The sequence below is a fragment of the Diceros bicornis genome, chromosome 5 (genome assembly GCF_020826845.1).
Source record: "Diceros bicornis minor isolate mBicDic1 chromosome 5, mDicBic1.mat.cur, whole genome shotgun sequence".
Lineage (NCBI taxonomy): Eukaryota > Metazoa > Chordata > Mammalia > Perissodactyla > Rhinocerotidae > Diceros > Diceros bicornis.
Genome location: NC_080744.1, coordinates 30272487 through 30344575, shown reverse-complemented (window position 1 = coordinate 30344575; position 72089 = coordinate 30272487). Strand labels below are relative to the sequence as shown.

General features: G+C 36.0%; 3 protein-coding genes and 2 pseudogenes across 3 annotated transcripts; all 5 read right to left on the bottom strand.

Annotated features, from left to right (window-relative positions):
• Positions 1-4122: 4122 nt before the first annotated feature.
• Positions 4123-5067, bottom strand: LOC131405356 (olfactory receptor 4F3/4F16/4F29-like). Its single transcript, XM_058540417.1, has one exon. The coding sequence runs from the start codon at positions 5059-5061 to the stop codon at positions 4123-4125; it is 939 nt and encodes a 312-aa protein (XP_058396400.1). The 5' UTR covers positions 5062-5067.
• Positions 5068-26533: 21466 nt separating this feature from the next.
• LOC131405355 (olfactory receptor 4F15) lies at positions 26534-27498 on the bottom strand. The gene has a single exon (XM_058540416.1). It carries the CDS (start codon positions 27487-27489, stop codon positions 26551-26553), a length of 939 nt encoding a protein of 312 aa, XP_058396399.1. The 5' UTR covers positions 27490-27498; the 3' UTR covers positions 26534-26550.
• An 8200-nt stretch (positions 27499-35698) lies between these two features.
• On the bottom strand, positions 35699-36551 carry LOC131405354 (olfactory receptor 4F6-like; annotated as a pseudogene).
• A 10832-nt stretch (positions 36552-47383) lies between these two features.
• Positions 47384-48434, bottom strand: LOC131405353 (olfactory receptor 4F3/4F16/4F29-like; annotated as a pseudogene).
• A 7864-nt stretch (positions 48435-56298) lies between these two features.
• On the bottom strand, positions 56299-57369 carry LOC131405536 (olfactory receptor 4F3/4F16/4F29-like). Its single transcript, XM_058540514.1, has 2 exons — positions 56459-57369; positions 56299-56341 (listed from the first exon to the last, which is right to left on the bottom strand). Exons 1-2 carry the CDS (start codon positions 57367-57369, stop codon positions 56299-56301), a joined length of 954 nt encoding a protein of 317 aa, XP_058396497.1.
• Positions 57370-72089: the final 14720 nt, after the last annotated feature.

Genomic DNA, 72089 nt, shown 5'->3' with positions numbered 1-72089 from the left:
AATGCAGCAGTTTCTATATTTTAAAAGTCTCAAAAATGTCTAATGAATGTTTCCTCATTTAATTTTCAAATCTCTTGACTCCTAGGTCAGTGGGAAAGCATTTTTGTAAGTAAGAGGTAATCTGACTAGTGTTTTTCCCCTTTGATTTAACTCTTAGAGGTCTAAAGTGGTCTCTGTGCTCAACCCAATTATGGCACAGATCATAATAATGGAACTGGTGAAATCAAGAGGTATGAAGAGCATTTCAGGAGGATTCATTCAGACTTAGAAACTGATTCCATCAAAACTTGATGGAAACCAGTTTATCATCTTGCTCGTTCTCTCATTTAGTGAGTTAAATAAATACTTCACACATGATCATATATGAATCATTTTTTTAACTTATTAAAATTACACTTTGAACCATTTTGGAGACCCATCAAGATATGCAAGTGGACTCACCTTCTGGAGCTTATAAACTATGTTTCCTAAGCAATGCACTTCATGGTACATTTAAGCCCAGGCATGTCTCTTTTTGGTTCCCACAGAGAATTCCACGCAGCAGTAAAACTTTACCTTCACTGACACTCTAATCTCTGTTTTGTTTTTCTGCTTTGATGGTTTTTTGTTTGTAGGTGTTTCTGGTTCTTCGAAAAGTTTGGTTCCAATCCTGGTTCTAACGCTGGTTTGCTGATAGGTTATACCTCATTGGTGGCAACAGAGATTATGAATTTGGTTTTATGAACTGACAGTTTGATAATTTCTATTGGGATGGTGAGGATCTCTCGTGGGTTGAATTGTGTCCCTCCCAAATTCATATATTGAAGTCCTTACCCCGAGTACTTTAGAATCTGAATTTATTTGGAAATAAGGTCATTGCTGAGGTAATGAGTTAAGTTAAGACGAGGACATTAGGGTGAATCCTAATCCAATATGACTGGTGTCTTTTTAAAAAGGGGGAAATTTGAGCACAGAGACAGACATGCATAGAGGGAAGACAATGTGAGGAAACACAAGGAGAAGATAGCCCACTACAAATCAAAGAAAGAGACCTGGAACTGATCCTTCCTTCACAGCCCTCAGAAGAAATCAACCCTGCCAACAACTTGATTTTTAATTTCTAGGCTCCAGAACTGTGAGATAATATTGTCTGCTGTTTAAGCCACTCAGTATGTGGTACTTTTTATAGCAGCCCTAGAAAACTAGTACCAGATCTATTCTCTATCAGATGAGAAATGATGGAGAATTTGGTTTCTTAGTTTTCCTTTTGTATAAAAATATGTCTAGATTCCACTGGAAGTAGAAACATTCTTTGAGATCTGATGTTTGTATATGTCTCTACTTTTGATGTTTTGGTAAATCTGATTCAACTTTTGATTTGTAAGTGAGGTTGCAAAACTGAATCTCATGGTTTTCGGTGTGACTGTGTTTCTGCAATTGAGAAAACTCTTGCTCTTATTGTGTGAATGCGAAATGTTTTCCTACTGCAAGGAGATATTAATAACTTTCACACATAGCCTCTAAAAATAAAGAAGTTCTGTAAGAATTGGTTTATAGATATTAATAAATGCTGACATGAATATAACATGCGCCATACTCCAAAAAAATTTTTAAAACTGAACTTCTACAATTTTAAATGTGCTAGCTTTTTCAGAAAAAAAAATCCTAGAAATAACTAGCTGAGAAACATTTTATTATGAGAATACAAATTTACATAATCAAAATAAATTCTTCGACAATTCAGACTGATTTGATAATATTTTTTACAAAACAACCAAAAGCCTTCTCCCTGACCTTACCAGTACTGAGTATAAAACAAGCATTTAAAATTACAAAAATGTAAAACTATGTGTTCAATAAATTTGAGTTATACTTGAAAGTTCTGTAGTGTATCCACTTAAACATAATGTCTAATATTTTAGCAATTTTAAAACCCTGGTTTAGTGTTAAATACAGTAATTAGTGGATATACTTTGGATAATTTAAAAATAAGATTGAATATTGAAACATTGGTCAGAGTGTGTGTGTGTGTGTTCATGTGTGTGTGACTTTACTTATATATTTATAGAGTATCTTTATGTTTTGATCAAGTTAGTGAACATGTGCATTTTTGCTTTTTTAAGAATAACATTTACTGCCTGTAAGAAAGTGTAAGTAGGATGTGTGTGGCCTTTGGGAGTTAAACTTACTGTGCTCATGAGCTCTGCTGGTTTACTAAAATGATTGTATATGACAGGAAATTTTCACTTATCTTCAAGAACTCTCAGTGAAATAGAAATTAATTATATTGGTTAAAAGTCATAATTAATATGGGTGACTGAGACTATACTAGAAGTAACATGACCAAAAAATATTACTGACTATGCAAGTAGTAGGATCTGGTTTTGTTTATCAAGGAAAAAAGAGGGTACATTTATCTTAAGATAAAATGTTATTCCAGAACATGAAAGAGGATAGTAAAAGACAAAATGGAATGGATATAGAAAGGTATAGATGGATTTCAGCAAGTGTATTCTATTTGCTTTGGCAATATGCATAACTTCAAATAATGAGTCTGAAAAGAAATAATGTTATATGTTAAAATTATGGCAAAGTTTTCAAAGCTCAGCTTTGATGGTCTTATTTAATAAGCTTAGAAATGCTTTATTATAAATTTTATATTAAAAGAAGACTAGAATTTGGTTTTATCTGTTAGAATGACATAAATTTATCTCAGTGTATTCATTCTGCTCTTAACTAGAAGCAGTACACATAATTCTCTACCTTCTGTGTAATTTCTTAGTAAGTAGTAATTCTGTAGGTCACAAAGTTGTTTGTAAATAGATGTTTTTAATAGAAGAGAAAACGAAAGGAAAGAAAAACAGAAAATGTCATAAAAATAAATATTGTCACCTGAAACTTTGATTCAGTTCTTCCTGAGGATGGGCAGGGTATATACTGCAATGTGTCTTGTTTTCCTTACTTTGGGTCACTGCCAAAAAGTGTGAAAGCCACTGCTCTAAGTGACTCCACACTTGCCATTAGGCTATTCTCCCCTCACTCACACTCCACAGCTGAGCTCCTATGACCAAAACAACAAGTCCTTCAAGACATGAAACTTGTGGAAGAGGCAATTTATAATAATTATAATAGAGCAATATAAAAAGAACAGCAGTAATGTATGGTGATGGTTAGCTAGACTTATTGTGGTGATCATTTTGCATTATATACAAATATCGAATCATTATGTTGTTCACCTGAAACTAATACAATGTTATATGTCAATTATACCTGAATTTAAAAAAAAAGAGAAGAAAAATAAATGAATAAAAGGGACAGCAGTCAGAAAAGTTAAAAGTAGACAGAGCAGCAAGTGAAGGAAAGTGGGAAAAGAAGGAGGAATGATTGGAGGAAATAAGAAGGAAGGAAGCCTGAAAGAAGGAAAACACCTTCCTACTCCACACACCATAAGTGGCTGAGGAAAAATGAAGAGGAAGAAATAGGAGGAAAAGGAAAATGAAAATTTAGTGGGTTTGAGTAGCATAATGCTAATTAGGGAGGAAAATCCCTGTGACTCCCCAGTTCTTTGTGTTCCAAGAACAGCTCACCCGGCTTCTACCTAGAGACATGTACCCACTGGGCTCCAGTATGTATGTTCTCAAAGATCCTGCATGTGTGCTCTCAAAGATTCTGCCCTAGTTACACAGCCCCGGCAGAGACCCAAAGGAGGGGTAGAATGTGAGCAAGCTGCGGCATAAAATATGAACACTCAGTTCAATCCTCCCTTAGCAAATCCCGCATTGAGTGCTGAATTTCCATCTGTGAGACAGATGCCTGTTAAAAAGAGAGAGGGGGTTCTCCTTGTTGTGAAAGTCTTATAAAAACTCTACGCTCTTTTGTATTTCTAATATTTACATCATATAGATATTATTCCTTAGGAATTGGGGCTCAAGATTATTATAATCTTTAATTATAAATACTTCATATGTAAATCCTTTTCTCTTTTCAGAACTGAATGTCCTTCCCTCCTAAGTGAAAGACAAAATAGACTGAATATCAATATGTATAATCAAATCAAGGTAGGACAAAGAAGATTCTCTCTGAGTTTGATCATCAATAATGAACACCAATAATCAATGAGGGCTCTTACAATACAGGCTTCACTTAAGAGATCTGCCTGTAATTCATTAGCTGTCTGCATACTCTCCCCATTGCTGCCTTCATTTCTTGATTCCTGAATGTATAAATGAGAGGATTCAGGAAAGGAGTGAGAACCGCGTCAAAGATGGCCAGAAACTTATCCAGGTGTATAGAGGGAGATGGCCATGTATAGACAAATATCAAAGGACCAAAGAACAGCACTACCACAGTGATGTGAGCTGACAGTGTAGACAAAGCCTTTGATGAGGCAGCTGAATAGCGTTTCTGAACAGTGAGAATGATGACAATATAGGAAATGATCAGTATGAAGAAGGAGCCAACAGAGATGAACCCACTGTTGGCTGTGACCATGGACTCTAGTTGGTCAGTGTCGGTGCAGGCAAGTTTGATGAGCCGAGGAAGGTCACAGTAAAAGCTGTCCAACACATTAGGACCACAGAAGGGTAAATTTACCACAAAAGCCAATTGAACCATGGAATGAATAAGGCCAGTCATGCAGGCAACCACTAAAAAGAAGATGCACATTCTCGGGCTCATGATGGTCAGATAGTGGAGAGGCTTACATATGGCAACATATCTATCAAAGGCCATGGCTATGAGCAGCACCACTTCCACACCACCAACGACATGAATGAAGAAAATTTGAGTGATACAGCCACTGAAAGAGATCACTTTATGCTTTCTGAAAAGGTCATAAATCATCTTAGGAGAAGTGACAGAAGAAACTCCCAGGTCAATGAAGGAGAGGTTGGCCAACAGAAAGTACATGGGGGAGTGTAAGTGAGAGTCAGAGGTAACAGCGAGCATAATGAGAGAGTTTCCCAACATGCTTGCCATGTAAAACGTGGAGGAGAACACAAAGAGGAGAATTTGGATCTCCCAGGAATTGGTGAGTCCCAGGAACACAAATTCTGACACCACAGAGAGGTTTGCTCCATTCATTGGCTTTGTTGGCTTTGCTACCTGAAGGAGGACAATAGGAGAAAATATATATTATGATAATTATGTTAATAAATTAAAGAGATGTCAATGTTCCGGAAGCCTATTTTCACTTTAGCATTAAAACTGACTTAAAACACTCATGGCTTCTGAAATGGGATCACAGAGAAATTGGTGACTGTCATGTGGAACTGTTCTCTAACACCAAGTGGTCTCTGCATTTAATACCCTCTGCTTCCTCTCAGGGTTGATGCCGTGATACTACTCATGAGATACAAGATGGTGAACATGAGTAATAGGAATGCAACCCTAAGCTTTTTTATTTTTGGTTCAAACTAATATAATGTGGCCCCAGTCTCATAAAACTAATCACTGTTGCAATCCCTTCCAAGCCTATAAACCTTCATTCAGCAGACAGACCCTTCTTCTCCTTCCCAGTCTCCAGCTCTGGGAACATATTCAACTTAAATATTGCTTAAATGTATACCATATCTATGATGTCTTACTTTATTATTACTAGCATTTATTAATATTAGCATAACCAGCAAGTTTTCTCCTTATGTAATACTTCTCTGCTTCCTCCCAGGGTAGATGCTATGATGTTCTTCATGAGATACAAGATTGGTTAACATGAGTAATAGGAATTCAACCCCAAATTCTTTTGATTTTGATTCAAGACTAATACAGCCTGGATCCAGTCACACAAAACTCTTCACCACTTCTCATCTAGTCCATCCACTTCCAAGATTACAGGCCTTATTCTGGCAAACAGACCCTTCTTCCTGACTCTCCACCTCTAGAACATATTTATTTTCAAGGTTTATTAAATTTTAACCATATTTGTGAGGTCTTTCTTTATATCACTAGCATTTATTTTACTATTTCTTGTATTTTAGTAAACTGAATACAGTTCTACCTCACCTAGTAGACCATAAGCTTCTTAAAGGCAGAGATTATGACTTATTCATATATGGATTCCCCAAAGAAGTGAAGAAGTGGTCCACATAGAGGTGCAGGTCTATGAATTGTCTGTTACCAGTTTGCATCATGTTAGGCAAAGAAATTGAGAGTTAGTGTTTATAAACTTCTCTGGAAATTTTATATCACAGCAAAGCCCAAGAGTATGAGTTTTATTTACTAAAGTATCAGTCCATGAAGGATTGGAAAAAAAAAAAAAACTGGTTCTTCACCAAAGATAATTTGAGAAGCACTATCCTAGAGTATTTAACACACGATCTGACAAGCTTAAAACTATGAAGGTCATCATGGTGTAGTGACAAGCATTTTGTTCAAACCTCTGTGTAAGGATTTACCACATTATCTTGTAATTTTAGCTTTATTTAGATATGGTGCAGCCACTCACAAGTGATATTGGGCAGTTTACTTAAATTCTTGAACCTCAGTTTATCTATGGAATTGCAATTAATAATACCAACTTCTCAGAGTAAATTGTAGGGATAAAATAATTAAGTTTTGTACTGATGTATTCAGCGTGTAGGTATTAATATTAAATATTCAGTAAATATTAATTTTACTTCCCTTTCTTTCATTTGTCTACAATAGTGGTCAACACATGAGATAAGTGAATAGACAACGATAGAAAATGGTATTGGCCAGGAGATAGCATCAAAATTCAATGCATAAAGGTATTTCAATAATATGTTGTGGTTATCTCCTTCTACATAACGATAGGAGATTATAATATTCATAGTCTTTTAGTGATAAAGTAAAAACCATCTTGTGTGGATTAAATATATTGGCTCTCAAAAAACACTGTATCTCTTTGTAGTACTTACTACAAAGGTAATTAATCGATTCTTTGTTTGTTCCCCTTCCGGATGAGCTGCCACTCCCATAAATAAAGGACCACATCTGTCTTCTTATCCAATGTATCCCACAACTTAAATCACACCAGGTACATAATGAGGATATGTAAATATTTTAGGAAATAACATTTGCTGAAAGATAGAAGATGTATTTGGATGATTAAAAATACATAGAAATATGCTTAATTATATAATTAAAGAAGATAAGTAAAGAGACTGTGCATAGTTTCTAAGCGACAAAGGAAAATAAAAAATAAGAGATTATAAAAGTGAAGAAGAATTAGGGAAAAGAAGAAATAAATGAGATTAATAGGAAAATTTAAAAAGGACAATGAAATTAGGAAAGTATTTATATTATGACAGAAAAAGAAGAATAAAGCTTACTTTAAGTAAAAGTAGTTTATGAGGTATGAGTTGCATGACTTTCTGGGCCCACTCTTCAGAAATTCTATAATTATAAACAAGATATAGAATTATATCTCCAGGTGTCTTTTAAATGCTAAGGTTCTTGGGAGAGTTTCTCAATAACCGTTTATCAGCTATGCACATAAGCTGTGAGTTTATTTGCCTTTTGCCTCTCCACTCACCATCAACTAGCTAAGAACTAGGGATTTTAGGAAAAGTGAGTTTAAAGCAGAACAAGATATAAATATGGAACATAGATGTACTAAAAGGATGAGAACATATCCATTCAAATATCAGGGAATATAGAAACTTGAAAAGTCTGGGTCATCACAGCTTTAAAGTCACTTGAGACCAGAGTCAGGATTCAGATCTTAGTCAAGAGTAAAAGTCAGAGAAAGGTTTCTAAATGGATGCACAAGGATATGATGTTCGACCTAAAAGTCATCAAATACCCATAGGGAAAAACTCCTGAATGATGGTGTTCTGAAATCATCTTCTCTTATAGATTGGCTGTCCTTTGAAATAAATTTTCTTAAACGTATTAATTATATCCGTAATTTTTTTAACTAATTAAGTATCCGTGATGAAAAACACAAGGCCTAACTCTGCCTTCTGTTCTGATTAATTCTTTCTCTTGATCCTTATAGAATTGATTAATCCTCCAAACAGATTCCCAGACAATCACTCCTTTATAGATAAAGGAAATATTGGTAACTGAAGTTCCAATTAATAAAGTCAACAAGTTGAAAAGGATCTACAAACAGCTGTGAGGTTTGAGCAATGTACTAATATAAATCATCGCCCATATACATGTCCTTCTCAATTTAAAAATATTGTGTTTATCTCCCTTAGCTCAAACTTTCTGCATTTTTATCCTTCAAATTGTCACAAAACATTCTTTATTCCCAAGCAAAATCCTGCCTTCTCTAACTAAAGACTACCTCTACTTTTACTTTTTATAACTGTGGGAAATATCAAAAAGTTTGCATCCTTTTCAAATAACCTTTTGTGTACATAAATGCAATAAATTAAGCCACCCCTTAGCTTCTTGTTTGCAGCATTCAACAAACGCCGTAGTTTTTATATTTACTTTCAGGATCTCTTTCTCACTTACTCTCTTCCATCCAAAAAAATTCTCATTTATCAGCTTTCTCTAAACCTGTATTCATTCTATTTAGAGCTTAGAGATAAAATTAATACAAAATACTCTGACTCCAAACTATATAAGAGACCAGGAAAACTAGCTCAATTTCTGGGAAGTTTTATGTATTATTTTTTATTTTTCACATCATATTTTAAAATGACACTGTACACTGGAAATTGTTTACTCAGCTTTGGATTTTTTGGTCTCCATGACTTTTATTTCTGTTATCCAGGATGTCTATGAAATCATTTTCCACCTTGTAAACTTGACAAGTTCCTAATAAATTTGCTTCCTCTTTCACAGAAGATGGTCAGTTTCTACCTAACTCTTTTGAAATCCTAGTGGAGAGAAAAATACAATTACTCTTTTTTTTTTTTTTTTTTTGTATTTTCATGTGTCATCATTTTTCTTGCCGGTTTATCAAGTGGCAGAGGGTGAGACTCATTCACTTAAGCAGCAATGGGAACAGAGTGAATAAGTGCCACCTATGCTGAATCCAAAATATTATAAAGCCATTTGACTTTTGATAATGTCTTTCACATTACCCTAGGCACAATGTGATTCTAGCTAAAAGTCAAGGTCAGTTAACCTTTTCCAATATGTCAATAAACTTTTTCACAATTATTCTTCTGTACTATTCAATTCCTTATCCTAGACACTATATAATTTGCTTTGGGATAATACTCATGCACTTAAGGATATGACTCATATTCATAGAAATTCCAACAATAAAATCATGTGTGAAACTAAAGTTATACTTTGCTATGTTAAATTTCTTTCATAGTTCCCATGTACCTGTATAAAGAGAACAGCATCTACAGAGAGTCTGAGATTTTCCTGTGTTCTCCAGCAGAAAGTGCCATATAAAATCTTGCCATAAGGAGAACTAAGCTAATTAAAGCTCAAGAGAACAGTGAGCAAGTGATACCGCAAAAACATGGTAGTTTAGGAGGAGCTCATGAATCAGGGGACTTGGCCCTAGAGAACTATTTGGTTTGACCAGAGCGAACAAAGGATCTAAAAACCCAAAAGACACTGGAGAGGAAGACGAACACAAGAATGGAATATTTTTGTTTAATATCTTTGTGCTATTTTGTTGGAAATTTTATAAATATTGGTAATAACACATTAGAATTAATCTCTGAAAATAGATAAATATTAACTAAAAAAAAATTAACTATAATCACCTTGATCATCCCCAAAAAAGCCAATGTGCATAATTTTTTAGTTTAGTGTATGTTAGTAGAAGAATGTACACAAGATTTCATTTTTATACAATCATATATTGAGTAATTATAGATATGTACAAAGATTTAGCTATACAGAAGTTTATTCTAGTAAATAGAGCTTAAAAATGAATGAAATAGTTGAAACGCATCAATTGATGATAAATTTACAAAAATTATGCTACATCCATATAGTCAAGTTTTGTGAAGCCATTGAAAATCAAGTTTGAACTCTATACATTTAAAGACAACCATAACAAACTGTCGAATGAAATTCTGGGTAGCAAAATAGCATATAGAGTATGTTGCTGTGCATATAGTAGTCCCCCCTTATCTGTGGGGGGTATATTCCAAGACTACCAGAAATCATCAGAATATCGAACCTGATATATATACAATGTTTTTTTATGCATACATAATTTAAATTTAATTTATAAACTAGGCACAGTAAGATATTAACAACAATAACTAATAATAAATAGAACAATTATCACAGTATACTATAACAAAAGTTACCATAGATCTTAAAACCTCAGCTTAGGATTGCTCTTTTAAATTCATTGAGGTCATATTGGTGTATAACATTGTGTAATTTCAGGTGTACATTATTATATATCAGTTTCTGTATAGACTGCATCATGTTCATCACCAATAGTCTAGTTTTTATCCATCACCATACATATGTGCCCCTTTACTCCTTTTACCCACCCTCCAAGCCCCTTCCCCTCTGGTAAGCGCTAACCTGTTCTCCTTATCCGCATGTTTGTTTATCTTCCACAGATGAGTGAAATCATATGATGTTTGTGTTTCTCTATCTGGTTTATTTAACTTAACATAATACCTTCAAGGTCCATCCACGTTGTTTCAAATGGGACAATTTTCTTTTTTTGTGTGGCTGAGTATTATTCCTTTGTATTTATATATATCACATCCTCTTTTTTTTTTTATTTTTTTATTTTTTCCCCCAAAGCCCCAGTAGATAGTTGTATGTCATAGCTGCATATCCTTCTAGTTGCTGTATGTGGGATGCAGCCTCAGCATGGCTGGAGAAGCGGTACGTCAGTGAGCACCTGGGATCCGAACCCGGGCCGCCAGCAGCGTAGCACGCGCACCCAACCGCTAAGCCACGGGGCCGGCCCTATCACATCTTCTTTATCCATTCCTCAGTTGATGGCCACTGGAGTTGCTTCCACTTTTGGCTGTTGTGTATAATGCTTCATTGACCATAGGGGTGCATAAATCTCTTTGGATTGTTGACTTCAAGTTCTTTGGATAAATACTCAATAGTGGGATAGCTGGATCATATGGTATTTCTATTTTTAATTTTTTGAGAAATCTCCATGCTGTTTCCATAGTGGCTGCACCAGTTTGCACTCCCACCAGCTGAGTATGAGAGTTCCCTTTTCTCCTCATCCTCTCCAACATTTGTTATTTTTTGTCTTGCTAATTATAGCCATTCTGACAAGTATAAGGTGATATCTCATTGTAGTTTTGATTTGCATTTCCCTAATAATTAGTGATGAAAATCTTTCCATGTGCCTGTTGGCCAGCTGAATATCTTCCTTGGAAAAATGTCTATTCATATCCTCTGCCCATATTTTGAACGAGTTGTTTGTTTTTTTGTTGTAGAGTTGTAGGAGTTCTTTATATAGTTTGGAAATTAACCCCTTGTTGGATATATGATTTGCAAATATTTTCTCCCAATTGGTGGGTTGTCTTTTCATTTGTTCATAGTTTCCTTTGCCTTGCAGAAGCTTTTATGTCTGCTATAGTCCCATTTATTTATTCTTTTGTTTCCCTTGCCTGAGTAGACATGGTATTCGAAAAGATGCTGCTAAGACAGATGTCAAACAGTATACTGTCTATATTTTCTTCTAGGAGTTTTATGGTTTCTGGTCTTACATTCAAGTCTTGAATCCATTTTGCATTAATTTTTGTGTATGGTATAAGGTAATGGTCTACTTTCATTATTTTACATGTGCCTGTCCAGTTTTCCAAAAACCATTTATTATTGAAGAGACTTTCATTTCTCTATTGTATGTTCTTGGCTCCTTCATTGAGGATTAGCTGTCCATAGAAGTGTGATTTTATTTCTGGGGTCTCAGTTTTGTTCCATTGATTTGTGTATCTGTTTTTGTGCTAGTACCATGCTGTTTTGATTACTATAGCTTTGTAGTATATTTTGAAGCCAGTGATGGTGATGCCTAGAGCTTTGTTATTTGTTCTCAGGATTTTTTTGACTATTCAGGGTGTTTTGTTGTTCCATATAAATTTTAGGATTCTTTATTCTATTTCTGTGAAGAAAGTCATTGTGATTCTGATTAAGATTACATTGAATCTGTACATTGCTTTAGGTAATGTGGATGTTTTAACTATGTTTATTCTCCCAATCTGTGAGCATGGACTATCTTTCCATTTCTTTATGCCATCTTTGATTTCTTTCAATAATGTCATATAGTTTTCAGTGTATAAGTGTTTCACTTGCTTGGTTAACTTTCTTCCTAGGTAGTTTATTCTTTTGTTGCAACTGTAAAAGGGATTGTATTCTTGACTCCTCTTTCTGCTAGTTCGTTATTAGTGTATAGAAATGCCACTGATTTTTGTGAGTTGATTTTGTACTCTGAAACTTTGCTGTAGTTGTTGATTGTTTCTAATAGTTTTCTGGTGGATTCTTTAGGGTTTTCTCTATATAGAATCATATTGTCCGCAAACAGCAAGAGTTTTACCTCTTCCTTTCAATTTGGATACATTTTATTTCTTTTTCTTGCATAATTGCTATGGCCAAAGCCTCCAGAACTATATTGAATAAGAGTAGCAAGAGTGGGTGTCCATGTTGTATCTGTTCTCAGAGGAACGGCAATCAGTTTTTCACCATTAAATATGATGTTGGCTGTGGATTTGTCATATATGTCCTTTGTTATGTTGAGGTACTTTTCTTCTATAGCCATTTTATTGAGAGTTTTTATCATAAATGGATATTGAATCTTGTCAAATACTTTCTCTGCATCTATTGAGATGATCATGTGATTTTTATTCCTCGTTTTGTTAATGTGGTATATCACATTGATTGATTTACAGATGTTGAACCATCCCTGCATCCCAATTATAAATCCCACTTAATCATGTTGTGATTCTTTTAATGTATTTTTGTATTTGGTTTAGGATTTTTGTATCTCTGCTCATCAGCAATAGTGGCCCATAATTTTCCTTCTTTCTTTAGTCCTTTTCTGGTTTTGGTATCAGGGTAATTTTGGCCTCATAGAATGAGTTAGGTAGTGTTCTGTCTTCTTCAATTTTTCAGAATACTTTGAGAAGGATAGGTATAAAATTTTCTTTGAACATTTGGTAGAATTCTCTAGAGAAGCCTTCTGGTCCTGGACTTTTGTTTTGTTGGTGGTTTTTCATTACTGTTTCAATCTCTTTACTTGTGATTGATCTATTCAGATTCTCTATTTCTTCTTGACTCAATTTTGCTGGGTTTTATGAGTCTAAGAATTTATCCATTTCTTGTACGTTATCTAATTTGCTGGTATACAAGTTTTCATAGTATTCTCTCATAATCCTGGTATGTCTGTGCTATCGGTTGTAATTTCTCCTCTTTAATTTTTAATTGTATTTATTAGAGCCTTCCCTCTTTTTTTCTTAGTGAGTCTGGGTAAGAGTTTGTCAATTTTGTTTATCTTCTCAAAGAACCATTTCTTAGCTTCATTGATCTTTTCTTTAGTTTTTTTTGTTTTTTGTGTGTGTGTGTGTGTGAGAAAGATCAGCCCTGAGCTAACATATGCCAATCCTCCTCTTTTTGCTGAGAAAGACCGGCTGTGGGCTAACATCCGTGCCCATCTTCCTCCACTTTATATAGGATGCTGCCACAGTATGGTTTGCCAAATGGTTCGTCGGTGCATGCCCGGGATCCGAACCGGCGAACCCCAGGCCGCCACAGTGGAGCGTGTGCACTTAACCACTTGCGCCACCGGGCAGGTCCCTCTTTAGTTTTTTATTCTCTATTTAATTTCTTTCTGCTCTAATTTTTATTATTTCCCTTCTGCTGACTTTGGCTTTCTTTGTTCTTCTTTTTCTAGTTCTTTTAGTTGTAGTTCCTGATTATTTATTTGAGATTTTTCTTGTTTGTTGAGGTAGACCAGTACGGCTATAAATTTCTCTCTTAGTACCACTTTTGCTTCATACCATAAGAGTTGCTGTGTTGTATTTTCATTTTCATTTGTCTCTGGGCATTTTTTAATTTCTCCTTTGATTGCTTCATTGATCCAACGGTTGCTCAGTAGCATGTTGCTTAGTCTTCACATATTTGTGACTTTCCCAGCTATTTTCTCGTAGTTGATTTCGAGTTTCATAGCACTGTGATCAATAAAGATGCTTGACATGATTTCAATCTTCTCAAATTTACTGAGGCTTGCCTTATTTCCCAACATATGGTCTATCTTTGCAAACGTTCCATGTGCATATGAGAATGTGTATTCTGCTGTTTTGTGATGCAATGCTCTGTGTATATCTATTAAGTCCATCTGATCAAGTATTTCATTTAAATCCACTATTTCCTTGTTTATTTTCTGTCTGGATGATCTATCCATTGATCTAAGTAGGGTGTTGAGGTCCCCTACTATTATTGTGTTGATGTCAATATCTTCCTTTAGGTCTCTTAATAGTTTCTTTATGTACTTTGGTGCTCCTTTGTTAAGTTCATATATATTCATAAGTATTGTGTCCTCTTGGTGGAATGTCCATTTTATCATTATATACTCCCCCTCTTTGTCTCTCATTGTCTTTTTTATCTGCTTTGTCTGCTTTTGTCTGCTTTGTCTGATATGAGTATGGCAGCACATGCTTTCTTTTGCTTGCCATTTGTTTGACGTATCATCTTCCATCCCTTCACTCTGAGTCTATGTTTGTCTTTAGAGCTGATATGTGTTTCTTTGAGGCAACATATTGTTGGGTCTTGTTTTTTAAGCCATACAGCCACTCTGTGTCTTTGGTTGGAGAATTCCATCCATTTACATTTAGTTTGATTATTGATATATGAAGGCTTAATACCGCCATTTGATCTCTCATTTTCTGGTTATTCTATATTTCCAATGTTTCTTTTCCCTTGTATTTCTGACTGCCACTTATGTTTGATGGTTTTGTGTGCTGGTTTCCTCTTTATTTATGATTTATGGCTCTGCTCTGATTTTTTGTTTAGTGGTTACCATGAGCTTTGTATAAAAGATCTGATAGATGAGATAGTTGATATTCTGATAGCCTCTTGTCTCCAATAGCCTAAGCATGTTGCATCCCTTATCTCTTGCCCTTCTGAGTCATTGTTGTCACAAATTACTTCTTTGTGTGTTATAAGTTTGTGACTGAACTGAAGCCTTTAAAATTATTTTTCATGCTTTCCTTCTGTTTATCTTTTATGTTATAATTGTTTCCTAACCTATTCTGATATAGAGCTGCAATTTCCTGATTCTATCCCTCTATTTATCTCCTTCCTAAATGTTTTGTAAATCTTTGCTTTTTAGTTTTGGCTGGGAGGGCTCCTTTCAACATTTATTTTAAATCAGGCCTAATGGCGATGAACTCCCTCAGGTTTTATTTATATGGGAAAGCTTTTCTTTCTCCATCATATGTGAAGAATAGTTTTGTTGGATAGAGTATTCTTGGATGAAAGTTTTTGTCTGTAAGTATTTTGAATATATCATTCCATTCTCTCCTAGCCTGAAAGGTTTCTGCTGAGAAATCCACTGAAAGCCTGATAGGGGTAACTTGGTAGGTTATTTTCTTCTGTCTTGCTGCCCTTAATATTTTTTCTTTGTCATTGACTATTGACAATTTTAATATTATATGCTTTGGAGAAGGTCTTTTTGCACTGATGTAATTAGGAGTTCTATTCACTTCATATACATGTAAGTCCAGTTCCTTCCCCAAGTTTGGGAAGTTCTCCACTGTTGTTTCTTTGAACAAGCTCTCTGCTCCTTTCTCCCTCCCTTCTCTCTCTCAAATATCCATAATCCTTATGTTGCTTTTCATAATTGAGTTGGGTATTTCTTGAAGAATTTCTTAATTTTTTAAAAAACCTTAGTTTTCTCTCCCCCTCCATCTGAAGCATTTCTATATTTCTATCCTCTAAATTACTAATTCTATCCTCCATAAATCCAGCTCTGTTCTTCATAGTTTCTAGATTATTTTTTATCTCATTAATTGTATTCTTCATCTCCGGAATTTCTGTTTGGTTCTTTTTAGAGTTTCAGTCTCATTGGTGAAGTATTCCTTCTGCTCGTTAATTTTATTCCTCAGTTCATTGAATTGTCTCCTGAGTTTTCTTGTAACTTGTTGAGGTTCTTTATGACAATTACTTTGAATTCTCTGTCATTTAGATTGTAAATTTATGTGACTTCAGTATTGCTGTCTGGAGACTTGTAATTTTGCTTGTGCTCTGAAGTGTTACTGTAGTTCTTACTGGTGTTTTATGAATTGATCCTTTGTTGGCACATTTGTGGTAGTATCCAGTTGCAGATTCTACCTGCCACCACTGAGGGGGAACAGGGGTTGTGTCTTATGATCTCACCCCATCTACTGGAAGTCATACAGGTAGACCTGCTCTGCAGGTTGTGCTCACATGGATAGGGACTCTGTGCTGGGTGGGCCAGTCACACGCCATATGCAGGGCCTCTGTGCTTGGCAGGCAGGTTATTTTCACACAGGATGGGCCATTGCACTTGGCAGGGGACCAGCTGAGCTGCTGCACTAGGCAGGAGGGTCACCTTTGCAGGGGCTTTGCTGACACTCAGTGGGTACTATGGCTGCTGTGCTCTGTGGGGCAGCACCTTCTGAGTGGGTGGGGCACCTTCTCACCTGTTCTATGCTCCATGAGTGGGCACTTTCACAAGCGCTGAGCCTCCACTCAGTGAGAAGTGTTCTCATGCATGGGGCCACTGTGGGATGGTGGGTAGTCTTGTGGGCCGGGTTACCACTCCAAAAGTGTTGATGCAGGCTGGGCTGGCCCCACCTCCTCTTACAGTCATTCCAGCTGCTTTGTGAAGATCCATGACCAGACTCGTTGCAGCTGGGGAGGGGGAATGGAAGGGGTGCACTCACCTATTTCCACTGCCTCCCGAGGATCAAGTCCACCACCTTCAGATGCACAGCTGTGTGGATCTCTCAGACGTCCTATTGTGCTATGCAAAGAATCCTCTGCTGGTTAATGAATGTCCACTTAGTTGTAGCTTAGACGGGAGAAACAAAAAGAATAACTCACTCCGTCATAATCCTGAAATCACTCTGCATATGATTTTATTTTCTATCCTTAATAAGGGAGAATGTTCACCTTTTCACGTAAAGGAAGCACTTTATGGCTTCTCTTTGGCTTATTGAAATTTCTAGCATGACTACACTTGCACTTTGGGGCCATTATTAAATAAAATAAGGTTTACCTGAAAACAAGTACTGTGTTACTGGGACAGTCCATCTGATAAGTCAACTACAAATTAACTAATGGGAGAGTAGTTTTTACATCATAGATATGCTGGATAAAGGGATCATTCATATCCCAGGTGGGACAGAGCAAGACAGCTGAGATTTCACCATGCTACTCAGAACGGAGTGCAATTTAAATCTTATGAATTGTTTATTTCTTAAATTTTCCATTTAATATTTTCAGACCATGGTTGACCACAGGTAACTGAAACCATGGAAAGCAAAACTGCAGATAAGGAGGACTACCGTATAAATATCTATGCATGTCTGAAGAAACAGACAATAAACCTTTTTTGAAAGATACTTCAGGACAGTGGGATATTTAGGGGAGAAAACAAGGATTTTGACATTCAATTTTGTACATTTGTATCACTCAGGATCCTGTCAGGACGAAAAATTGCATACTTAAATTATTAACTGGAAAAGACTTTAATGAAGTCACAAAGTCAGCTGGAGAAGGGTTGAGGGGAACTGGAGGGGCAAACGGAAGCTATCCTTTTACTCTCTGAATCCACTCTTGTCTTTTGGCCAGGGGACAAACAGGACAGGAAAGATAATATCAGAATAGAAGAAACGGAGCATTATAGAATAATTAGCTATTATATCATTGCAATCCAAAATGTTGGCCTCCATCAGTTTACTTCATATGAATTTCATAAGGGAAAAAGGGGGAAGAAAAGATAATTAATATAAAACTGTTATCAAAATCCCATTTGTATAGCCTGTCATGAGGCCTATTTTGATAGCAACATTTCCTTCACTTAATTTTATCTTCTATCAGTACCTAGGGTGCTTTAGACAGGGTACTCTAGCTGGTGAGATGAACAAAACTTCATTCCTATAGGTTATCACCCTTGAGATGATCCCTTGTTTAATGCAGTGCCACTATTTTCCATTGATGGGAACTGTTGGGCAAAGGAGTACTAACAGGTACTCCAATAAAGCTCCTGAGTTCTATACTTAATTCTCCTTGTCCCTGTTGTGGAATAGAAACCAAATTTCTCCCTGGTAATAGGGTTCTGTAAATCTGACCAGCAGTACTACACTTAGACCCAAATAAGAGAATCCCCTGTCTTGGTCCCTATCCTACAGAAGACCCTAAATTGGCCCCTTCCCAGTCATGCCCTTCACCACGGTGTGAAGATGTCAAGGGACCAAAGAGATATGTTTACCTGGAGCCTATGCCCATCCTTCTAGATCAGGTTCTGGTCCTCTAAACCCAAGAATTTCCTTTCAAACTTCCCCAAGTCCACAAACCTGGCTTTCCAGGATTTAGTATAGATATGTATACATGGTTATCATACATATATATATATATATATATATATGTATACACACACACTTATCCACATAGATGAATAGAACATACTGTACTAAATATTTTCTTACCTTGAGTTATAACTTTCAAATATTTCCACATATAGCTTATCGACTTCCATTTTCACTCTTGCCTAAGTCCCCACAAATGTCAGAGGCAGATCCTTTTCTGTCTGCTGCTTCAGTGACATAAGGATCCCAAAGGAGTCAAAGGCTAGTCTCAGTTGTGTTCCCTTTGGAAACATTCTTCCCTGGGGCACTAGGACCTCTGAACCTACTAAACCAAAGTCCACAAGATAAGAAGCATAAATTCCTCAGTAAATATTTTCGTCTTGTTGTGAGAGTGACTTTTTCCACCTTGAGTTTATACCTTCCAGCCTTAGGACAGGTAGCAATATATATATTGTCCATTGATTTAAGATATGTACTGCATCAAATAGACAGCTTCCTAAACCTGCAAGATGTTCACCTCCTTGTTGGTACAAAAGCTGAGCATTCTATAGGCCATTCCACCAATCAATCCATTGTTTCTGGATGTTGGAGCATGAGTAGGTCCAGTGAATGCTATGGGTGTTAGCCCATGGTCACACTTCACTTCCTATAAAAATATCTCCAGATCAATATTGTATGTGACACCATAGCAACAGATAAGGCAGTAAAGGTATTCTACGAATCAATAAATGGTAGTAGTGGCAGCAGCACCATGGATGGGAAAGGAAAAGCAGTATCCCAAATAAGTAAACAGATATATAGATGGGTAGATAATTTATATAATATAAATATATTATATATTATTATATACATATGTGTTATAAACATATATTTATAGTATATTTCATATATTTATAAGATAATATATTCTGTATATTTACATATAATTTATATAAAACATATATTTACATATTTATAATTGATAATTTATAAGTATTTACACTATTTATAATATAGTTATAAAATATATGATATATTTATATATAATATTTTTCCTATAAAGTGAGAATAGAAATGGAGAGATAAAGGTCAAGATAAAAATCTCTATGAAGATAAACATCTCCCCATTCCATAAAATAAAGATTTAACTCTATTCAACCTGCCACAAGGTAGGCATCTAGTCCTCTCAGAGTAGGGTGAGATATGGTCTATACAAGGTTCTGACCATTTACTTTTGCATTGGCAGCTTGGGCATTCAGCCATGATGGTAGCCAAATCACCCCTAGTGAGAGGAAATTCATGTTGAATCTATGTGGACTTTAACTGCATTGCTACGGGCCACTTTTAGTGCCAATTAAGAGGTTCTGGAATAGCAAGGCAAAGAGGCTGACTGACATCATCAGGGGCAGGTCATCTTGTTCCTGCACAGTGAATAACTAATAAGCTTTTACATGGACATGAATACTGTCATTCTCTGTGCTTTTCTGAGAAGTTCAGCCACATACCTCTCCCCAAAATTCCATGCCAATAAGCTTATTTTTTCTTAAGCCCTGAACAACCAAACAAACCATTAAGTCTGCTCTAAATTAGTAATATCTGTGCCACAAGCCACCTTTTCTTCCAAGGAAAGTGTACCAATAAAGGTATTCCTTAAAGTTCTTCCCATTAGAAGGATTTTCCTTCACCGGTATTCTTCAAGGCAATCTCGAGTAGACTTTAATGCAATGACCATTTGCTTATAGCAGATGCCAGCATAATATGCACAACTATTCATAAATCAGGCTGTATTTTCTCCTCCACTGTTAATTGGTCATAGAGAATTTCCAGTGAAGAGAGACGTGTAGTGAAAGAGTAGAAGACCATAAGAGTCTGAGCCTTCTATTCGTATAGGCTATGTTTGCCTTCCAGACTATCTACAGAGTCGTTTCTTGCTCCAGCCACAATTCAAAACTGGCAGCCTTATGAATTACGCAATAAATAGATTGAAGCAACACACTCAAGTATTGTATATGTTGCCTCCAAAGATGTGCAAGGTGGAGAAACTTTAGAAGAGATGTTCTAGAATGTCCCAAACCACTTGGGGATGTCAGTGATGTGGAAGGTTTTGATGCATTTGTCGTATCATCTGGCACACATGTGTATCACTAAGGTATCTAGGGTACTTACTGCTTCTAGCTCATAAGGTCTGGTTATCATGATGACATTAGAGTAATGGAACAACATAATATTCTATCCAATACCAAAACCTTCAAGTACTCTCTCTGTCAATAATAGGAGAGGGATCAGGAAAATTGTGTCAAAGTTTGGGTTCCCAGAGAAGCAGATTCTGAGTTGAAAATCAGCACGCAGGAAGCTTATTAGGGGTCACTATCAGGATAAAACCTATTTGGAGGTAGGAAATTAAGCAGGAAGTGGAAGAAGAAGTTGGATGAAAGTACAGTTACAACAAGGCCTCAGCCAAACTGACAGGGAGCTCTGGACTTGGGATGACATTCCAGAGTTGTCCCAAGTGGACTGATAACCAATCATTGGATGCAAACTAACACAGAAAGTCAGTATAACCTTGAATATGTAACCTCTCTTTAGCCAAGGACATTCCAAAAAAAGTAGATTGATGATAAATGTCAGACAACAAAAGTTGGGGGAATAAAACTTTCTAAATAGAATAAATCTTTCTGTCCTGAAGAGGGGGATATGGGTAGCAGACAGCATATGTGACATCCACCCGTAAGCCACTTGCATCTTCTTGATTCATTTGGGTTCAAGGAGCAGCTCCTTGGACTTTGGTGAACCTCTTATCCTGTGAACATCTTATCAGAGGAAAGGTAAAGGTGTGAATTACAGCACCTGCTCCTGAAATGGGTAGTGAGAACACAACTGGTGCTCATATCCCTCCTCTGTCATATGGTCTAGATTCCTTAGTTGGCAACTCTGCTGGCTGAGTTGGCTCAGCTGATAAGGTGACCTAGACTCTCATCATGAGCGCTCCAATTCTTTGTTTACTATGCTTTTCTCAAGACATGACCACTGCATTTGTCCATTTACCACCAAAATTGGTTAAGGGAGTTCTAAAACTCACCCATGTAGATCAACTAGTGCCAAAGTGTATGCTTCCTCTTTTCACTGTGTAACAGTAGCCTTACTTCTTCCTAATGATCAATTACCCTCACCAGAGTGATGATTCCTCCACTTCTTTGTTTGTTCTTGGTGCAATAAGCCTGAATTTCCTGAGCAATAGCCATAGACTAAAATTTAATAGAGCTCTTGTGTCTCTCATGGAAATGTTTTCTCTTCTTATTTAAACCAGGACTTCTAAATGCATAGTGCCCAGAGTTTCAGGGATGGAATGCTCTAATTCCCCAACTGTACCTTGGATCCTGGACCCATGCTTACTACCTAGTGGAGACACAGCACCAAATAATATATTGCATAGATAGCAAAATATCATCACCAAGTTGTTGCTTCAACTGCACCTGTAGTAAGCCACTCCACCGGTCTATCAGACCTGCATATTCTGGCTGGTGCAGTATGTGATAGGACCAGTAGGTCCAATGGTCATGTGCCAACTTCCACACCTCTTTTTCTTTAATGTGGATCCACAATATGACGTGATGTTTTGTGGCATCTCATGGCTGTATATTAATTAGTTTGTAATCCTTAGGAAATGGTTGATCCAGAACCTAAAGGTTTGTGTTGTGATTATCCAATTGGTGGTGTTTGCCATAAACTTCACATCTTTTCTCTCCTCACTACTAATTTTTCTAAATTCACAAGGTATGCTACATAGAATGGTGCATGTAGAAAGACTATTTGCACAAAGTCTGGAACTACAAAAAATTTTTTCAGGTCTGCATCCCGCTGAAAGCTGAGAGGCTTTCACGTCTTTCAGTACATGGGTTAGAGTGGTGTGTAATATGTTTCCTTCAGAAACAAGAGAAATATATGAGGCACTGTGCTTCCTTATTAGTGATAGGAGGTGCAAGATGAGATAATTTTTCCTTTACTTTGAAGAGGATGTCCTGGCATACCCCAGAACATTGAACTTGTAAAAATTTTTCCAAGTTTATTGGAGAATAATTGACAAATACAGTCGTATATTCTTGAAATATAAAACATGATGAATTGATATCATGGAATGATTACCAAGATCAAGAAAATTAACACATCCACCACCTCACATAATTAATTGTGTGTGTGTGAGTTGTGTGTGATGAGACTGATTAAGATTTAACCTCAGCATCTTTCAAGTATACAATGTCATATTATTAACCATAGTCACCACACTGTACATTAAATCCTCTTAATTTATTCTTATTATAACTGAAAGTTTGTACCTTTTGTCCTACATTTTATCATTTTTCCCTTCCCCCAGCCCCTGGCAACCACGATTCTATTCTCTGATTCTATAAAATTGGCTTTTTTTCCTAGATTCCACATATAAGTGATATCATTCAGTATTTATCTTTCTCGATCTGGCTTATTTCACTTACCATAATGCACTCCAGGCTCATCCATGTCGTCGCAAATGTCAGGATTCCCTTTTGTGGCTGAATAGTATTCCACTGTGTGTATATATACACATTATTTTCTTTATCCATTCACCTGTTGAAGGACATTTGCATTGTTTTCACATCTTAGCTGCTGTGAATAATGCTGCAATGAAGATGGGGGTGTGTAGATAACATGATTTCATTTCCTTCAGATATATACCCAGAAGTGGGATGGTTGGATCATATGGTAGTTCTAGTTTTAAGATTTTAATGAACCTCCATACTGTTTTCCATAGTGGCTGTACCAGTTTACATTCCCACCAACAGTGCACAAGGGTTCTTTTTTCTCTGTTTCCTTACTGGCATTTGCTATCTGTTGTCTTTTTGATAACAACCATTCAAACATGTGGGAGGTGATATCTCATTGTGGTTTTGATTGCATTTCCGAGATGATTAGTGATGTTGAGCACCTTTTCATACACGTATTGCCATTTGTATGTCTTCTTTGGAAAAATGTCTATTCAGGTCCTTTGCCCACTTTTTAATTGGATTAATTATTTTTTTTGCAAGTGAGTTGTACGAGTTCCTTAAGTATTTTGGATATAGTCCTTATCATATATATAGTTTGCAAAAAAACCCCTCCCATTCTGTAAATTGTATTTTCAATTTATTTACGGTTTCCTTTACTATGGAGAAGCTCTTTAGTTTGACGTAGTCCCACTTATTTTAGCTTTTGTTGCTTGTGCTTTTGGTGTCTTATCCAAGAAATCACTGTCAAGACCAATGTCAAGGAGTTTTTCTCTGTTTTCTTCTAGGAGTGTTATGTCTAGTGTTTAAGTCTTTGATTATTTCATGAACTCCTAAAATTTTAATGATGTGACAGTTTCCTCATTCTTCATAGAATTTATTCCCTCCCTTGAGAGCACGTGTGTTACCAAAGCATCCAGTATACTTACTATTACTTCTTCATCCGGTTTGATAGTATGATGTCATTAACATAATAGACAATTATGACGATCTGTAAGACATCCAGATGGTCCAGATATCTTCAGATTATATTACGACAAAGAGTAAAACTGTAAATGTATGCTATTGTTGGTTCCACATAAACGCTGTTTCTGTTTCTCCTTTCTGAAAGAAATGGTAAAGAATATTTACAAGATCAATGATAACTTATCATATACCCAATGCTATGTTAATTTGCTCTGGCAAAGATACCACCTTTGGTACAGCAGCCTCAATGAATGCTAATACTGGTTTGAGTTTACAATAGCCCATTGTCATTCTCCAGGATCTGTCTGGGTTTTGTAGGGGCTACAGTGGTGAATTAAATGGAGATATGATGCGAATCACATTTCCAGTATCTTTTGTGTAACTACCCCTACAGAATGTAATATACTTTTTGAAATGATGTCTTGGCCTGGGGATGGGACTCTTTCAGTACCTTCCCCTCTAAAACAGCTGTAACCCACAGAGCTAGGAAATAGTGTGGGAGTTGTACCGATTACCAAGTATATCCATTCAAATTATACATTCAGGAAATGGTGTAATGGTGACTGGAGGTTGTCATCCAGCGAACCTGCTGTGCACCGACCTAGACCAAGACTTCATGTATACCTAACTCCCAGAATCCTCCATTCAAACAGAATGACCACAAGGACCCTTGAGAAATCTATGTGTATATATCAACTCAGACACTTTGCCAACAATCCTCAAAATGTTGTGACATTCCTTTTTTTCCTGGTATATGATTACGGAAATAAATGCTCACAAGCACCTTTGGAGAAAGTACTGGGAGAATCATTGCCATGTATCCTTACTGAGCTGTTACACAGTCCTTCCTCCTGGCATAGGTTATGCATAATAGATCCATTCAAATATCTTCTTAAGCTTTTAGACTCCTTCCTCTACAGTATATCAGGGGAATTCTGGCATTTCAACTTCCTTAATAGAATTGAGTGCCTAAAACAAACACTTGATTGGTTTTACATATACAATAAATATTTTAAAATTCATTAACGCCATAAATACTTGGTTTTGAGGGTGATGGGCTACAAGAGGAAGGCTCACAAATAGGGATTGTTTTCAAGTAAAGGAGGTATTCTGATATCTTTTATCACAAGAGATGCATTATAGTGCAGAAGTTAGGATAACAAATCCAAACTGCGAGAATTTGTGTCCAGGTTTATTAATAGACCTTTAGGATACTTAACATCTTGGTGCCTCAGACCCTCCTATGTAAAATAGGGATAATGAGAGTATATGCTTCATAAAGTTCAAGGTAAACCACTTAGAACAATACCTAGACTGTAAAAAGCACTATATGAATCATTTGAATTGTCACCTCCCCTAGGACACAAATGAAAGACAATCATAACTCCATTGTTTCATGAAGGAAACTTCAATTAATAGGTTCTTCTCTGTTCCTTAGTAACCAAGTTAAATAACAGGCTGCACAATTTCTGGAAAAAGAGAACTTTCAAACATTTTATAAATATTTCATTTTCTATTTGCTGAAATATTTTAAATGTTTATTTCTAGGAGAGGCACAATGATCTTATTGTGAGTTATTGAAGCAGAGTACACAATTCACCAATCACATTTGTTTCATACAAAAGAGAAAAAATAATTAGTTACAAGTATTTTGGGGGGTTTCAGCCCTACAAAACTGAATTTAATCAAAGACCTCCCTGAAATACACTGTAGAAAAATAATATTGTTTAATAATGAATTTTGCACATTTTTTTTCATGATTAAAGCAATGTTTTAAAATTTGACTTTGATAGGTCCTGAACAAGGAACTGTATGATAGTGGTAGAAACTAGGAAAATATTTAAAAGTGACAAAGAATTGTTAAATGCTAATTACAATTTACTAGGAAGAAGAAATATAAATGAGAGGTGCAAAGCTGTCTCCTCAAACAGATCAACAAGAAAAATCTGGAATATGAGCAGAAATTCAAACACAAAGTTGAGTTGAAAGTGAAAGGGCTCTGACCTGGCAACTAGAGGCATGTTTTCTAGAGCCTGTGATCTCTTGTGATTTCTGGCTGTGTTCCCTCAGGCAAACTACAATCAACCCTCACTTCCCAGGTTTTAGGATGTGCAACTGAGGTGTCTAGAGCAAATGGCGCTGGTAATCCATCCTAGCTTTAAATTCTAAAATTCTAACATAATATTAACAATTTCCCAGACTGCCAGGTAAAGAAGATGATAAGAAGGCAAAATATGTAGAAATTGGGGAAATAAGAAGCAAACAGAGTTGTAACAAAGAGAATTAAAATCAAAATAGTTAGGGAATAAGTAGATGAAGGATAATATGAATGCATAGTTTGTTTATCAATAGAATAATCTGTCCAACATAGGAAAACATAAAATATTATGATTTGCTCAATGACATAGTCCTCTCCTAGAAGATGTAGGTTGTAAAGGACATTTAATTCGGCTTTAAACACTTTGACGTACAGAGTGTCAAAGAATGTGGCTTCTAATTTATTTATTTGTTTAATTTCTAAAACAAAGTAAATTTTATTGAATGATATAGATACCATACTTTAATAGAAAGTAGATTTCTAGGCATATAACATGGCCTGAGTCCTGATTGTTTCTCTGAAATTGCATAATCTCTTTTCTGTAACCAACATGAGGGAGAATCTACAGTTCCATATCTTCACAGCCATCCATTTACAAAATCTTCCTGTAATGCATAAGATGACTACACAATCTGTTCATTGCCACTTTCATCTCTTGGTTCCTGAATGTGTAGATGACTGGATTCAGAAAAGGAGTGATAAATGCATCAAAAACAGCAAGATATTTATCCAGGTGTGATGTGGGAGAAGGCCATGTGTAGAAAAACATCAGTGGCCCAAAGAGCAAAACCACCACAATGATGTGCGCTGACAAAGTAGAGAGGGCTTTGGATGAACCACCACAAGAATGTTTCCAAACAGTGAACAAAATGATGATGTAGGAAATGACCAGCAAAACAAAGGAGCCCACAGAAATGAGCCCACTATTGACAGTGACCATGAACTCCAGTTCTTGGGTGTTTGTGCAGGCAAGCCTGAGGAACCGGGGAAGGTCACAGTAAAAACTGTCCAATACGTTAGGGCCACAAAAAGGCAAATCTACCACAAAAGCTAATTGAACCAATGAATGGATCAAGCCAATGATCCAGGAAGTGACACAAAGGTATAGACACATTCTTGGGCTCATGATGGTCAGGTAGTGGAGAGGTTTACATATGGCCACATATCTGTCGAAGGCCATGCCTATGAGCAGCACCATCTCAGTGCCCCCAACAGCATGACTACAGAAGATCTGGGTAATACAGCCACAAAAAGAGATGGCTTTGTGCTTCTCGAAAATATCACAAATCATTTTAGGGTCTATGATGGAGCAAAAGAACATATCAATGACTGAGAGGTTGGCCAGGAGGAAATACATGGGAGAATGTAGATGAGCATCTAGGGTTACAGTGAACACAATGACAAGGTTTCCCATCATGCTTGCAAAGTAGAACAAGAAGGAGAAGACAAAAAGGAGAAGTTGCATCCCCCATGCATTGGTGAGTCCTAGGAATACAAACTGTGACACTATGGAGTGATTCCTTCCATCCATTGCCTCAGACACCAGAATCAGTTTTCATGTTACCTAAAGGGCAAAGAAAATGGATAAGAATTGCCTAAACAAGTATCAGTGTTCAAGAAAGAAATATAATTGCTTACATGAAAGCAATTATTATATTAACATCTCACACAGCCAAATAATCTTTATCATATGCATATTTGACTTCTACTTAGAGGAGTCGGCTGGTTCCCATATGGCACAATCGTTTTCAAAACTACTACTACTAAATTAATTCTACCTCTGGACCTATTTCCTTTCTGCTTTCTTTTACTATTACGTGGATATTTCCTATTTCCTCTCATCCAGTGTGTTCAGCTTCAATAACTTTTAAGGTTATCTTCAAACAATTTTGACTGTGATTTCTTATGAAGGGATATGATTTCGACCATTCATTTGAGCCACCTAACAAATTCTTCATGCACATCTTACAGCTTTCAAAGTCACTGTTCTGCTATTGCTCAATTAGACTTTAAATGTTTTCTTCCTTTCAATTTTAAAAATTTCTCTCATTCTATTCTCCAATTCAGAAAATCCAACTGTCAACATTCCAGCTCAAATGCTCCCTCATTTGTGAAATCTTCCAATTCTCCATACTCCCTCTGCAATGTTACCATTTATTTCACTCTGCCTCTCATGATCATACAAATTTCCATCTCTTCAATTAAAATATAGCTTCTTCGGTTCAAGAACCACGTCCAGCTCATATGAGTAGCTCCTCCTCCATTACAATTACCAATAGTGAGTAACACAACTGGTTATTTAATGATCAGTTCACACCCGTTGAATGAAGAGATTAATGAGACTGAAGAATGACCCTGGAGTCAAGAGAGTGTATCATAATTCATTAAGGTTCATATTAATAGTATGTTTTATGTTGCCAATCAGGAGTTTTCAGAAGATCCCAAGCCTCATTTCTGCAGTTTTTTAGCTACACAAAGTAAGATTTACAGAAGAAAATTCTGTTATCAAAATAAATATGGAGTATCAATTATTAATTTAAAATAGTCCATAAAGGGCCTTTGATATGTTTCAAAATGGAAAAAAAATCATATGATTTTATAAATGATGCTAACTTTCCCTCAAAAAAATCTCAGTTTCTAACATAAAATATGTGATGAGCTGAGACAAATAACGTCTGTTATATATATATGCTCATACATACAGATATACACACATTCATTGGATCCCCAAAGATAAGAACTCTGCCACATAAAAGCAGTCTCTTTTCTTTTTAAAAATACTTTGAAATGGTTAAAAGAGTGACAGAAATAAAATACTGGGTGAACAGAGCCAGACAGTGCCTGTGTCTGTAATTGAGACATTGTGATGATTGAGTTATAAAGTTCAGAAAAAGAATGAAAGGACAGTAGCCAGATGCCAGCATGGGGAGGTACAGACAAAATTACAATGCTTCAAGGATAAAAACTTGCCAGAGATAAACCATCATAGGTCCACTGTACAGTGGAGTCTTCCAGATTTAGTACAACATCCGTGCTTTACCAGTGAAATAATTTACATAAAAAGAGATATAGGAAGTGACCTGCTCATTATCACAAAGCTATTGGTGGGAGAGTTCACACCAGGAACAAGAACTCCTGATTGAAAGTTCGTTGCATTAAATAGCCTTTATATTAGTTTCCTATTTCTTCTGTAACAAATTGTGGAAATTTGGTGGCTTAAAAAAACACAAATGTTTCATCTCACAGTTCTGGAGATGAGAAGGCCAAAACGTGTCTTCTAATCTAACATTAAAGCATCAGCAGAGCTGCATTTCTTCTGCATGATCTAGGAGAGAATCCATTTCCTTGCATTTTCCAAGGTTCCTTGCATCCTTTTGTTTATGATCCCTTCCTCTGTCTTCAAAGTACATCATTCCAAATGCTCCATCTGTCATCACATCTCTCTGACTCTGACACTCCCTCCTTCCACTTTTAAAGTCACTAGTGATTACATTGGTCTCACTCAGATAATCCGGGCTAACTTTCCCATCTCAAAATTCCTAATCACATCTGCAAGGTCCCTTTTGCCATGTGAGGTAACATATTCACAGGTCCAGAGAACATGAACATCCTTGTGGGCCATTATTCTGTATACCACAACTTTCTTAGAAGTGAACATATATTTTCGGAAAAAAAGGAAATTCTTACATCTAAGCAATAAATCTGATGGAAGGCATTTCAGATAACCTGTTAGGAAGAGGGAAGACATGGTGTAGGAGGAAGGATGGACAGTGCATTCTGATTTTTCCCTGAAACTACATGTAAGTGACTTTTGACTTCAACTACAATTGAGGACCAAGTCTGAACAACTAATGTCAACTGATGACAGGGAACCCATGATAATCAGCCACCCAATATGTTCTTGGACAAGTAGGTCCACAGTTGACTCCGGAGTGGTTTTCTGAATGGTTTTTATTCATTAATTCAATAAATATTTTTGAGTGCCCAGAATGCCAGGCCACATTTCAGGCATTGAGGGTACAGCATTCACAAGAATTCCTGCCTTTGTGGAGTCCATATTGATGACAGAAAATGCAATTTGGACTATTACATACAGATTTTCCTTAACTCTAGAAAAGATAAGAACACTTGAAGAAATTCTGTAGTTCTCAAATACCTAGGGAGTGCCAGGCACTCTGCTTTGCTTCTAGCTCAGTTTCCACATTCAGGAAGTCTCTTCTCAGTATTGTAACTTCTTCCTTTATCTGAAGTTTTACATCTATAATTCCTATCACAATGATTTTTCAGTGGCTTTTTAATAAATACGTATGGATTTTTTTCTCTTCTCAAATGTAAGACACTTGGGGCAGGTTTCATGTATCATAATTCTTTGTGCTGACTGAAAAGCAGCTCAAAAATGATGTTTTGAGTATTTCTTGGCTTATTCACTTTTTCATTCAACTAATATATATGCAGCCTCTATAAAGCACCTCGTACTCTGCTAAGCCTTAGAGATAATACAAAGATGAAAAAATAATTGATATCAATGATGTGGAATAAAGTAATGAAATAAGAAATCAAAAATATATAAAATAGGACTCTAGGGTTATCAGAACAACTTTAAGTATAAGTTGTATAGATCATTTTATGACTTATAACCAAACTTTCATGTCGTGAACTATGAACTAATTAACCAAAATTTCTGTATGAATGAGCAGAAAAATAAGGCAAAAAGAATTCTTTCTGATCACTAAGGGAAAAAAAATACTTATAGCCAAAAGTTTTTTAAGGTTTCCAGATAGTGGGAACAACAATGAGAAAAAACAATGAAGTGAAAATATAAGTGGTGCTTTCTCCAAATTGAAATCTGAATAGCAAAAAATAGCAAATGAGAATTGCAAAACAAATGGTGATAAATATGATAATGAATTTACAAGAAATACAGTTGGCAAAATCAGGAGGAGATTTATTGAGTAATTCAGAAAAAAATATACATGAAATTTTGTGTAAAGTTTACATAAATACAGAGTCTAGCCAGAGGGCAAGAAGAACATTTAAAAAAAAAAGAAGTTAAATACAGAGGCCAGCCCCAGTGGCCTATTGGTTAAGTTCAGCATGCTCTGCTTTGGCAGCCCAGGTTTGGTTCCCAGGAGCAGACCTACACTGCTCTGTTAGCAGCTGTACTTTGCTGGCAGCCCATATACTAAAAAAATAGAGGAAGACTGGAATGGCTGTTAGCTCAGGGTGACTCTTTCTCAGCAAAGAAAAAAAATAAGTTAAATACACTTTTAAAATCACAAAGAAAATTGATAGAAAGATGAGAAAAATGAAGACAAAGCAATACTGGATTATTGAATGCAGCAGGAGACCATGACAGTCAATTAGATGGAAAATTATGAAAAAGGAGAAGAAATAACAGCCTGGAAACTTGTTCAGATGTGCAGTCTTAAAAGCCACAGTGCCCAGAATTATTTTCTACTAGCACCCAGCATTAGAGTTGCCTTTTTTAGGCTAACATACTGCACTCTCTAGTTTTACTTACATTGCTAAGGGAAGGGTGCTCCATTAGCTATTACAAACAGGCAAATAAGTGACCAGATGGCTTTCCTTAGCTGAGATCTTATGCATGCAAGAAATTAAAATTTTGACAATGAAGAAATAAGTGATACATTTTAAACCTAATTCATTACCAAAGAAGGATTAGTTTGGATAAGTTGCTGCAGAAGACAGGTAAAGAGCAGATGAGCTCAGCAGGAGAGGGGCAGATACCAGGTATGAGAGCTAAAGCTGAGAAAAGAAGAAATGTGGTCAAAGACAAATGTACTTTAAAATCCATTCAAGAGCAAAGAAGACAAAATAACACAAAAAGCAAATATCAGCAGATCTGGAATCTTACCCAACTTCTGTTTTGTCTTCATATTTCTTGATTATCCATCTAGGGCTCTGAGTTATATTCTCTGAACGGCTTCTAGAGAGAGATGCTAGGTTCTGGGTGCTTTGGCACTTTGAGGCATCCCATACCCTCCATGGAAAGAGTGCTGCTCTCCTAAGACCATTGTCATTGGAAGATATTCTACTTTGAGTTCTATGTTCTGGTCTAGCTATTACCCTCAAGAATTATAATGACATGAATTATAGCCATCTTTCATTTAGACTACTTAAACGATTGATATGTACCAAATCCAGATTCTGCAGTATTTGACGGAATCATCATTTAAATGTCTTGATCAATATGGAATTAGAATTGAACAACCTCTTACAGGAAATTCATGGTAATTTTACATCTTAAAATTTTGAAAACAAAAAGAAAGAGATGCTCATTGTCCCTAATTAGCAAAATTAGGCTAGAAGAGATCTAAAAATACGTTCTGACCCAGTTCCTTTCTTTTGTTTCTCCATCCAGGACATGTCAGTTCGTCCTCGGTTTACAAAGTTTGAAAAATCATTTTCTTCCTTGGTTTCTTGCTTTTTTTTTTTAACATGATAGTCCAAACATTCTTCCTTTCAAAAAGAAAATCTCTCATCCTCTCAATTAAGCCAATATCCACTTAATTCTTTCTCTGTGAATATAAAGAGGTTGTCAACAACTCTCTGAGATAAATGTTTAATATCCTTGAACTTTGTAAAAGTAAATAAAGATCACTCATCCTCTGTTCACTCTAGTTTTATTCAAGTCAATTCTTTTAGTCTTTCTTCACAGGCCCATCTTCTATCCCTTTATCTTTGTGAGTCTCTCTATCCCCATATCACCACTAAACATCTCACTGTAGTGACCTAGAAAAAATTTCTAATGAATGTTTAAAAAACATAAACAAAAACAGGAGGGTTGATTGTTGGTTGTTAAACATCATACATTTAGTTTCCTACATTTTTTCTCTATTCTTCCATCACCTCATTTTTAACTGATACTACATTATTTTAGTTTCAGGTGAGTTCTATCCCTAGATATTTTTCTTTTAAGCAAATTTTCAATCATCCTTTCTCCAACTTGATTCGATGAAATTGGAGTTTTACTTTTTAAAACTTCGCTTATCACTAGGACCTAATGTACTTTCTCATCTTTTTATCTTAGTTCTCTAAAGAAGAAGTAAATCTGAGAACAAGCTTGTTATGAGGACAGCAAACGTATTTGTCTTTACTTTCTATGCCCATAAATTTCCCTAAAAATCCCTATGTACAGTAAACAACTCAGACTGTTTCCTAGTCCTGACCACAGTGTGGACTCCAGACTCTGCCACGTATCTTCAGTTGCACCTTTGGATCGCCAAGTCATTTCCAAGCCCTAGTTTAAAATTAAGGTTGATGCTTGCTCTCCACATCCACAACCACTCGTATTTATTCTCCTCTGTGCTCATCATCTCACTACCACCACCTATTTCTTCCTGCCTCCAGGTCAAAGCTTAATCGATATATATCAAAAGCAAACCATTACCTGGGTTTTCCTTGTCACTGAAGTTTATCTAGTTTAATATCTTCATCCTTTTGTCAACTTACCCCATCCTTCCCTTACAGATATTCACAAACTATTATCTCAAGCACACAGAGGTATGTAAAATATTTCTGTAAATGGAAAAAATTTCTAGTTAACTATAGTGCAGGTTAGTGATCAAATAATGCTATAGTTACCTGGGATTGCAAAACTAAAGTCAATTAATCAAAAACTTTGTCTCCTAAAAAACAACAGGGGAAATGTTTATAATGAATCACAGGAGGCAGGAATGGCACTGGATTCTTTAAGGACATCACTATCTGTCATTTTCTTTGCCAATTTAAATCCTATCACGATAAATGAAAGGATCTTTGGCTAATTTGATAATATTCACTTTCCAAGAGATTCACACAAATTATACGGAAGAGCCATATAATATCATTTTTCACTAAACATAAACTAAGCAAGTGAAAGAATAAACTCCAAAAAATAAAAAGTAGCTTATAATGTGACTTTTATAAACAATAAATTTACCACATTGTAATAAGTATTTTGAAGACACAGACTTTGTCTGACTTATATTTGTTTCTTCCAGAGCAACTTGTACAGTTTCCTGCAATCCAGGGAGCCTAATATTTATTTGTTGAACTTAACAAAAGAATCCAATCATTGAAATAATTCCATTGTCCCTTACTGTGCCAGCCATTTGGAGGTAGGAATAATATGAGTAAGGTGGTTCACTTCAAAATTTTAAGAGGAAGTAATAGGACTTGTTTCCTGATGTGTTTTTTTCAGTCTCAGGTGCAGAAGATTAAGATAATCATATTCCTCAGTCCATGGTACACTACCAGCGTTGGTTTACAAAGGGCCATCTCTTGTTTACTTGTTTATTCCCTTTAAACTCCAGCCTCCATTTCTAGTACCTTTCTCTCAGAGGCAACATTCAAGTGTTTTTAAAATGTGTCCTGGTGTTATATGTGTTATCATACAACATGTTTTATGTGTATGTATATTTGTGTCCATATACACAAAAATATTGTTATATATCTCATTCCAATTCATTTTTTTTCACTTAGCCTATGCTGCTATGTGTACATCTAGTCTATTATTTTTAAATGCTGCATAGGAATCCATGGTAGGTATGCACCACTTTTTGCCTGTCTGATCATCTAATGACAGACACCTAGATTATCTACAAGTTTTTCAAGGCCACTGCATATGATTGTGCAAGTATTAGATTATCCTCCAACTTCCATTCCCATGTCCCAATGACATTAACATTCAGCTGGAACACAGCTATGTGATAAAACTGGTTGTTAAAACTCTAGAGTGATATCAGCAACATGGCAGAATGAACTTTCCCTTCATCTCTCCCCCTTTGAACTACAGCTAAATGGACATACATTGACTCAGGGAGAATACCCACACAGCACAACAGGACATATGAGAGACCCATGCAGCTAAACATCTGAAGGTAGATCGTCTGGGCCTCCGGGAAGTAGTGGAGATAAGTGTGCACCCTCTGACCCTCCCCTGACAGCCCAATGTGCAAACACAAATGCTTTCCTGGACAGGAGTACCCATAGTGCTGCTGAGGTCCCACAAGTGGAAACACACCTGGGCGTGACTGTAAGAAGAGGCGGATGCAGCCCTAAGCCCATGTGCAAATGCTTTCATGGCCTGCAGGAGAACCTACCATGCTGCTGCAGTGCCACTGAGTGGCCCAGGCTCAGACCCCAAGAAACAGCCACTCCCACCAAGCACAGCGTCCAGCATGACCATAAGAAGAGGTGGTGGCAAATCTATGCATGCACAGTAACACTTTCTCAGTGGATGGGAGTGCCCATAGTACCACTGTGGCTTCACAAATGGGAATGTGCCTTGTCATGACAGTAAGAAGAGGTAGCGGCAGCCCTGAGCCAGCCTGTGAACACTTTTCCAGCAGGTGGGAGCACCCACCATATACCCACAACTTCCAGCAGAGGTGGGGGATCAGACACAGCACCTGCTTTCCCTCAATGGTAGCAGGTGGAACCAGTGACCTGCTACTGCCACAAATGCACCAGTAAGGATTAGTTCATCAAACACCATGAGAAACTACGGCAACAATTCAGAGCAGAATGAAAGTGACAAGTCTCCAGAATCCAATCTTTAAGTCTCAGAAATTTACAATCTAAATGACAGAGAATTCAAAATAGCTGTCATAAAGAAAGTCAGTGAATTACAAGAAAACTCAGAAAGACAATTCAATGAGTTCAGGAATAAAATTAATGAGCAGAAGGAATACTTCACCAAAGATATTGACACTGTAAAAAAAAAAAAAACAAGCAGAAATTCTGGATATGAAGAGCACAATTAATGAATCAAAGATGCCAAGAAATTCATCCAAATGTGATGTGGGAAATGGCCACACACAGAAAAAGATTAATAGCCAAAAGAACAAAACAACCAGTGTGACATGAGCTGACAGAGTGGAGAGGGCTTTGGATATGCCACCCAAAGGTTTTTTCTGAACAGTCAACAAAATATAGACCTAAGAGATGATCAGAATTAAAAAGGAGGCCACAGAAATCAAGCCACTATTGGCAGTAACCGTGAATTCCAATGTATACGTCTCTACCCAAGCAAGTTTGATAAATCGAGGAAGGTCACAAAAAAGCTGTCTAGTTCATTAGGGCCACAGAAAGGCAAGTCTACAACAAAAGCCAATTGAGTCACTGAATGAATAAGGCCAATAATCCAGGAAGTGACTAAAAATAAAATGCACCTTCGTGGGCTCATGATGGTCAGGTAGTGAAGAGGCTTACATATGGCAAGGTATCTGTCAAAGGCCATGGCGATGAGCAGCACCATCTCAGTGCTCCCAACTGCGTGGATAAAGAAGATCTGAACTACACAGCCCCCAAAAGAGATGGTTTTGCACTTCCTTAAGAGAAGATAAATCATCTTGGGAGCCGTGGAGGAGCCAAATATCAAGTCTGTGATGGAAAAGTTGGCCAGCAGGAAGAAGGGGGGGACTGTAAATGAGGATCAGAGGTCACAGGTAGCACAATGAGGAGGTTTCCCATCAAGCTTGCCACATAGAACAGAGAGGAAAAGAGGAAGAGGAGGAGCTGGATCTCCCATGAGTTGGAGAGTCCCACGAACACAAGCTCAGACATCACAGAGTGATTGGCTTCATCCATTGCCTCTGTCAGCAGTGAGAGCTCTCATGCTACCTGAAAGAGAGAGTAAGGAAAAACTGATTTAAAAGAAATGGCACTGATCTGAATCTTGGGCAATTCAATAGTTGTCAGAAAACTAGGCAAAGGCTGATGTATGCCTCTGAAGACCATTTCATTCACAAAGCACTATATATACGTTCTTCTGTTGTATTTCATTGCCAAAATGTATTGCACAGAATAAGGATCCTTTTACTTGCTTGACTGGCTAGTTCTGTTGTATTTTTGTGTGTCATTATTTCATAGTCATATTTCATATATGACTACTAATTAAGAAGCCTTTTGTAAATAACTATACGAAATAATTAAGTGACAGTGGATTTCTTAATTTAGGCATTTCTCAGTATATTGATACTACACCTATGATCACATTGGTAAGTTCTTTCAAAATCCTTATAAGCTTTTCTTTTAAGACCTGAGATGTAAATTTCTCTTCTCTGTAAATTAGGAACACAAAATGAGTTATTTAGAGCAATGAAGGAAAGTTAGGAGTAGAGGATGACAGAGTAAGGCACTCACCATCCCAGAGTGGGAGGATAAGCGCTAGAGAAAGTGACCCAGTTATGGGTTCTGTGGAGGAGATTCCTTTTTTTTGTTTTTTAATTTTTTGTTTATTGCAGTAACATTGGTTTATAACATTGTATAAATTTCGGGTGTACATCATTATACTTCTATTTCTGCATAGATTACATCATGTTCGCCACCCAAATAGTAACTACAACCCATCACCACACACTTGTGCCGAATTATCCCTTTCACCCTCCTCCCTCCCCCCTTCCCCTCTGGTAACCACCAATCCAATCTCTGTCTCTATGTGTTTGTTTGTTGTGGTTGTTATCTACTATTTAATGAGGGAAATCATACGGTATTTGACCTTCTCCCTCTGACTTATTTCACTTTGCATGATACCCTCAATGTCCATCCATGCTGTCACAAATGGCTGGATTTCATCATTTCTTATGGCTGAGTAGTATTCCATTGTGTATATATACCACATCTTCTTTATCCATTCGTCCCTTGATTGGAACTTAGGTTACTTCCAAGTCTTGGCTATTGTGAATAACGCTGCAATGAACACAGGGGCACATGTATCTTTACGCATTGGAGTTTTCAAGGTCTTTGGATAAACACCCAGCAGTGGAATAGCTGGATCATATGGTAGTTCTATCCTTAATTTTTTGAGGAATCTCCAAACTGTTTTCCATAGTGGCTACACCAGTTTGCACTCCCACCAGCAGTGTGTGAGACTTCCCTTCTCTCTGTGGAGGAGATTCTGAGTAGGGGTGGAGAGGGGAAAGAATGTGGGACCAGAATGACAATGATGAGTCATAAATCCCAAGCAGAAGAGAAAGAGTAAGAGTGACAATATCAGAGGTATTACACATGGCTCTGTTTACTTATATATGAAAGCATATAATCTCCTTCCTAATTAAATAAATGCATGCTAAAATAACAAGACACTAGTTTTATCTTATCAGACTGGAAGAGAGGTAAACATTTGACAAAATTCAGGGCTTGAGGGGAAATGGGGCAACGAGTAGTCTCCTAACTGGTGGTGGGAGAGTAAACTGGTAAAACATTTACCAATTTGGCAATACTTTCCAAAATTTTATTTGCTCATACACTTTGAATCAGCTATTCTCATTCTAGAAAAACATCTCTGGATATATGTATGTGTGCACATGGACAAGGTTGGTGAAAAAAGGTACAGAGATATTTACTGAAGCATTGTTGCTTCTAAGAGCAAAAGGCTGCAAATAATTATCGAGAAATAGGGGACTAGTTAAATAATTTCTATTAGAGCCCTTTGATGGAATATTGTGCAGTCATTTATAATGCTAAGGTAGACCTAAATGTACAAAGACAGGATAGATGGGAGGATGGGGGAGAAAGTACTTTGCACTCATTTCATCTGGCTTTTTAAAAATATATATATAAATAAATCACATAGGTAAAGTTACATAAACAAAACCATAACTGGATAGAAAATGCCTAGGTTGATATGTACAAAAAAATCTGTTAACAATAATTATTTCTAAGGATTGGAGTTGAAAAAATCATGCAGGAGAAGGGGTCTTTTCCTTTGCACTTTGTGGTCTTACCTACTATCCTCAATTTTTCAGTGAACATGTTTCAATTTTACTTGTTCAAAAAGATCAATTATGTGGATTTGGAAAATTACACAGTTTGTATCCTTGGATCTTCAAAGCTTCCAAAGATAGAATAATAAATTATCTCCTAAATTAAAAGAAAGATCAAAACTACTCCTAAGATATTCAGAATTAACTGTATGACTCCCCTCCTCCATATGCCCCGCACTCTAAGCTAAACTACTTCTTCTTCCCTGGACATGCACTCAGGTGGTGTCTGCTCTCCCTCACACACACACTCAAATATTCCAGCTCACATCTTCCCTCCACATCCTTCACTTGGCCTGCAATGCCCTTGCCTTCATTACATCTCTCTGAGTCTTCTCATTCTTCAATAGCCCACTCTGCAAAGCTCCCTTCATGAAGTCCTCTTTGATACTCTTACTTTTGCATACATTAGTAAACACACATTTTTCTTATTCTGTGGTAACCAGGCCCAAAAGACTAATAATTACAGTGTCATATTAATGTTCTAACAAAGGACACTATTTAAAAATCTGTCGCTATAAACAAAGTCTTGTAAACATAATTTTAAAATGTCTTTTTTAGACTTTTTCTTAATAATGATATAAACTATATTCACATTCATAAAAAAATAACTCGGCTTGGAATCAATTAGTTTTCTTTCACAGGGATTATCATCAGCAACCTCTCCAATGATATGATGTATCAAGCAACTAATTGAATTCTAAATTACTCATCTGGAAGCTGAAAGTTATTCTATCAATGCTTCCAATTCCCGCTTAAGCCCAAATACTTTTTAATTTTTACACAAGACCTTATTTTATCTTCCAAAAACTGGATCATAGTTTTTACGTATCAAATTAGAAAAGATAAATAATTTAGATAATTGTTAGTGTTGGTAAAAAGTTGGAGAAGAGGATTATACACTCATTGTTGGAGACACTGCTTCCTAGCCAGTCTTTCATGTTCTGTCTATAATGAAAACAAGCTCTCTAGGTGCCATACTTTGTATCTGTCTCCACACTAAGCATCTTCCCTTTTAAACAAGGGCAGAATAGTAGTTTAAATCTGATCTTTTCAGTGAAGACAGAGTGCAAGTGTCCTCTTAGCTCACTTCTGCGAAAGGAAAACAGGTTATCAATAGTGGTCAGCAACTAAATTCCAATGTGCCTTTGAGGTGTCCTGAATCCCACGGTTTTGTTTCACACAGAGCACTGACCTCTGCCCACACTCCCACCACTAAAATATAAGAATATAAAATACCTGAAATGAGAGATTCCTCAGAGATCATCTACTGACCAGTTGACTTTCTTCTCTGCTCAAGTCTGCTCTTTCTTGTGCTGGCCAACACAAATAGGAAATAAATTATAAATAATATGAGCTTACCGCCAATTGAAGCAAGGCAGACAATTCTAGAGGTTTTTTTTTAGTAGATCAATGTTTAGGGCCACTCAGATAAAGATTTTTAATCCTCTCCTTCCTAATCTTAGTCTCAAATTACTAACAAGATTGAGTTTAAATTAGAATTCCTGGGAAATAATAAAATTTGCAGAGAAGCACCTCAATCTGATCATCCTAGAGGTTTCCCACAAATTTGCTATTCCTGAGATGGGTAAAAAGAGCTCGGGACACTATTCAGAATAGTAGAAAGATATACAGGAATGGGCGCTAGAGATGCACACTCTCAAAATGGTTATTTTTACTGCTACCAATACAACAAGCCTCGTAGAAAGCTGTGGTTGCTAGGACCTAAATGAAACTTGGCTAGTGACTGTAAAACTCTTTTGTTTTAGAGTTAAGGAAACCAAAGTACAGAGAGGATAAATAGCTTTGCTGAAGCTACGGAACAAGTTGGTGGCAAATCCAGAATTAATGTATTTGATCTTTGGCTTCCAGGCAATCCAGGTTATTTCCACTACACCATGCTTCTATTGCTGTAATGGTCCAATATTTGGTTCCAGTCTGTGGCCCAGGAAATCATATTTTATCAAAGCTACTGTCCTCAACATTTTTCAAAATTATGTTTTACTCCCACTGGACTCAAATCTTCTGCTCTTACTTTATTCTTTGCCTGGAGACCAACACTCAAGACATCTGTGCAAATGTCACTAGAATAACTTCTCCAATATGGAACATGAAGTCATGATTTGATTCCTCTGATCCTGCTGTCTTCCATATTTTTGGTGAGAGTTTATCTGCCACAGTCTTTCTATTGAATAACAGAATTGGTTCATTTTTTTTAGTTGATTAGATTCCCCACCTTCACTGCTGCGTATATTTCCACTTGAAGTTCTGATTTGCATGAAAGACCATTTGCATTCATCTAACCTACCTGGACCAACGTCAAAATGATCATAGAGTTAGAGGACCACAGAATGTAGAGCTCTTGCCTTTGAAAAGTTGTTATCACTTGGCATAAAAAGCCATAGGTAAAACCTCCATAACAGGAAACACAGCTAATTAGCATCCTTGAAAAGCTACTTACATGTTGCTATAGAAACCTGAGATTGCCATCCTGAGTACAATTAGCCAAGGGAATTGTGTCCCGGGACCACAAAAATCTGGCCACAGCAATGGAAGGGGAATGCTGTTAATGGGTCACTTGAGGGGAAGGAGGATGAGAGGTTAGAGATTTTTGGTGAAAATTACAAATTTTTATCTTGTTACCTGCTTGTTTTTCTTATTTGTGTAGGAAGAAACTTTGTAAGAACGAAAATACAGGCATACCTCATTTATTGTGCTTTGCTTTATTGAGCTTCACAGATACCATATTTTTTAAAGACCTTTCACCAGCAAAAGGATTACTATTCACTGAAGGCTCAAAGGATAGTTAGTATTTTAGCAATAGAGTATTTTTTAATTTAGGTATGAATATTGTTTTTTTAGACATAATGCTATTGAACACTTAAGAGACTACACTATAGTGTAAACATAACTTTCATATGCACTAGGAAATCAAAAAATTCATGTAACTCACTTCATCGCAATATTCAATTTATTGTGGTTGTCTGGAACTGACCCCACAATATATCCAAGGTATGCCTGTATATACCTTCAAACAAGTGAAAATAATGCTTATCATCTTCACAGGAAGGAAGAGAGGGAGAGAAAGATGAAAAAAAAATAGGCCTCTAATGTGGCATTAGAATGTAATCCATGTCCTATTAGAAAGGATAACTAAATCAGAGGTAACAAGATATACAGATGGCCCATCAACAGTTAGTTGGTTCTTTATTACGTGTGTGATGTGGAGACATGAAGAGGGTGTTATTAACAGCAGCCCAAAGAGATCAACTCAAAATGCTAGTGGAACTAGGATGAGACAAATCACTAATAGGTCAAATCACTAATAGTTCAATCTCTCATAGTTCAGCTTCTTAAAAGAAACATCAACAGAACAGAAAATGTCTCTGATCATATTTTATAGCATAACATCAACTGTATGCAGAGACTAAAAAAGCCACTGACGAACTACAATCATACAGAGTCCTCTATATCAGTTGTTTATTGCTGTATAACAAAGTCGCTTAAATCAGTATCATTTTACTTGCTCATAAATCTGCAATTAGGGTTAAGCTCAGTTGGGCAGTTCTTCTGCTGGTCTCACCTGGGCTTTCCCATGAGGCATCAGTTATCTGGCAGCTTGATTGGGGTTGGATGGTTTAAGATGGCCTCCTTCACTTGTCATTGAGTAGTCTTGTGCAAGCTTACTTACAGGGTGGTGGGCAACATTACAAGAGGACAGAGGCAGAAGCTGCAAAGCAAACTATGCCTAAGTTCTGGAATTCATGCAACTTCATCTTTGCCACATTCCATTGGTCAAAGCAAGTCATAAGACCAAAGCAGATTTAAGGTTGGGGAAATAGACTCCACCTCTTGGTAAGGGAGGTGCAAAATATTGTAGTCATGTTTTTCGATCAACTAAAGACTCCATAACTGCCCATTCTGGTTGTGTTGTGTGGCTATGTCTCAGTTAGAAATGATTTTAATATAGCAACCTGATAGGTGTCCAGTAGGGCTCTAAGGTGCTGTTGCTCCAAATTTCACTAACTAAAAGAGCATCAGCTCTCTTCCATTCCTGGTTTTGTCTTAGATTCAATGGATTTGTAATAATTAATTTTAATTTATGTAATGAATTTATATCCTGATACTATATATGACACTAGGTTAAGCCACATGACCTTCTAGAGTCGTCTGTGTCCAAGACAGACAAGCCTCCTAATTGTCAAAGAATATTCAGGAACACTGATGAAGAGACATAGTCACATTACTTGATTTGAAAGGAGCCTAGAGGTCCTATGGGAAAGAAACTTCTCACCATCAACTAATGAGATCGGATATATACAGAAGAACTTGAGGTGTCCAAAGGCGAGTGATCTGGTGCATCTGAAAGTCGCTATGAAAGTAGAGACATCTGGTGGAGTACACCAGGCTAAGCAGAAAGGCCTGCTGTTATAATGGACAGTGACTCCAGGTACAGAGTGAGGGTGTACATGGCCCCCCTTTAACACAGCTTCTCCACCCCTTCCCACACCACCCCAGATTCCTGCATGTCCCTGTGCTCTCTGTAAACAACAGGGCTGTGATACCAGGAAAGACCTGTGAAGCTAGGATCCAAATCTCTGTGAGAAGAAGCATAAAGCAAGCACAGGACTGACAGTCCAGAGTGTTTCAGGCTGTGGCATGTGGATGACTCAGAGGTCAGCAGTTGGGGAGAGGCGGGAACTGACCCATGTATATGACCATGGGCCACAGAGTGGACTCTGTCCTTGAATAAAAAGAATGGTTACAGCATGGCCATCAGAACAAAGGCTGTGCTCTCATTACATGAGGACCTTCCCATTAGACTACTCTAGAGAGAATAATTGAGAAGGAGAACCTGAGAAAAGGTTAAGTTTCTGCTTCTCAAGTAGGTCAGAGAAATAAGACTTGGAATGTTGGGTAAATGTGACACATTTGTGCTCAGCAGATCCTGCAGCCTGGTGTTTTGATTGTCTTAGTTTTACTTTTTAACTTGATTCTGTGCCTGCCTATTAAGTAGTGTAGGATGACATTTATTAAAATGTTGAATCCCTAGACAAACATTTTACTTACCCCAAATATTATTCTAACTCTTTACCAACCAAGATATTCAAAACCCAGATTTACAAAAGGTATGAATCAATATGTTGAGATTCTCCTTATAAAACCCTTCATTTATGGCTAAGTCATTTGTGGCCATCACTCATATAAATGCCTATGAAGAAAGCATACTAATATCTGTCCATTTTAGATTCTATATATTCCACTTAGCCAGTGCCTTATAAAGCAGAGATGCACAATTGCTGCTTGTTGTTATATGTGGCAGCTATGATTAATAATTGTGGCCATAAGAAATCAGTGGATATATACCACAGCTTCTTTATCCATTCGTCCCTCAGCCATAAGAAACGATGAAATCCAGCCATTTGTGACAACATGGATGGACATTGAGGGTATAATGCAAAGTGAAATAAGTCAGAGGGAGAAGGTCAAATACCGTATGATTTCCTTCATTAAGTAGTAGATAATAACAACAATAAACAAACACATAGGGACAGAGGTTGGATTGGTGGTTACCAGAGGGGAAGGGGGGAGGGAGGAGGGTGAAAGGGATAATTCGGTACATGTGTGTGGTGATGGGTTGTAATTAGTATTTTGGTGGTGAACATGATGTAATCTATGCAGAAATAGAAGTACAATGATGTACACCTGAAACTTTTACAATGTTATAAACCAATGTTACTGCAATAAACAAAAAATTAAAAAAAAAAAAAGAAATCAGTGGAGTTTCAGGAAAAGCCCATTTTCTAGTTAGTTTCTATTGCCCGTTGGTTCACTTAATAAGTGAACATTCTATTGTCATCAAAGCATATTTACAGTAAATTTGTCTCTTCATCCAAAGTACATCCTGAATTCAACCACATTTAGCATCTGCATTGTTGTAACCCTGGGCAAAGACACTGTTCATTAGCACCTGGATGACTGCAACAGCCTCCTTTTCCTACTCTTACCCCTTAAATCCATCCCGAGACAGAAGTCAGAGTGATATTTCTAGTTTGAAAGTGACATCTTGTCATTCCTTTCCTTGAAACTCTGCAGTAGTTTCCAATAAAAAAGCTTAAGATGAAAAGGGAAGTAGAAAACAAAAAGGCTGAAGACTGCACAAGGGCCAGATGATAAAGGATGCATAGCCACATTCATGACTCTAACTTTTCTCCTGAGGGCAATGGGGAAGCATTGAAGGTTAAAGCAGGCAGTGATGTAGTAATAACTTCACTGTAGAAAGAATATTTGGTGGCTGGGTGGAGAATGGATAGAAGGGAATCATACTATTGATTAGGAGACTATTTCAATAGTTTGATAATGATGCCTGACCTAGAAAAGTGGCATTACGTAATGAAATAATTGAAGACACACAAAAAATATTTAGGAGGTAGAATTCATAAGCCTTAGTAACTGATTGGGTGAAGAGGATGTTTTAATTGGAAGAATAGTGGTACCATTCACTAAGATGAGACAGTGGTATAGAAGCTGCGTTTGAGAAGGGAAGTGATAAATTCAACTTGGAACTGGTTGGGTATCAGTTCTTAGTCAAATATCCAAGTGACAAAGTCCAGCAGGCAACTAAATACATAATATATGGCTGTCGCTCAGCAGCGATATCTGGACTCAATATTTATAATTTGGTGTCATAAGTACACAGGTGTATTTGAAGCTAAGGAAGAAGGTAAAATCACCAAAGGAGATTGTTTAAAATGAAAAGAAAATAGGCCTGAGACAGAGCCCTAAGGAATGTCAGGATTTAGGAGATAGTCAGAGGAACAAAAACTGAGAAACAATACAGAGAAGAAATGGTGACAAAGAATACTGAGAAATAGCCAGGGACAAATGGAGGAAAACCATGAGAGTAACAGGGGAAAAGAGCATTTTTAAAAAGACAAAGTTATGAACAATGCTGAATTCCACTCAAAAAAATCAAGAAAGAAAAACACTGGACTAGTATCAAGGAAATCATTAACCCAGACTAGCAAGCAAGAATAGCAAGGTCACAGCAAGGGTGTAATACTCTCTCGAGGTATTTGCCTGTAAATGAGGAAGACAAAGATTGTGGTAGGCCACAAATGCCCCCCTCCAAAAGATATCCACATGTTAATCCCTGGACCCAGTGAATGTTACCTTATATGGAAAATAAAGAGGGGAGGATCTCTGTAGATGTGATTAAATTAAGGATGCTGAGATGGGTAGATTATCCTGGATTATCCAAGTGGGTCCTAAATGTAATCACAAGTGTGCTTAGAAGAGATAAGCAGCAGGAGATTCAAGACAGACAGAAGAGAAGGAGGTGATGTGACCACAGAAGCAGAGATTGGAACGATGCTGCCACAAGCTAAGGAACACTTACAACCACAAGAAGACAGAAGTGGGAAGGAAGGGATTCTCCGCTACAGCATCTGGAGGGAGCATGGCCCTGCTGACACCTTGACTTCAGCCCAGTGAAACTGATTTCAGACCTCAGGCCTCAAAAACTGTAAGAAAATAAATTTCTACTCTTTCAATCCACGAAGTTTGTGCAAATTTGTTTTAGCAGCCATAGGAAACTACTACAGAAATTAATCCAAAATTAGAAGTAAAGGAGATTCAAGGGAGAAGTTTTATTTGTTTTGTGTTTCTAAGCATAGGAGAGATGTGGCCTTATTTAAATACTGACATAAACAAACCAATAGAAAGGATGGATTAAAGATATAGAACTGAGAGGGAGTAATTGACAGAGCAAGGGTCCTGAGAAAGTAGACAGGGATGAGATCTAGAATTCAATCACAGAAAGGGCCCTGAGCCTTGGTGGCCCTGACTCCCCCTAGCCAATCAAATTCTCTCTCCTAGAAATTTGAAATTGAGGATTCATAAATGCTGGTCATACTCTGCTGTCCACTTAAACTAAAGAGATATAGCTACAGAGGTGGAACATAGAGAGAAATACAAATGAGAGACCACACAACCTCAGAAGGTTGGCTTTAGTCACTCATGCTGTGCCCATTCCATTCTAGTTCCTGATGGTTCTGCTCTTGGGTTCCACAAAATACCTCTTCATGAAAATAACTCCTCTCTTCTTGTTTCTGTTGCTTGCAACCAAAATTTGACTGAGAAATTGACAAGATTTGGTTTGAACCCCAACTTAACCATTTTCTGGGCATGTGACTTCTGGGTCGAAGCTTCTTCATTTATGAAGTGGGAATAACAAAACCTACTTCAAGGGTTCTATGAGCTTCAGTTGAGAACATATGTGAGAACCCTGGAATGTAGAGATGCTCAGTTGTTAGTAGTCCATTCCCCTTCACCCACAGACGGCTTGAAGAAAACAGACTAGTCTGCCCACATAGTTCATTTTATATATAGTACTAAGTATTTGGGAACAGATATTAAAGAAAATCCCATGACCAAAAGTGGTTATAGATTATAGTGAAGCCTGAGGCTTCCTATGGAAATCTGAGAAAACATTAGGAATAATGCAAGATGACCTTTCGATTCAAGACAGGACAAATACAGAAGTCTCCAATGTTAGCTCTTTTATCCTTATTAATTAGGGTAGTAAAGATCCACAGCAACAGCATAAATGCCTAAATGTAACCCAGTACATAAAATTAAAAGAGATATAAAATTTCAATGATTTTATTTTCTCTGTTGTTATTGAGGATAGAGCTTTTTTTTCTTTTTTTTTTTTTTTTTTTTATCCGTAGAGTATTTAGGACATCTTCTTGTAAATCACAAGCTGACGGCAGAGTTTCTTCATTGCTGCCTTCATCTCCTTGTTCCTGAATGTATAGATGACTAGATTTAGAAAAGGAGTGAGGACTGCATCAAAGATAGCAAAAAACTTGTCCAAGTATGATGAGGGGAAGGGCCAGGTGTAGAAGATTGATGGCCCAAAGAATAAAACCACCACAGTGATGTGAGCTGACAAAGTGGAGAGGGCCTTGGATAAACCACCTGAGGAGTGTTTCTAAACTGTGACCAGAATGAAGATGTAAGAAATAATCAGTATGAAGAAGGAGCCCACAGAGATGAGTCCACTGTTGGCTGTGACCATGAACTCCAGTCTATTGGTCTTCACACAAGCAAGTTTAATAAGTTGAGGGAGGTCACAGTAAAAACGGTCTAATACATTAGGACCACAGAAGGGAAGTCTACAAGAAAAGCCAGTTAACCCACTGAGTGGATGAGGTCAAGGATCCAGGCTGCAGTCAAAATCAAAATGCACATTCATGGGCTCATGATGGTCAGATTGTGAAGAGGCTTATATACGGCAATGTATCTGCAGAAGACCTTGGAAATGAGCAGCACCATTTCTGTGCCCCTAGTAACATGAATATAGAAAATCTGAGTTATACAATCCCCAAAAGAGATGGCTTTGTGTTTTCTGAAAATATCATAAGTCATTTTAGGGGCTGCAATAGAGCAAACCCCCAGGTCAAGAAAGGAGAGGTTGGCCAGCAGGAAGTACATGGGGAGTGCAAGTTAGGGTCAGCCCTCACAGAGAACACAATGAGGAGGTTTCCCATCAGGCTTGCTGTGTAGAACACAGAGGAAAAGAGGAAGAAGCTGGATCCCCCATGATTTGGAGAGTCCTAGGGACAAAAACTCAGACACCACAGAGTCGTTGGCTCTATCCATTGTCTCTGAAAGCAGAGTTGACGCGAATTTTACCTGAAAAAGAGAGTAAAGAGGAAATCAACTTTGTGGGAAGTCACTGACTGCGTGAGTTTCAAACTGTAAAGAAAAAATGTTGCTTTACTTCATGTAGCCAAAACATCTCTAACATAACCCCTTAAACTGTAGTTACAGAAAATGGGCAGTAACTCATTGCTACAAAGCACTGCTTCTAACTCTCCAGCTTCCAGCAAATTTCCTAGGTTTTGATAAGAAATTAGGCAAAATCTTTTGCTGAATTAAAGGTTTACGAGAGGCAGACTAGGAATGTCCTGGAATAACATGAGACAAGAAAGAGGAAATGGAAGGAACTCACAGATTTCTCCCTCAGTGTTTGTTACTCCTGCCCATGGAGGTCCCCAAACCTCAGGCAATTTTTGATGACCTTCATTTTCCTTACCCCTTTGATTGCCTCCTATGTGCAAGGCCACCAGTCTCATTAATACTCACTCATATTTAGCCTCATGCTATTTCAGTTGTATCAAACCATATTCACCTTTTCCTCATAAACGGAAAAGTTAATGCAGAAACCCTAAAGATGTCCAGCTAGTGCCTCGCTCAGGGAGTGGAAGTGATCACAAAGCTTGAGCTGTGACAGCATATGATAAAGTATGGACAAGCCAGAAGAGATTTATGCTGCAAAATCTAAGCATGGATGAGCTAATACAATGTAGCAAACAATGTCCTATGTTATTGACATTTGCAGATCATTGTCCACGCCATGTTCACTCTTCATGGTTCATGGAATGGCGGAAAGAACATTGCACTTGGAATCAGAAGACTTGTGATCAAGTCCAATCCGTAAGTCTGTGGGACCTTGAGTAGGTTCTTTCTCCCATCCCTTCCACACTCGACTCACTCCTTTGTTTTTCTATTTAAGAAAAATTTTTTATTGTGATAAAATATACATAACATAAAATTTACCATTTTAATCACTTTGAAGTGTACAGTTCAGAGGCATGAAGCCCATTCACATTTTTGTGCAACCGTCACTGCCATCCATCTCCAGAACTTTTTATCTTCGCAAACTGAAACTCTATATCCATTATAAAACAACTTCCCAATCTTCCCACCCCCAGCCCCTGGCAACCACCATTCTACTTTTTGTCTCTATGAATTTGACTACTCTAGGTACCTCATATAAGTGGAATCATACAGTATTTGTCCTTTTGTGTTTGGCTTATTTCACTTTGCATACTATCTTCAAGGTTCACCTATGTTGTACCATGTTTCAGAATTTCATTTTTTTATTGAGGTATAATTGACATCTTCTTTCGCCATACACAGTTACAGATTTTTGTTTTCTAACGATGAGCATTTTAAGATTTACTCTCTTAGCAACATTCAAATATGCAATACAGTATTGTTAATTATTCAACTCACTTTTTGAACTCAGTTTCATCATCTGCAAAATAAAGGGGCTGAGGAGGGTGATGCTAAGTAATTCTTCCAAGTCTAATATTTCTATGATTTTATAACACAATGCTAGCCCAGTATGTAGTGGAGATCATCAAAATGAAGGTATTTTCTACATTAGACAGCTACCATATTCGCCATCTTTTTCCTTCTTTGCAGTTGTTTATAAGTCCCTTATCCCATAGAAAGGCCTCTCTTTGTATTAATCTCTCTCTTCTCTAATTCCTTTTGCACTATTTATATGACTCAGCAAATTTGCTATATCCTTTATTTTTCCCTTTATCATAACCATCTGTAATTAATCAACAAAAAATTACTAGAAGCCTACCATGCATAATGCATTGTTCCAGGCCACTATGGACATACTGAATTACTAAAATACTCACTAGCCTTAAGGCTTTTATATTTTAGCACACACAAAAATATATATAATAAAAAATGTACTATATAAAGAATGTCTAATAAGTAGTATGGTTATAGAACTATTATTATTATTATTATTTATTTATTTATTTATTTTGGTGAGTAAGATTAGCCCTGAGCTAACATTCATTGCCAATCCTCCTCCTTTTGCTGAGGAAGATTGGGCCTGGGATAACATCCTCTACTTTATATGTGGGATGCCTGCCACAGCATGGCTTGATAAGCGGTGCACAGGTCCATGCCTGGGATCATAACCTGTGAACCCTGGACCACTGAAGCAGAGCACATGAACTTAACCACTACACCACTGTGCTGGCCCCTGATTATAGAATTTTTGAAGCAGAAGAACATCCATGAGCCAGGGTGATCAAGGCTGTCTTTAGAAAGAAATCAAGACTTATGCTGCATTTTAAGATATGGATATAATTTATTTGGGTATACAGCTTCATATCTGAGCTTAAAGAATTACTGAGACATAATTAGGGAACATCTCCCAGTATGGAGCCGTGGTTGATGAGCTATCTATGGAAATAACAGCAAACAAAAACAAAACAAAAATAGTAACTACCATGTGCAAGACACCACAATACTTCCTTTAATAAACACTATCTTGTTTGATATTTACAAAAGCCATAAAAGTTGGTATTATTAGCTCCTTTTTATAGTGAAGGAAATTGAGACAAAGAGAGGGGAAACATGTTGTAACAGCAAGTGGTAGAACTGATATGGATACTCTGGTCTGCCTCTTTACCAGTATGTAAAGAACATTTTGCTTTATATCACACAACTCTGATTGTAGGACACACCTTAGTCCCTTTCTGGATGCCCCATGTTCTACTCTCAGCAACTTAGAAACGTCTAAGAGAATGAGAGAAAAGCTTTGTCCTCAAGTATTCATAAGCATCTGGGTTTCTTAGGCTACTTCAAATGCATGTATAATTCATCCTGGCTGTTTAAATAACCATGGTAGGAGAAGGAAAATCTATATAATACCTGCATCTCAGAGCATCCTAGTTGAGTTTCCAGATTGCCATTGTCTTGATCCACATGAACTCCTTTAGCTTCCCATAGAGGAGACTCAGCTCTCACCACTCTCTAACTAATAGAGAAACAAAGGTGCTCTGTCTCCACGTCAAGAAATGAAATAAAACTCAGAACTAAACAAAGTCAGATTCTACGCCCATTTACAAGACTGCCCCCTAACCATTTTGATTCCCCTTTTGAGATTTCAACCTTGGGTAGCAATGGGTTGAGAAAAAAAAAAGTAATTTGAGTTTCTGACTGCATGTCCTCTTTCTTCTCATTTGTGTTGATTCTTGATTATTAAGCTCAGCTAAAGCGATTCTATCACACAAGGCAACATTTAATTCTTAATATTTAGCTTCTACACAAAACAATCCCATCACCAGAAAGATCTATCCAACACTGGCGTTTGGGGAGTTCAGCATTGCACACCATTATCCCTAAGCTATTTCAATATTTACAACCAACCTACTCATTCAAAGCCCTCACATATGACGGTTTCCAAAGAGTTAACCACATTCAACCTTCCCCTGGTTAAAACTAGCACTACTTCATGCACAAATAGCTATAAAAAATGCTATTATTGTAGGAGATACGGCTAATTTGCACACAGGAGAATACTGACCAAATGATACTGCAGAGACTTGAGATGACCAATATGAGTTCATTTATCCAAGGGAACTGTCACCCAGAATCCTGATGGACCAATAGAGGAAGCTGTTAATGAGTCACAAAAGGGAGGAAAAAGAGATCAAAAAATTTGTTAAGAGACACGATTTTCTTTACTTACTTTGAAATATTTATTTCATGAGTAAGATTAAAGAAGGATTTCCAAGGAATATGTAAATATAATTTTCTTATATTTATACTAAAATGAACTCCAATAACAAACCTTGGCAGGTAAAGCAGAAAACTTGATAGAAACACCCAGGATGTACGTGTATGTGTGTTTTAAGTATTTGTAAGCCTGTTCTTCTTCTCTATAATCAAAAGCTAGCATATTCATAATCCATATGTAACTATTTAGCTATAGATTGTATTACATGATCCATAATTTCACACTAAAAATAATACTTTTAAGTCAGAGACAAGTGTAGTGTGTTGAACTCGGTCATGGATTATGAATAAGAAGACTTAAATTCTATTCAAGTTTAGTCAGTAAACTCACTCTATAGCTTTGGATAACTCACTTCATATCTTCATAGTATTACTTCCTCAACTGTAAAACAAGCAGGCTATAGAAAATGATTTTTACAGCCCCTTCCAGTTCCAAAGCTTCATATGTCATATACGGCTATAGTATTCCCATTGATTCAGGGGAGAAAGGAAGAGAGTACAAAAAGAGGAGATAAACATCAAAGAAAAAGTATCACATAGAAGGTCTATTGTTGCATATATGACTTAGAAAACATAAGAAAGAGAAAATTTAGAAGATAAATACAATTCAATCTTGGCATTTTTTTTTTTTTTACTAATTATAGAAGTAGTAAATACAAATTGTAATAAAAAATATATCTGTTTGGTGTGAAGAGGAGAGAGAAAAGAAAACATTTTTACATTATGTACAGCCCTATAACTGCCTGACTCACTCCACCGGCTTATAGAAGCAAAGGGGAAAAAAATCTTACACAGAGAAAGGAAAAAATTTAGCTAATGAGAAAAAAAATCCTACTAAGGTAGAACATACTCCATTCACTCACTGACATGAAACTCCTACAAAGAGTTGGTGCAGGAAAAAATATGCCACATTTTAAAGAGAGCCAGGAACTAAGAGACTTGATTTTTAAAGTACTCACCACCAAAAAAAAAAAAAAAAAAAAAGGAAAGATTACATTGCCTCTAGAAGCTAGGAACATGGGAGAAAGAGCACGGACAGAGTGTGAGCCTGTAGTGCCCAGGGCAATATGCCTCCCTCTGTGGAACATGACTCCTTACCTATCTCCACCCCAGGCTCAGAGACAGAATCTTCCACCACAAGCAATGATGGATCCAGAAGGAAGAGTAATTCCCAAGCTAGGAATATGGAAATACTACTTATTTGAAACTCTTACGTTAAATTTCACCAAAAAAGAGCCTCAGAAATAGAAAAGAGATAGGAGTGACTGGAGGAAAGAGATGAAAAGAGGGTAAAAGTATACATAAAACAAGATGATGAAGCAAATTAAAAAAATTTTTTTGAAGATTAGCCCTGAGCTACCATCTGTTGTCAATCTTCCTCTTTTTGCTGAGGAAGATTGGCCCTGAGCTGACATCCGCATCCATCTTTCTCTACTTTCTGTGTGAGACGCCTGCGACAGCATGGCTTGATAAGCAGTGCGTCTCTCGGCATCTGGGATCAGAACCTGCAAACCCCGGGCAGCCAAAGCAGAGCATGCGAACTTAACTACTACGCCACCGGGCAAGCCTCAAATTAAAATTTTGTAATAGGGAAGAGTGTAAGATTACAACTGTGCTTTCTAAAGTACTAAATAGATGTGAGGTAATTTTTTAAAAACAAATATTTAAAAATTTAAATTAAAAAATTAAAAGTAAAAAGAGGCAGCACAAGATCTACAAATGAAAAAAGAGAAAATAAACATGAAAACAAATGGCAGGGAAAAGACTCTAGAAAAACATTGCCACAGAGCAGGTGAAAATTGGGACCAAATATGTCACTATGAATTTTTTAAACTTACGGGATTAATCAACTTTATAAAGGACAAAGAGATTTTAAAGCTCAAAAAGATGCTAGAAAAAGACATTAAATATTAACAGACATATCTCAAGAAAGAAATAGTAGGAAACAATTATTCACCACAGATATTAAGGTAAAATTGGAATGAGACCAAGTGAAAGTAGACGCTGCTGAAACACAACAGGATAGAGATAAAGACAGGGATAAGAACCCAATGACATGGAATTAAGAGATTTTTGTGTACAAGAAGATATAGATTTGAAAGATTCAATATACATTTAATTGGGGTCCTGAAGGAAAAAACACAATGGAAGAGAGCATATCTTTAAGGCTACAACTTAAGAAGACTTTCCAGAAATAAGAAAAGACTTGACTCTCCAGACTGAAAGAGGATGCCGTACAAAAAACAAAAAACTCTGACACAAAATGTTCAACGAGAAACATTTGACAAAATACAACACTTTTTCTTGATGAAAACTCTTAGCAAATCAGGTACCATAAATTGTAAAGAAGAAGAAAGCTATAAATCTTGAAATTTATAAATAAAGCAAGGAAATTTTGAATATATATTGATTTGAATGAAAATGAAAACATGAAAAAGAAAACATAGATCAGTGTCTAAATCTTTAAACAATATCCTCCTCATTCAGGAGGACGATTAGCAATATGAAATAAAAGCCTTAAGAATGTGATTACTCCTTGCCCAGTAATTACATATCTAACATTTTATTATAAAAAATAATCAGAAAAGTGTACGGTGATGTATTATAGCATGCTTTCTATCAGTAAAATTTGATGATTCACTATATATGCACCAAAGGAAAGCTAGTTTAAAAAATTATGGTACAAACTTCCAGTTATAAAATAAATAAGCCTGTGGATATAATGTACAGCATGGTGACTATAATTAATACTGCTGTATTGTATCTTTCAAAGTTGCTAAGAGAATAGATCTCAAAATTTCTCATCATAAGAAAAAAAATTTTCTAACTATGTGTGGTAATGGATGTTAACTAGACTTACTATGCTGATAATTTCACAATATATACAAATATCAAATCATTATGTTGTACACTGAAACTAATAGAATATTATATGTCAATTACATCTTAAAAAATAGGATGAAATAGGATGGTCTCAAAACGAAGGCAATAACTACAAAAAAGGAGTGCCAACACATCTTTCCTCAAGGTTGAAGGTCTGATCTTTTAGCTGAGGTTCACTGGCAAATTTGTGCAGAGGTGAAGGTAAAGATTTGTCAGAAACAATAATTGCAGCATTGAACATTACTCTTCCTATCATTTACTAACAAGGTATTGCTGCTGATGATCATTTGGATGCTCGTGAATGGCAGGACAGTTTCATAACAAGTTGCCCAGCCTACGTGTGGATAACAATGCCTTCACTCAACATCTGATCCTGTTCATTTGGCAACTCAGAAAGAAAAATGAGATACTCTTTGAATAATTATTTATACTATTTCTGGACAGTATATGTATTTTTTAAGATCATTATATATATTTTATCACATGGAAAGTTTAATAAATTACTTCATTATAGTTTTCTATCTCCAGTTTTGTAACAAATTTTCTTTTGTAATTTCTACACTTTGTATTTGCTTTTATTTAGTTATAAAGTTGGTTCACAATACAGAAATCTTTTGCATTTTATTCATTTATTCATAAACCAGAGTCACCTCTTTTTAGCTCCAAAATATTCAGTTCATTTATAGTCTAATCTTAATATTCACAGAGTTTTCTTTTTCATATGAAAATAATGACTATTTAAGAAATAATTGGTGTAAAGTTAGTTATCATACACACTGGGTGGTGGAGGAATTACATCTTCTGGTCTCAAAACATTTGATTAATTAATAATTTTAAAGTTTCCTGAGTTGTCTGTCACTCTATGATTTATCCCAAATTTCACCTTCCAATCCTAACTAAATCTAAAACCCTTGGTACTAACTAAATCTGAGTGTTGATAGGCAAATCCAGATGTCAGAAGGCTCAAATTCTCAAAGCTACCTGGGCAATTATCTTCATTTTGTTCCTTCCACCAGGTACATAGACACTGAAAAACTCAAAGGGCATGAATAACAATACATATGTAGATTAGGAGAGGTAAGTCTTTGAGAATCACTACCAAAGAGAAGAGTATCCAACACTGTGTTTTAATGGAAAATGTGCCCAGAATGTGATTTCATCCTTCACCAAAGTCTTCAATAATATACAAGAAAGACACTACATTCCAAGGCTGAATTCACTCCTCCTCAATATTTTCAGGATTTGAGCCAGAGTTCCTCTGTAAAACTGATCAAATGAGAACAGAGACCTTAAGGAAAGATTTCACAGTAGCTAATGAAATCGCTAACAAACCTGAAAAGATTTGCAAAAAGTGTAAAGAGATTAATTTCTGAGAGTAGTCAAGATGAATCTGAATTTCTTGGATTGTGCATGAAAGAACTCTTCCTGAAACTTAAAACATTACCAAACAGTCTCCTCATTGCCACCTTCATCTCCTTATTTCTAAATGTATAGATAATAGGATTCATAAAAGGAGTGATAAGGGCATCAAAGATGGCTAAAAATTTATCTATGGGTAAGGTAGGGAATGGCCACACATAGACAATAATACAAGGACCAAAGAAAAAGACCACTACAGTGATGTGAGCTGAAAGAGTGGAGAGGGCCTTGGATGAACCACCTGAAGAGTGTTTGTGAACTGTGACCAAGATGAAGAAGTAAGACACAATCAAGAAGAAGAAGGTGCCCACGGAGATGAAACCACTGTTGGCAGTGACCAGAAATTCCAATCTATATGTGTCTGCACATGCAAGTTTGATGAACCGAGGAAAATCACAATAAAAGCTATCCATTTTGTTGGGACCACAAAAGGATAAGTTTACAACAAAAGCCAGTTGAGCCACAGAATGGATGAGTCCAATGGTCCAAGCAACAGCCAAAAAGGAAAGACACACTCTTAGGCTCATGATGGTCAGGTAGTGGAGGGGCTTGCAGATAGCAATGTATCGGTCGTAGGCCATGACTATGAGCAGCACCATCTCTGTACCCCCAACAGTGTGAATAAAGAACATCTGAGTAATGCACCCTTTCAAGGAGATGACTTTATGTTTTCTGAAAAGGTCATAAATCATCTTTGGGGTTGCAATGCTGGAAACACCAGTGTCAATGAAGGAGAGATTTGCCAGCAAAAAGTACATGGGGGAATGTAAGTGATGGTCTGAAATAATTGCGAGCACAATGAGAAGGTTTGCTAGCATACTTGCTATATAAAATACTGTGAAAAACAGAAAAAGAAGAATCTGAATCTCCCAAGAACTGGTGAGTCCCAGCAACAAAAATTCAGATACCACTGAATGATTTCCTCCATCCATCAACTCCATGTGCAAGGCTGACCCTGAAGTTACCTGAAGAGCATAAGAGGGAGAAAAACACAATTTTTAAGTTGAAAGGGAAGTCTTGGCTATAGAGTGACACAAATACAAAAAAACAAAGATCGTCTTGCCATTTTACACAGCTACTTAGAGTTTGCATAGTACAGGAATCATAGAGACACAGCACCAGAAATTTTTCCATGCCTAGATGTTTGGTATTATTGAATCAAATGTCTCAAATTTAGTTTGGACTTTAGTGTATAATCAAGAAGGGAAAATGTAGGCAATAAATACGTACAGTCTTGTGAATTACTTCTTTTCTTTCTATGTCATAGGTTCCCAGGGGGAGGATTGCTGGGTCAAAGTACACATATTTTTCATTTTAGTAGTTTGCCTGATTACTTTCCAAATAGGTTGTAACAACACATATTTCCACAAGAATAAATGTTAACCCTTTTTAAAATTTTTACCGATTAGTGGGTATAAAGTGATAGCTCATTGTTATCTAATTTTCATTTCCCTGACAACCAATAAATTTGAGTGTGTGTTTTCTTGCAATTTGGATTTGCTCTTCTGTGAATTGCTTATTCATATCTTTTCCCATTTCCTATTGTGCTTTTTCTTGTCAATTTGTAGGAGCTTTTTTTATATTATAGATATTGAGCTTTTGTCTTTTTTATATATTTCCTCTAAATCAATTATCTGTTAATTTTGTTTATGATATTTTGCTATACTTAAGTTTTTAATTGTTATATGATTAAATATAGCTATTACTTATTTTATAACTACTGAATTTAGTCTTAGTTAAGATCACCATACCTCCTGGATCACACATGTACACGCTTAGATTTTCTTTCAATATTTTGTTATTTTTTGTTTTCTGTTTAGACCTGTGTTCTATTATTTTTTCTGTATGTTTTAAAATGTAATTCCAATTTTGATTGCTTCCAGATGAATAGAATTATAATGACACCATGTGTTAAATGATTCATTCTTTTTCCACTAAATTTGACCACCATTTTTGCATTATTCTAAATTCTCAGATATTCGGGGATCTGATTCTGAATTTTTAATTCTGTTTCCACCGATATATTTGTATATATCTGTAGAAATATCAAAGTACTTCAAAATGGTGGCTTAATACTATGCACTATATCTGATCAAGGAAGTTCTTACTTCACTGTTATTTTTCATACTTTCTTGGCTACTCTTCAGCATATATTTTCCATATAAACTTTAAGATCATTTTATTCAATCCCCCCAAAAAATTCCATTGGACCTCTGATTTGAATTGCATTAAATTTATATATTAAATTTGAATGAAGTAGCATTATTATGATGGTGTCTTCTCATTCAAGAACAAGGTTCATCCATTCATTTTTTCAAACCTTGTTTCATGTCCTACAATAAGATTTTGTCTCTTTTTTCATATGTGTTCTCTGCCTTCTTTGTTAAATTTATTCTATGTATTTTACAGCCCTTTTTCTTGGCATTATGAATGCATTTTATCTTTTGGCATTTCTGTTTATAAGTTCTTCTTGCTAGAATGGAGAAAAGTTATTTCTTTTTGTCTGTTCTATATAGCCACCTTACTACATTCTGTTATTGGGTATAACGGGTTTTTACTGAAATGTCTTGGGTTCTCTAGGTTTATAATAATGGCATCAAGAAAAAGAGATAACTTTTTCATATTCAATTTTGCTGGTTTTAGTAAGATGGTATTCACTTCATCATCTCCTTGTTAACATGGAAGTCCTAGTATACTTTCTTATTTTTTTCATGTTTATAGTCCATTTTCCAGTGATACATTTCCCTACTCTTATTTTAAAATAAGATGTCAACTATTCTCCCTACCAATATGTTCAAGTTCCTTCCTACAGTCCCCCAATGCCAATTAAGATGACACTTTTAAAATACTTTTCTCATCAGGTCATTTATGACATCATGGATGGACCTTGAGGGTATTATGCTAAGCGAAATAAGTCAGAGGGAGAAAGTCAGATACCATATGATCTCACTTATAAATAGAAGTTAAAAACTATAACAAACAATCACATAGAGACAGCGATTGGATTTGTGGTTACCAGATGGGAAGTGGGGAGGGAGGAGGGCAAAAGGGACAATTAGGCGCATGTATGTGGTGATGGATTGTAATTAATCTTTGGGTGGTGAACATGATGTAATCTACACAGAAATTGAAATATCATGATGTACACCCCAAATTTATATTATGCTATAAACCCAAAGTTACCACAAAAAAAAAAACAAAAAAATTTTTAAAAAATAAAACAAGTATTTGCTAAAAAAGAAAAAAAAATTAAAAAAAGAACCAACCAATGCTTTGCCTGAGACAGAGCGATGAAGGATATACAGGAATCAGTGTTAGATGGCGGGTGTCTAAACAACGCCTGATTAGATGAAATGTATTTTCCTTTAAATGTATTAGCATAAAGTGTCATATAGCCTCAGAAGTCAAAAACATCCAGGCAGTTTTAAAAGCTAATGAATGAAGGGATGTTTTTCCAGGGTTCCTTCATTATAAGAATGAATGATTACTTAATGTGAGAGAACAACCAGATTTATTTCTTTTATCAAGCAAATATCCTCACCATGAGCATAAAAAAGAATAATCTGAGAGATGAGATGGGTTTACTCAAAGCTGCTGTGGCTCTTTACTCTGAAACGACATTTCCTTTTGGACCTCAAGAACCGAGTCAGCAAACTTGAAAGAAGACAATGGGCTCAGATTTACCCATCACTGAAGTGGTAATGAATGCCTGGGTGAGTGTTACAGACAAATATTTGTGCCCCTCCCCAATTCATATGTTGAAACTCTATCCCCCCAACATGATGGTATTAGGAGTGGGGACTTAGGAAAGGAGGTAATTAAGATTAGATGAGGATGGAGCCCTCATGAACGGAATTGGTGCCCTTGTAAATGTCACCAAGAGAGCTCGCTTCCCCGCTCTGCTCTGCTATGTGAGGAAACAATGATAGTTGGCAATCTGCAACTCCAAAGAGGGCTCTCACCAGAGTCTGACCATTCTGGCACCCTGATCTCACTCTTCCAGCCTCTAGAACTGTGAGAAATAAATGTTTATTGTTTAAGACAAAAAAATAAAATAAAATAAAATACTTTTCTCCCACCTCTTCTCACCTCTTTTCCTATTTATATTAAAGCAGATCCTTTTTATCTTTCTGGAACTTCTATTTGTTTTACATATTATGCCTCCCGAATCTATCCTCCCTATTTCCTTTCCCTTCAAGATTTCCATCTTTATGCTATGTCTTTTAAGATCTCCATTGCACCTAATTTTGCAGCCTCAAATTTGGATTTCAAAAATAATCATCCTCTGTTTAACTTTATATGAATTGTTCAGCTTCAAAGGGTCTTGTTTATATTGCTTGGGGACCTTTTATATGCTATTATTTTTAATGAAATTAACATCTACTTCTTCGCACAGACCTGTATCCAACATCAGCCTAATATAACATATGCTTAATATGTGTTTTATACATAAAATTATAATACTTGAGATGAACCTTCAGAAATCATCTATACTAACCATCTGATTCCAAGATTCATTCGATATATCCAGTCTAGTCTGATATTGTTTTCATTCTCTAATCTTTCCAGGGATGTAAATGCCACCTTATATACAGTGTTAGAGTCCATGTTAAGTGTTGTTGGAATAATAACTTAACAATAGAAAAGTACCTAAAAATCTGTGAAATAAATAAATATCATGGCATTGGGGTTTTAAGTAAACTACAATTCTTAATAATAATATTCTTATTTATTGCTTTGTAATAAAGTAATTAAACAAAAGCTGACATTTGAGAGTTTGATTTTTTTAAGGCTCCAAACTTAGAATTAATCTAGCCCAAATATTTTCTGTCACAGTGAAGGCTGATCTTGAAACAAGTGAGATTTTCTCTACGAGATAGCAAAGAACTAGAATTTAAAATAAAAATCCAATCCTGCTAATCTTTCCAAATAGCCAAATTTGGGTATTATGTAGTTTATTCAAATCGGTTTATTCATTTTCCTTCTTATGTTTAATGTTCTCGAGAGAGATATGTAAAATATTGGTTAAAAAGAAGAATCACAAGGCAGACTGCTGGGTTTAAACTTGTCTCGACTGCTTGCTCTACAACTTACCTTGACCTTAGATCAATTATTTAATCTTATTGATAAAAATTTAATCTTATTTAATCTCTGTTTAAGTTTACGCCTCTGTTAAATTGGAGTAATAATAGCTCTGGCCTCAAAAATTGCTATAAGTAAAGTGTTCAGAACAATATTTGACACACAGCAAAAACTCAATAACTGTTAGCTGTAACGATGTTATTATAAACATCCTTAGTGGCGCTAAACTCTCCTGGTAATCCTAAATCTCAATCTCCTCCTTTTGTCACTCCCCAGTATTTCATCCTTCCTTCACCATATAAACAATAACACTAAAGATTTTGCCTGTTCTCTTCTCCTAACGAGCTTTCTTTGTATTCGAATTATAACAGCCCCAAAAGCTTGACCAGTGCATGAAAGGCAATATATGAAAGGGTCTAGCATTTTTGCTAGCATTTAAATGCTAGTTGATACTGAGTAGATATATCATTAATCTCCTAATTGTATCCTAAACACTATAGTCATATTTCCCATAGTCTGCTAAGCACTATCACCTACATGCTTATATATTGATCTCGTGCATTTGAAATTTCACATGACTACAACAAAACTCATAATCATCTACTCCCCAATGCAGCTTTTCCTCCCGATCTGCTCTGTATAATATTATAAGCATCTCATCCATCCTGCTCTTCTCAAATCTTCCATTTGTTTGACTAACCATTACTGAAATCCTACAATACAGGACAACTGATCTCTCCCCATCTAACCTGAACACGGTTATCGGATTACTCTTCCTGAGTAGCACTTTGGAATTATATAGCTACAATTCCTTCTGAAAGTACAAATTCCTAATTTAGAATGTGCTGCTGTAATATGAGTCCATATCATCTTTCCAAGATGCTCTCTATCTCCTACTTTCAAGAAATATTTATTCCCCCTTAATATTCTCTGCTCTACCACCCATCAATGACCTCCTCCTTAATTCCTTGCACTCTGACTGCTGTCCCCTCCACCTTCTTGAAACCAGTCTCATGAAGGTCACCAAATACTTCAGAGTAGCTAAATTTTTATACTTATGATCTCTCTGCATCATTTCATAGTGTCAACCTTCTCTTACACTCTGAGAAGTACTATAGACAGTAGGATGTGCAAAGACTTTGTCACCTCTCTGTATTGGTAATGTCTATTCTACAGGCTTGACCTAAAGAAGATAACTCTTCAAATAAGTATTCTAACTAGAGTCTTTAACATAGGGAAGGATTTAAGTCTTTGTAGCTTAGAGGCGAAAGGGCGGATCAAGCTTAAATACACAATGCACAACTTTTAACTTTAAATATAAGCAAATGTGTAAATTCTAAAACCTGCTTTGGGCATACTGTTGAGGGTTTCATAAATGGTTGTTTTCACTCCTTTACAAACCCTCAGACACAACTTACTCAGGATGATTATCTAGGACCATTTGCTTCTGCTGAATCCTAGGTAGAGATGGAAGCTAATATTATCCACCAGATAGTGATCTTTTATAGCCAGACCTGGTGGTCTAATGGTTAAGATTCACTGCCTAGGTCTGGGTTTGTTTTCTGGCCAGTGAACGATACTACCCATTTTTCAGTTGTCATATTGTGGTGGCTGCATGTTGCTGGGATGCTGAAAGCCATACAACTGCAGTTTCAAATACCAGTAGGGTCACCCATGGTGGACAGGTTTCAGCAGAGCTTCCAGACTAAGACAGACTAGGAAGAAGGACATGGCCGCCCACTTCTGGGAAAACTGGCAATGAATAGCACCACAGCATTGTCTGATATAGCACTGGAAGATGAGAGGATGGCACAAAAAGACAGGGCAGGGTTGTGCTCTGCTCTACACAGGCTCACTAGGAGTTGGAAATGACTCCATGGCGCTAATAGAAAATTGATCTTTTATACAAGTGAGAAATGCCAAAGGAGCCATCAACTAAATCTAGTGGTCAATAACTCAGCCATATATTTTTTTTTAAAACACTATTATTACATCTCTCCTTAATCTTATGATATACAGAATAAATTAGAAGTTTTTATTATTAATAGTATGTCCTTTCTCAACTCTTTTTAACATAGTAGTTCTCTGATCCTCTTAACTACCTACACATCATTTGAATTTCCTTAATGTGCTAAATGAATCTTGGTTATAAAACTTTAATAAAAGTCTATCTAATTATAAATATAATACAATTATTTCCTCAATATTGCAGGTCATACTTCTAATTCTGATCTCATATTAGCTTTAGAAAACATCAATATGATATTAATATTACATATATTATATATTATAGTAATTTTATCTATTATAGCTATACTATCTCCTCTGGAAATAAAGATACTGCATGTTAGAACACCATCAGTCCTCATGATTAGCTATATGAATTATAAACTCATCTAAATTGAGAATGTTCCTATTCTCTCACATAATTGCAATTAAAACAATTTCTTCAAGTTCTGTCCTACCGTAAATGCTGATATATCTTTTTTATCTTGGTTTAGTAATCATTTCCTACAGAATATAAATACCAAAATTTATAACATTAATTTACTTTTTTCCTGAAAGTTTACAGTGTCTAAAAACCTTTCATGTCTTTTGTTGTACCATAAGGGAAGAATGTAGGAAAGAGGAATATGATCGCTATCTTACAGATTAGAAAAACAGGACTCAGAGATTAAACGAATTGCCCAATTTTGCACAGCTAAATGTCAAATTCAAACTCGATTCTTACAATTGTTGTAAAGATGCAAGTAAATAAAAAAATACCTGAAGAAAATGTCAAAATTTTAACAGTTGCTATTATAGGAAATCAAAATTGGCCACCCTGAAATATGTCTCTTTACCTTGATTATGTTCTCTGATGGATATTTGATGTCCCCCACTAACTGCCTAAAGGAATTTAAGTCTGGCTCTGGACAGACTGGCAGAGTCCTCACTAAGCTCATTCTTTTCAAAGTTCTGTTTACCAAACATTTACGTTTGTAAAGGTATCTTCCTCTGTGTAGTGGGAAGAGAGGTGGGATGACCTTATCTCTGGAAACTCTTATCAGGACAGAAAAAGAGGACTTAAATCTACGTACTCTTGATTACTGTGATTTCTGTCTCTCCGGCCACATTTTCTATAGGTGACCCTGCAAAGAATTGTCTGACAAACATTTACATTTCCCTCTTCATGTGAATAGTCTTCTTCCCCTCTGAAATCCCAAACCCTCCACCCCCCAACATCCTCCTTTGTCTTTAGCTGAAAATAGTATTTAAGACGAGAATCTCTGCTATTGTGTAGAGAAACACAGTTTTCCTGGTTTCTCCCATCTATACATGCTATTAAACTTGCTATTATTTTCTCCTACTAACCTGTCTTTTAATTACTTGGCCAGCCATAAGAACCTTAAGGGAAAGGGCTGAGGGAGATTCTCTCTCTTCCCTGACACTATCTTTCTATGAAGGGGATATGGGTGATTTTTCTCTTCTTTATGATATTATAAATTTTCTGCTTTGCATATGTATTTCTCTTTAAGGAAAAAGTATTAATTTAAACAACAAGTTGACTCCAGAGTTCTGACTTTCTTTACTATACTACTCTGTAAGTCACTGAAAACCTAAAGTCAAAGATAACTTCAAAGGCATGAAGAAGGAGCTTTTACTATCAAGGTACTTGACAGAATTTCATAGAAGGGAAACTGGTTTTTTGGTCTATCACTTCATCTCCAGCTCTTCTACCATCTCTCATCAAACTGCTTTCTACTCCTGCTCAGTTATCTACCATCCTCATACTGTCCTCTGGCTGTCCAAGACCTCCACTATGTCATTCTGGCCCTCTTCTAAATTCCTACTTTCCAGAATTATCCTTTCCAGATCTTTTTCAGTTAAATCATTTACATGTTGAACCACATCTACATGAGGCGTTCGAAGGAAATCAATGCAGTTACTTGGGTTTATATAAATTTAATTGTCATATTTTTATTTTAGTTATACATTTCCCTAACTGTGCCATGCTTCCTGACTATTCCAAGCTGCTATAACTCTCCCACTCTCAACCTACCCTCCTTACACCCCAGAAAGAGACATCAATAACTTGGCACTCAACTACTGAAATGTTGCCTATACCTGAAGTTAGCTCCTTATGGCGATATTTCCACATAGGAATTGTAGTTACTGCATTCCACTGTCTGCTTGATCTGCGTTGTATCAAAAACAACACAGATGAATCTTCTCTCAGCCTTAGAAATGACTCATACTCAAGAATGAATATGTCATTAATTCCGTTTGCAAAGAAAGGCAGTGGGATCCAGAACTTTCTCTTACCTGAGTTAGACCAAAGAATCTATTCTCTTGAGATAGTAGATCAATTCCCTCCAAATTTTCTGAGAACATAGAAAGCTTCCATTATATTAGAGCTATAACTTCTAAAAGAGAAAAATAAGAGTTAATTTGATGGATGCTGAGACCAAAATGACAGAAATTAGATGTTTATAAAACCACAGAAACTTAAAAAATCACTTAGGAATTTATCTACCATGAAAAACTAAAAGAAAATACTGAAAAGGAGAATAGAAAGCAATAAGAAAGAGAAAAGATGAAAATATAATGCTGTTTCCTCCTCCTGGAACACCGTCTTCTAGTCAAAATCCCACTCTTCATTCACCATTCTGCTTAGTGCCATCTCCTTGGAAAAATCTTCCCCCAAACTCTTAGCAAGAGCCATAGCTTACTCATCTTGATACACTTCTCTGTGCCTTGCCCAGAATACGTGTGTAACATATATGTTGAATAACAATAAAACTGTAGATTAAGGTAAGAGAAGAAATAATTCCTGAGCAGTAGTTGGAGAGAGACCCAAGGATAGATTGGATTAATGTTCAGTCTGCTAAACTATAAAACATTTGTTTTACATGATAGCATTTGAAGTAGGAGCATTTTTCTAGGTTCAGGGGAGGACAATTTCACATTCTGAGGGATATTGTAACCTTTTCCAAGCAAAGAGCTTAATGTTGTTTTTCTCAAGTAAAAGAGAGTCTAATTAGCAACTTTGAATACTGGTGACCAAATCATAGTTTTGGGAATAGCCAGCCCTTTCTTGATTGGATTTTCCTGGGGAAAATCAGTGTGGACTCTGATCCCACTGGACCCAGGGAATAAAGAGGACAAAAGAACAGAAGAAAGAAAAGTAGCTTCTGGGTACCAGATTTAACGGTGCCTTGGATGTACAGAAATATTTTTGCTTTAAAATGAGCCAATAAAAGTAACTGACTAAGAAATGCAACACTTTAGAATGCTTGAGAAGCAGCTGGAAAGGGAAAGAGTATTACTCTACTCTAGTACTAACTAGAGATTTCATGGCAAAAATACTCCCTTCAATGAGAACACGGAGGTAACAGCAAATGAGAAACCAGAGGACATAAAGCTACTTTTTACTTTAGTAATTTTGGCTTCCTAGATGCTTTTCAGTCCCATGAGACCCAAATCCCAGGCTTAGACTACAGAAATTTTTCATCAGAGTGTTGTCAAGTTAAAAAGTGTTAACTAATGGAGCATAAGAGGATTGTTATGTCAGAAAGTTTTAAAACAAATATACCTTTTCCAGAAGCCTTCTGTGACCACATTTAATAAAAGAGATTCTTATGCTTTTCTTTCATTGTCCTATCACCTTTTCTTCTCCTTCCATTATTACCATCATTTTTCAGGTGTTATTGCCTCACATTGACTCTTACAAAGAATTACAATTGATTGGCTCCAACACCACCACCACACCCTGCCGTAACCTGGGTAAAGGTAAGCAAACAGTGATGCACAGTGAAGAACATGTAGTCAATATTTAATGAATATTCATTTAAAAATGTTTGAATAATTTTTTTTCTCATGTAGCTTAGAATAATTTTTCTCAATTACTCAATGTATCCAAATGGTTCACACCTCATAGACACAGCTTCTACCAATGAACAGCTCCTATAAGAAATCAGTGAAGTAAAGCTATTGTCTGGGCTTTGCATATACATAGAGAACGTTAACATGGACTTTAAAAATCCATCTATTTGCTATTTACAAGACATATACCTGAAAACACAAAGATACGGAAAAAGTGGAAGTAAAATGATATACTGAAAAAAAAAAATAAACCACAAACCACTGACATGGCTATATTTATATCAGACAATATGTGTTAAGTCAAAAGGCATTATCAGGAGCAGAGAGTGCTACTGCACAATTAAAAGTGAATTTCACCAGGAACATTCTAATCTTGTATGTAATTGATATAATAATCTCAAAATATATAAGCCAAAAATTAATTAAAAACAGCATTTTCCAACGTAATAGTAAACTTCAATACATTTCTTACACCATCTATAAGTCAAGTAGACAAACGTAGCAATGTGATGGATTTGAACAATTATAAACAATAATAATGATCAAAATAGACAATCATGATCTAAATGAAATATATGGAACTCTGTACTCAATGATCAAAGAATACAAAGTTTTTCCAAACACACATGGAGCAATTACAAACCAACAAAGGAAGAGAACACGTCTTAACACACTTCAAAGAATCAATATTAGGTAGATTTAAATTTCTCATAATAATACTATCAAGTTATAAGTTTATAAAAGTCCTAATTCTCATACATTTTCAAATTTAAAACTTCTAAATAATTTGTGTTTCAATGAAAACTTTGTGAGAATTTTAAAATACTTAGAACTGACCTTGTGAGGTATGAAAGCCTACATGTACTTCAATGGAAAGGCATATATGAGAAAAGAAGAAAGCCAAAAAGTTGCATATCTAAATTTCCAACCAAAAAAGTTAGAAAAAGAATAAAATGAATTTAGAGAAGGTAGAATAGAAAAGAGCAGAAATCAAAGCTCCTGAAAATAAATATACAATAGAGCAGACCAACAAAGCCAGAAGTTTGTTCTTTGAAAAGACTAATATCTAGAAATCTTTTTGTTAATTTGATCAAGCAAAATTATATATTTGTATGTCTTTTTTGAAGAAATGTCTGTTCAAGGCCTTTGCTCATTTTTTAATTGGCTTTTTTTTTTCATATTGAGTTGTTTGTGTTCCTTATATATTTTGGAAATTAACTTCTTATCAGATATGTGGTTTGCAAGCACCTTCTTCCATTCTATATGTTGCCTTTCTACTTTGTTCCCTTCTAATTGTTTCTTTTGCTGTGCAGAAACTTTTTAGTTTGATGTAGTCCCACTTGTTTATTTTTACTGTTGTTATCTGTGCTTTTGATGTTATATCCAAGAAATCATTACCAAGACCAATGTCAAGAAGATTTTACTCTAAGTTTTCTCTGAAGAGTTTTTATAGTTTCAGGTCTTACATTTAAGTCTTTATCCATTTGAGCTGATTTCTATGTATGCTGGAAATTAAGAATGAATTTCATTTTTTTGCATGTGGGTATTCAGTTTTCCCAACACAATTTGTTAAAGAGACTATCCTTGCCCTATTGTGTATTCGTGGCATTCTTTTCAAAGATCAGTTGATTGTATATGCATGGATTTATTTCTGGGTTCTCTAGTCTGCTCCATTGGTCTATATGTCTGTCTTTATACCAGTACCACACCGTTTTAATTACTGTCACTTTGTAATGCAATTTGAAATCAGAAAGTGTGTTGCCTTCAGCTTTGTTCTTCTTTCTCAAGATCATACAAATGATCAACAGGTGTATGAAAAGATCGTCAGCATCATTAATTATCAAACAAATGTAAATCAAAACTACAATGAGATATCACCTCACATCTGTTAGGATGGCTACTACCAGTATATGTATATGACAAATATTAGTGAGGATGTGGAGAAATTGGTACTTTCCTACACTTTTGCTGGGAATGTAAATTGGCATAGCCATTATGAAAAATAGTATAGAGTTTCCCAAAAACACTAAAAATAAAGCTACCGTATCAATAACTTGAAGAGATTGTTCCACTCCCATGTTCATTACAGCATTATTCACAATAGCCAAGGCATGGAAACAACCCAAGTGTCCATTATCAGATGAATGGAAAATAAAATGTGATATTTACATTCATTGGATATTATTCAGCCATAAAAAAGAAGGAAATTCTGCCATTTGTGACAAGAACAAACCTGGTAGATATTAAGCGAAGTGAAATAAGACATTCACAGAAGGAAAAATACTGCATGGTTCCACTTATTTGAGGTATCTAAAATCAAATTTATAGAAGTGGAGAATACAATAGTGGTTGCCAGGGGCTGGGAAAAAGGGAATTGTTTTCCAGTGGGAATAAAATTTTAATTATGCTAAATGAATAAGTTCTAGAAATCAGCTGTACAACATAGTTCCTAAAGATTACTATAAGATATTGTGTACTTCAAAATTCGTTAAGAGGGTAAATCTCATGTGTGCTCTTATCACAAAAAAAAATAAAAGCTAAGAGATACAAGGAAATTGGGAGGTGTTGTACATGTCTATTACCTTGATTTTGGTGATGGTATCACAGGTGTTTGTGCATATTCAAACTCATAAAATTGTACACATGAGCAAGACAGAGAGAGTGAGAGGTAGAGAGAACCAAAAAGGGAATGTATCTACATGATACAGACATATCTTTAAAAATAATAGTAATAAAACTGCTACGATGAAAAAATTTTATGTCAATGAATTTTAAAACTTGTACGAAATTGACAAATCCTTTAAATATGTATATAAATTATCAGAACTCTTTCAAGAAAATAATAGAAGGCCTGAAAAGTCTTATATCCTTGGAGAAACTGAACAAATAATTAGAATATATTGCCAAAGAGAAAACTAAGCTCAGATAGTTTTACTAAGTAAGCAATTCTACCAAACTTTGAAAAACCAGATAATTGTAATCTTATATAAATTCTCCTTGATAGAAAACAGAGAGATATTCCTCCAATTATTCCATGAGACAAGTATAACTTTATACTAAAACTAGTCAAAGAAACATGAAAAAGAAAAATTAGAGGCCAATTTCAATCATGAGCATAGATACAGAAATCAAAAAAAAAAAATTGCAAACTTTATCTAGAAGTATATAAATTGGATTTGTCATAGGAGTATAAGATTGACTTAAAATTAGAAAATATATTAATATAAGTAACCATATTAACAAATTAAAGAGAAAATTGATCATCAATAGATGCAAACAAAAAGCATTTGATGAAATTAACCACCCATTCATAATTTAAAAGAAAAAAATAGCTAATAAAGTCTACAAGGGACTATCCTTAACCTGAAAACAATATACACCAAAAATCTATAGCAAACATCATTCTTAATGAAGGAAATATTTATTAATAATCATAAAAATGCAAAGTAAGACCACAATAAGATATTATTTTATATTCACTAGATTGGAAAAATTAATAAATATTGTAATGGAAAGTGTTGGTAGGAATGGAGTAATTGCTGGAAGTAGAAATTACTGCAACCACTCTGGAATATAATTTCACATTATTGTATAAAGTTGAATATTCTCATTCCCTATGTCCCAGAAATGATAATCCTAAGAATATGCCCCCCAAAACTCTGGAACATGTATATCAGAAGATAGGTACAAGAATGCATTCTGTTCTATTTAAAAAAATCTGTGAAATGTCCATCACAATAGAATTAATAAATAAATTGTGGTGTGTTCTCATAATGGAATATTAAACAGAAGTACAACTGAATAAACTACAGCTATATGCAAGAACACAAACAAATATTAGAAACATAATACTGAGGGAAAAATACAAAAAGCAAAGTGTTCATACAGAATGAAACTATGTATGCAAACTTTACAAATGTGCAAAATTAAATAACATATTGCCTCTGGATATATACTTCTTTAATAACATTATTTTTCAAAACAGCAAAAGAAACAAAAACAAAAAATCCAGAAAAGCGATTTCTTCTGAGTGGGAGGCAGGATAAAAGGATAGGAGATGGGAGAGTGTATGCAATGATAGATGAGCTCACAGGTATTTATCATAGTATGCTTTTCAACTCAAATATATGTTATGTATTTTGTAAATATGTAATATTTCATAACAAGTAGGAAATTTTTAAAATTAGATCAGTAGATAACATTTTTTATCTTTCAAATTTGCAGAGATTCAAATTAATTATATGTGCATTGTTTGCAAACGTGGGAGCAACTAGTGCTCTGATTCACTGTTGCTGATGAAGTTTTAAGACAATCCAACCATTTTAAAGAGTACTTTTGCAATGCAAAATCAAGCCTTACAAACACATTTTGGCACAGCTATTTCATTTCTATTAAGTTATCTGAGGAAGTAATCAAAGCCATGCATATATAAGGAGGTTCATAGCAAAGCTATTGACAACTAAAGAATGTTTATAGCAGAGCTATTGACAACTAAAAATTGGAAATAACTGAATGTCAGCAATGAAGAATTGACTAAAGTTATATGGCTATATCCATACATTAGATTACCATATAGCCACCAAGAAGTACATGCTAAAAGTAGATTTATCAGCATGAAAAGATTTACGTGTCATATTATTAAATAGATTGTAGATCAATGTGATCCTGGTTTGTATAACTTTTTAAATGTGTAAGGAAAAATCTAAAAAGAAAT

Coding starts and splice junctions, on each gene's coding strand:
- LOC131405356 (XM_058540417.1), bottom strand. CDS start 5,061: ATGAATGGAGCAAACCTCTCTGTGGTGTCAGAATTTGTGTTCCTGGGA.
- LOC131405355 (XM_058540416.1), bottom strand. CDS start 27,489: ATGGATGGAAGGAATCACTCCATAGTGTCACAGTTTGTATTCCTAGGA.
- LOC131405536 (XM_058540514.1), bottom strand. CDS start 57,369: ATGGAGTTGATGGATGGAGGAAATCATTCAGTGGTATCTGAATTTTTG. Junction 56,342..56,458: donor AAGGTGGCAATGAGGAGACT/GTTTGGTAATGT, acceptor AAATCTTTTCAG/GTTTGTTAGCGATTTCATTA.